General features: G+C 36.4%; 3 protein-coding genes across 3 annotated transcripts in view; 1 reads left to right on the top strand and 2 right to left on the bottom strand.

The window, feature by feature from the left end:
- The window catches only part of LOC121429643 (mannose-P-dolichol utilization defect 1 protein-like), a 14,989-nt gene extending 1,252 nt beyond the window's left edge, over positions 1–13,737 (bottom strand). Inside the window, exons 1-4 of the mRNA XM_041626786.1 lie at positions 13,571–13,737; positions 7,382–7,447; positions 5,223–5,355; positions 4,607–4,811 (exon numbers count right to left, since the gene is read on the bottom strand). Of these exons, the coding sequence (XP_041482720.1) occupies positions 4,607–4,811; positions 5,223–5,355; positions 7,382–7,447; positions 13,571–13,670 (504 nt within the window). The 5' untranslated portion in view covers positions 13,671–13,737. The remainder of the gene's footprint in view (positions 1–4,606; positions 4,812–5,222; positions 5,356–7,381; positions 7,448–13,570) is intronic.
- Positions 13,738–16,501: 2,764 nt separating this feature from the next.
- LOC121430227 (chromatin complexes subunit BAP18-like) lies at positions 16,502–25,692 on the top strand. The gene is made up of 6 exons (XM_041627504.1): positions 16,502–16,608; positions 19,372–19,466; positions 21,007–21,108; positions 22,139–22,308; positions 24,348–24,461; positions 25,568–25,692. Exons 1-6 carry the CDS (start codon positions 16,591–16,593, stop codon positions 25,627–25,629), a joined length of 561 nt encoding a protein of 186 aa, XP_041483438.1. The 5' UTR covers positions 16,502–16,590; the 3' UTR covers positions 25,630–25,692.
- A 5,724-nt stretch (positions 25,693–31,416) lies between these two features.
- On the bottom strand, positions 31,417–65,738 carry LOC121429660. Its single transcript, XM_041626807.1, has 6 exons — positions 65,372–65,738; positions 62,807–63,007; positions 49,007–49,171; positions 44,798–44,908; positions 38,025–38,178; positions 31,417–36,856 (listed from the first exon to the last, which is right to left on the bottom strand). Exons 1-6 carry the CDS (start codon positions 65,444–65,446, stop codon positions 36,759–36,761), a joined length of 804 nt encoding a protein of 267 aa, XP_041482741.1. The 5' UTR covers positions 65,447–65,738; the 3' UTR covers positions 31,417–36,758.
- Between the last annotated feature and the right edge of the window lie 6,351 nt (positions 65,739–72,089).

Here is a 72,089-nt window from a genome sequence, read left to right as displayed (position 1 = left end):
ACATGACCAACCAGTCATGACGAAAATCTCTCGTTTGAGGGCTGTATACCCCATTTTTCCTTATCAACAAATATCTTCTCCCAGTAATACAAATCCTATTGCCCTCAAGAGATTAAATTTAAGTATAGAAACACCTGTTTCTTGACCTCGGTCCGCGAAGATAATTCACCCCAGCATCTACGGTCACAGCAGGGGGCCACACACGATGGATTGCAATGTGTGTAGTGTGTAGCATGGCCATGGATGTATACACGCGTTGATAGAAAGTTCTTTCTTTCTCTCTCTCCCTTCCTTCCTTTCTTTTTTTCTTTCTTTCTTTCTCTCTCTCTTCCTTCCTTTCTTTCTTTCTTTCTTTCTTCCTTCCTTTCTTTCCTTCTTTCTCTCTGTCTGGCTGTCTAATTCTTTTCTTTCTAGACTTATTTTCTTCCTTTCTTTCCTTCTTTCTCTCTGTCTGGCTGTCTAATTCTTTTCTTTCTAGACTTATTTTCTTCCTTCCTTTCTTTCCTTCTTTCTCTCTGTCTGGCTGTCTAATTCTTTTCTTTCTAGACTTATTTTCTTCATCCACCCCCTTTTGATCTACACCTCTAAAGAACGTGCATTTGCCAATCATATCTGTAGTAAGGCCTATGAATGTCCTTTTCTCAAAGCTGAGGTGTAGGCCTATACATAGAACATTAAAATACAAAGACCAGCATTATGAATCACAATGTTTGGATAGCATTTCAATGTTCTATTCATATCTATTCAGAACGTTTTCTAATTCACATGCGTTATTAGCAGGTGATCTTCTTTATCTCCCATTATTGTTCTTATTTTGTAGGCCTATAGCCTGTGTATACGGTAAACCTCCCTCTGAAATACCTTTCTTGGTTTCATGTTTTCTTTCAGATTTGTTTCCACCAAGGCGTGCCGGAATTTTTTTTTTGGGAGGGGGGGCAAAATCCCGAAGGGGGCACAATATTTTTGAAAGCGTGAGATACGGAAGCGATCGAGCGGGAGAGGGTGTGGTTGAGGGTGTAAAAATTGAGTGTAAAAGTTGCGTTTCTAAGAGCATTCAAAAATAAATTTCTTGAGAATTAAACAGTCTTGGGGTTCTTTTTGATCCTGTTTCCTCCCTTCTGACCCAGACTGGTGTTTCTTCATGATCAGGGTCGCAGTTCCAGCAAATTACGAGCCTTATTGCAAACTCTATTGTTTTAAACCAATGTAATATAGGCCTTTTAAAGACTTTAAGATGACAAACATGCATGACCGTATGCATCCGGGGGCCACCGATCGAGAGGGCAAAATTCACCCAAAGTTTGCACGAAATCTTTCAATTTTATTCTAGAAAATGCAAAAGCTCCCCCATCACCATGGGCGGAAATCCCAGGGGGACAGGGGGGACGCGTCCCCCTACCATTTTGGAAAGGGGTACATAATATCAAATGTCCCCCTACTATTTGTGCTCTTTTATTATGGAAAAAATACATAATTTCAAATCGAAATTATATCCTCGAATTTCGAAATATATATAAACAGATAGTTTTTGTTAAGAACTTGGTTAGGAAAAGAAAAGGCATACCGCCCAACTATTCTCCAACTCTCATCTAGCCCTATATACCAGCCAAAGAGTGATGACATTGATGACATCGATGGCCATTGTCAATTTCATAACTAATAAAAATGATGAAAAAAGAAAATCGCCTCTGAATTTAGTGCATAGACGGTTAGACGAGAATGTTCCATACCCAGTAAAATCATACCTTTGTTAATCCAATTCACTTTCCCTTTATTCCAAATTTACTTGGAATATACTGAGAATATTTTCATTGTTTGCGTACTCAGTATAAAGAATAGTTTTCATGAGTTATGATTAATCCTTCACAATGAACTTTAACTATGCTTTATTTATCCCCCAAATTTGTTTTTAAACACTCTATTAACGAGACTTATACTCCATTTTTACACAAAATTCCTGCCGTGGGAGGGGTCATCATAGGTAGATCAAGGGGCGAAGCGGCGGAAGGTGAGGCGAAAAATAAGAAGAAAGATAGGACCGGGAAGAAAGTTGAATGATGGAAGGGAGGTGAATAATTGGGAAAAAAGAAAACTTTCAGGACATGTTATAAAAATAATAAAATCGCTTGCGCTTTGCATAAATACACAGCCATCTTTTTATTTCAAAACGTGCTTGATTTTTTTTCACTTTTTTGGATCGAAATATATCAAAACAAATCATTTATCTAAGAAGATATCCATCTTTTTCATAATTTGTAGGTTTAGATATTAAAGAAAATTAGCTTGCCATTCGGTTTTAGTCTGAAATGTATTCATTAAAAGGTTAAACGTTATCACACTGTAATAAGATGGAAAAGGGGCTTTTCAAAGGTATGTTTCACAGAGGAACTGTTCGTCAAAAGACGCCAGGCTTACTATGATAATGTCATTGCTCCGTCAGGGGCAAAATTGTTCATTTTTGACAATAGAAATGACAATTTTTGGGCATAAAAGTGCCTTCATCGTATACTTTTGTCCTTTAATTATTTAAAAATTTATCATTTTTCTACTTTCAGGGGGGCACATTGGGGGGGGGGGGGGGGCAAAATCTCGTTTTGCCCCCCAAAAAATTTATTTGGGGGGGGGGCAAGTGCCCCCTGCCCCCCCTCGCTTCCGGCGCCCTTGTTAAAGATATATAGAGAGAAATAGAGATGGGGTGGAAATTCCACCCCATCTCTATTTCTCTCTCTCTCTTTCTCCCGACAAAAAGGACAGGGCGCTAATTTTAATCACCTCATATTAGCAGAATGATAAATTTTGAACTAGAAAATAAAACAGACATTTATCACAATCAAATATGGGCATGTTCAAATGGGTCGCTTGATCAAAGATAAAAAAAGACACTGCAAAGGAACTTTCACTATGAAAAGGGGGCTAAGGGGGGGGGGGCAAAAAAACAACTTTTTTTAAAGTGATTATTCAACAAGATGTACTTGAGGAAGGGGAACATATTAAAAATGGGCACTGAAGGGATCGGGGTTCAACGGGCACGCGGTTTTGTAAACTAAGACATGTGATCGATCTTTCCAACACTCCATCTTCCCAACTCATCAATCGCCTGAACTCGCTCTCCAACGATGAACATTTTGACTTACAAAAAAATTAGCACAACATATCTAAGTTAGACATTTAATGGTGGAAACTAAAAGTATAAACGACCCAAAACAAACGGTGGAATGGATGCAGCGCACATGGGCAGTTTACCGGAGAACCACGTATGGTGCAATAATACGTTTGCGATTAAAAAATAGTTACAGGCATAGTTTGTATTTAAATTATGAATGAGACTTTGGGGTAAAAAAAAATAATGATTTCATATTTTTGTGCATATCAGCAGCATGATTATTATACTTTGTATGTTGGTATGCCATTACTTCTATTTTTCGAACGTTAAGACTGTATCATTGCGCGAGTGAACCCATTTTCTTGCTGGACGGACAGAAACTATGCATGCATCGCGGTCCTTGCATGCTAAGCATACCGTAATTTTTATTCGCTTACTTTCCTTATTTCAAGGTCGATTTTCTTCGTTCGAAATTGAAAATGGACTAGTATTGGATGTCTGAATGTAATATGCCTTTGAAAACGTGATTAATATCGAATACAATAATTTCATTCCGAAGATCCTTCTACAGGCAGACAAGTCTTACGTAATAGCACAGCGTTGTTTATCATTTCGTCCTTGGCTCAACGCTCATTTAGCTGGCCCGTGGTGGTGAAATCGAGACAAGGGGATTACCTGGCCAAGATGGGTTTATCGGGGTTGGAAAAGTTTCCAAACGCGAATCGGGGTATAAAACCGCAGTTTGCAGTCCGAAGTGAGGTCGAGAATCAAACGGGACATTTTCGTAATGGTGGTCACACATAATGAGCGAGCTAACTCAGTCGAGTGTCCCAGTACAGCGAATATAGCAGGGCCCGCTGGGAGAACAGTTTTCGGAACTGAAGTGGTTACCTTGGGTAAATATTTATTTATTTATGACATGCACATCAAAACAGCTGAATGATGCACATTCGCCATTACTGCTATCATTGGCTGAACACAAGAGTTTCAATGACACAATCGTTTGTGGAATGCTTGAAAGTTTGATTGGTATTGCATGGTGTGCACATCCCATGCTTGAGGGAACCCAAATTTCATGGCTTTGTTCTTACTTTTTTAAAGCTCTTGCTGAGTTTTTTGTTCTTGTGTTGGTTATGGTTGATCAATTTTGACAAGATACATGTACATGTATATACCGGAGCGTTGGCTCAGTTGGTAGAGCGTCCATCTCACAACCGGGAGGTTGAAGGTTCAAACCCCGGCCACGTCAGACCAAAAGACGTTGAAAGATGGGAGTTACTGCTACTCTGTTTGGCGTTCAACGATTAAAGGGATAATTGGGCAAAGCCAATTTTCCGAGTATTTCATTTATATCTCTTTCAAACAATAAAAATATGGATCATTTTAAAGCTTAGGGTGTGCTTTTCCAAACTCAATAAAATTTAAAAAAATAATTTTGAGCAACTTATTGAAGATTTTTCTGGGGGCTGGTCCATATACATCATGTAGAAAAAGTTCACTTACCTTGCTAACAATGACGACAGGCATGTTGGCAGCTTGTACCATGGCGATGGTGCTCATGGGAGCCAGTCCTGACAGAAGGACGTACATGATACCAAGATAAGAGAGCAAGAAGGACATAGCTCCGGCCTGGTTTCCATTATACAACATGCACAAAAATCCTATAGTGACGGTCTGTACAGCTAGAAACAGGGCTTCACCCCATGCACTGTGAAAGAGAGAAAAGATCAATCAATAATTTGATATGTTTCTTGATCATTGAATATAAAAATAAAGATTTCACTTTCAAATATGATAATTTCATGTATTTATATAAACAGGTCTTCTTGAAATAGTTGGTGGATTGCACAATAACCATAAAACCGGTAACCATTAGCAAAGTATGTATGTAGCCAGACAATAAAAACAGGTCATTTGACAATAAGTAAACTAGATCATAATAATTTACGAAAAGGATAACGATTGAGTACAAGATGAGTCTCACGATGGACCAAACGTTGTTGGAGAGTGACAAAGGATAACATTGTTCAATACAGACATCTCGCTGTTATGCAGGTGAGACAATTTATAAAACAAGCCTTTTGGCAATCGGTAAATTGGATCTCAAGATAATACTTACGAAAAAGGGTAACCATTTGCAAAGGAATATGCCCATGATGAAGATATCGCTCCAAGCTCTAGTATAACAGAAAGTACATTCAAGCCTTCTCCACTTTTAGAAGCCAAAATCTTACCAATCTGTGGTAGTTTCACTGTTGTAAAATGAAAAAATAAAGTAAATTATCCATAAATATTCACTACACACAAAATCATACAATATTTTATACCAAATATTAAAGACAAATTTGTTAAACAATCTTGTTATGATGAACTTTGAAGGTTTAGATGGTGGGACAGACAATGTGGGAAAGGTTCACCGTGCCATTAGTTCTGAAACGGACTGTTTGGGATGACTGAGTGATAGAGTTGAAAAAGGAAGGTGAGAAAGAGAAGTCTCTTTTGTGATATAATGTGTAGTCCATAAAAGGACTGTAAACCAGTTAGGATTTTGATGACTTGGAGCAGAAGCGTAGATGAGTTGAGAAGTCTTGGTAGTGATGAGTAGATGAACTTCAATATGTACATGTACTCATTGCCACTCATCTATTCATGTATAACTTATCATCAACAAAATGCAGTGTCAAGTAAGAACTTCAAGCACTACCTCAAAGAAACACAAATTTCAAATACAAAATTTCAATTTTGATCAATCCCAAACTGTACAAATACATTCGCTACATTAGACTCTTCATCAATCTTCTATTTGTGAGCTGCATCTTTTAATTGGATCTAAGTTTTGATATAGAATACTATAATTACATGTACGTTTTTGTTCATTTGCTTTGTTATATTGTATGTCATGAATTTTTGTAAATAGACCCTTTTAGCATGTGATGCTGGTCAATTTTTACGTGCATATATACCAATGAATCAATAAATACATAAAATAATAGATCCAAGTGATCACTGTACATGTTCATGCATGATAAAGATTATCTCTGCCAAACACATATATTCTAATGCTCCTGATCTACATATATGCAACACAAAATGCCCCTTATAAAAATACAAGAACAAACCCCAAGCAAGTGGAATACCATCATTTTTCATCAAACTTCCTGACATTAAATTTACCTACCCTGCCAGGTTTCATGCTGGTAGGTTAGATTAATGAAAAACAAAATACTTTTACATAGGTTAGCTTTTAAGGTATATAAATCTTACGGGTAGGATATAATTTGAATTTTGGGGTCTTATCATTTTTTTTACATTGGGGCGATTTCTGATTTTTGTTATTGGGGGGGGGGGGTATTTTTTTTCATTCAATGGTTTAATTTTTATATTGTAAAAGAGAACTGTTGCTCGGCTAGCGCCATGAGCGTCTACTGACGGTGTTATTATTATTATAAAAAACAAATAATCATGCAGCACATCTTTATTCTGCCATAGTTGGAGTTTTCTGTAATCATTAATTTTTTTTCATGATTGTTTGGGATAGATCCTGAAGTGCAGAAATGAGGAAAGAGTGATAGAGAGAGAGAGACAGACAAGCAGTACAGCGAAAGAGCGGGGAAAGAAGTGGCAGATTAAGAGAAAATTGTAAGAAAGAGATAGAGAGAGTGAATGGGGGGGGGGAGGGAGTATAGAGAGGGAGAAACACAGAGATATAAAAAGAAGAGAGACAGAAAGAAAGACAGAACAAGAGACAGAGAGGGGAAGATAGAAATGAGCGATCAAAAGGAATAACCCGACAATGAAAGAAAGAGAGAAAGGGAGAGATGGACTGTACAGGAGAAAAATGAGTATTCTTTCTAGGTATTTTCACTTTACAGAATCAGCTAAATCCTAAGAAGATGATTGGAAACAATAGAAAACAGAAGAGATGGCATGAAAAGAGCATGAATTTGACGAACCTCTGATTTACTACACCATTCTGTAATCACTCTATAAATTTGATCCATTTACTATCCAGAAAAAAATAAAAACCTTCTTCAAATCAAATATCCTTCAGTTTTGTGTCAATTTTTTTTTCATTTTGAATTAAAGAAAGAAACAAACAAACAGATGAAGACCTGGGGTCTGTTTCATAAAGGACTTGCAACTGTTGTAACTTTGCCATCATGGCATCTACCATGGCAACAGGCTCAGCAGCCAATAAGAATCAAGGTTGCCATAATGGCAAAGTAACAACAGTTGCAAATCCTTTATGAAACGGGCCCCTGATTTACGTGTACTTACCCATCAGAGATCCAGCAATGATGCCTAATCCTAATACTTTGCTCAAGGCGATTTTTAAGCAGGGAACTGTAAAAAAAAAAATAAACCACTGATAACACATCGATATAACAACAATTTGGAGAATTCCAACTTCAACAGACGAAAAACTGAGCTCCAGTGTACAAATATTGGTGTCTTGATATTCTATTAATAGCAAAGCAGCCTACATGTAGATTTAAAGCAATGTACTGTATAGTCTGAAATTTGAAAAATAATCTTTGAGTAACTACTGCTACATGTAAAAGTTCATTTTTTTTACTTTCCCATATAATTTAGTTGAATTTTCTTTTTGGGTGGGTGTGCTTATCTAAATTCCAAGTACAACTTCTTCCCCCTTTTTGTTTACTTCCATAATTATCACCGGAGCACGTCAGATCATTATCATATATTAAAATATATGATCCAGTCTGAAAACTTAAGACTAAATTACCAAATCCAAAACTTTGCTTTTGTAGAAAATTGGGCATTAATGCACTTTCACATTGGCCGACTCTTTGCGAGAATTTCTGCACCAGTAATTTTTGTTTACAAATAAATGTCATAGCATAGCTCAGTCATATCAAGTTTCTCAATCACATTTCAAGGTCAAAATGCCTACGGCAGCCGACAGCTCACCCATTCGTTTTTGCAGCTTGGTCGCATCATTTTGGTCGCTAGCTTCAGTCCATATCGGAATTACGGCGAATCCCAGCAAAGCGATATCTGGCTGAAAATTTGGACGATGACGCGTGATCAAAAAAAGCCTACAATGTTAGATCTAAGCCGAAATACAGCCATTCCTGATCGTGATATTTAGAGAATAATTGAGGTGGGAATAATTGAGGGAAGACTTCCATATGTCCCCTCCACTAATTAAAAAAAAAATACTTCACCAAAACCCCCTTCTTTCGTTCTCTTTTTCTTCTTTTTTTTCTTCTTACTTCCTGTTGGAGCTTGGATTCGAACCTCTCGCTGCTGATCAAGGCATCTTCTGTCTGTCGCCTTACTGAGCTAGAGCTAGCAGGAATTGTTGAAAGCTGTGGGTTTCATAACGGTTATCAACCGATATTACGACTAGTATACTCTCTTAGAGTATTGGGTATTATATTTTTCTGACTAAATAAACTGATGCCATTGGAATTACATTTACACACACTCGAATTTTTGACGGAATAATAAAGCACTCTAGGCGACACCGCAATACTTACCCGTGTTAAGAAACTGGGACTCCACTCACGCGCATTTGGGCCGCCCTAGCTTAGAACTAAGCTTTCTTTCCGTAAAAAAAAATTATTCTTATGATTAAATAAATATTAATTAATACATGAATACTGTTAAATCGGTACTCACCGGTTCTCTTCTTGAATTTTCTGCCAATTTCCCACGCTGCTGGCTGCAATTCCGCGGTAAATTTCGTCGCCATAGAGAGCTGTTCATGCAACGTTATTTATAAATGGAGCGCCCTTTACGAGAGTTGTTAATGCCGCGGAGAAATCGTTAGGCATTTTGGCCTGTGTTCAAGGCGTAGCTGTTCTATTTTTTTTTATAAAATTATGTGTGAGATCGAAATCTCAGCGAGTAAACACTCTTCCAATATGGAAGAGTGTATACTCGCTGTGATATGATCCCGATAGGGAGGCGCAACACCCCCACCCACATGGGCGCAAACCCCAGGGCCGGGGGACATGTCCCCTCACCCAAAATAGTAGGGGGCACATTATGAAATGTCCCCCTACTATTTTTGGTCATGTCGTTCAAATTCGAAATGTATTTTGGAAGAGACGATCTTACTTTTGGCATGCCCCCTTTTTTTTGCTTGTTTGCTTGTCAAATTTCTTTTGGTCAAGATGACCTTCTTTAGAGGGTGATAAACCTTCTTTTTTTGTTTGTTTTTTGCTTGTCAAATTTTCCAGCCCCTGGTCCCCCTACCTTTGGGGAGAGATTTCCGCCCTTGCAAGTAGACATATACTCTTGATATTGTTTGCGAATCTGCACGGGCGTCGATCGAGGGCTGGGGATGAGGAAAAGCGGTGAGACGAGAAAAAAAAATAGAACTTAGAAGGGGAAAGGCGACAGAAAAAAAGTGAACGAAAGAAAAATTAATGGAAAATAAAAGGGAAGAGTAAATAGGGAGAAATGTGATGGGTAAAATAAATTATGGGAAAAGAGGACAGAAAAAAAGTGAACGAAAGAAAAATTAATGGAAAATAAAAGGGAGGAGAAAATAGGAGAAATGTGATGGGTAAACAAAATTATGGGGAAAGATTCTGGACGCACTATTCATGTTTTATCATGAAAAGGATAAGTTATTTATCCGCGAGCAGACACTTTTTGATATTGTGATCTGAAACTGGATAATGATTTAAATAGAGAACAATCTGCGTATCTGAATTAACGTGTGTTTTAGATTTCGACCTAGAATTTGGGTATTCTAAGTAACTTTCTTATCATGAAAATCAATAAAGAGAGCGCAAAGCGCGAGCTAAAAATATATGATATAACAAAGGGTGAATTTAAGCTCTGTAATGCAAACACTTTGTGGGAAAATTGTGAATTGTGATGGATCACAGTTAAAAAAGAGCTGATGTATTTTATTTTTATTACTTTGAGTTTTTACATAGGACCGGAACATGCTATGAGGGCATTATGTCATCATATGAAATTGATGACCATCTTCCTATTTCTCTCGCATGGGAGCGCGAAATGTGTTAATTTTATGGCCTGAAAACTGGACATTTAAAGCACTTTGTAATTATGCATAAGAGGCATTATATATCTATCAATGCGAGCAGAAATCGCGAGTCGAAGTTTTTGATAAACTGTCATCAAATTAGTTTGATTTAGAATTAATATTGGGAAATACATAACCGACTAATCCAAATGCTATAGCGTGCGGCGCTAGCTGATACGTTTTAACAATCTGACCTGAATAGGGAACTTTTTGAGAACTTTATGGAATACAGGAAAATAATACGTACCTGAAAATTCAAATTTTGCGAGCGCGCAGCGCAAGCAGAAAATGATAATGTTCAGATGATATCACAGACATTTTTACAGAGCACTTTTTAAAAATCAATTTGTAAATGAAACAAAATAATGAAAGTTCAATTTCCCAGCTGAAATATGTTTTGTATAATGACTTCAAAGTTTGATTTTTCAAGCTCCATATTGAGCAAGATATGCAAATACCCTAAAAGACAATAAGGCGCGAAGCGCGAGCGAAAATTTTTTATCCTAACAAATAGATTTAAAAAAAAAATTATTTTCAGAGTCTTCCCCTAATGTTATTTCATTTAATCATGTTCCTCCTCTTATGTTTGCCTTTCTTCTTTTTTCCTCTCTTTTCCCTTCCTTTTCTTTTTTCCTTTCTTTTTTTTTCTTTTTTTGCTCCGCCAATAGGGGGGCCCGGGCCCCTCGGCCCCCCTGGATCCGCCTATGTTAGCGGTTGTAGGTATAAATCGCGCTCTAACGCTCTAAAACTGTGTTCTTTATCAAAAAGCTGTCTTTCATATTCATTTTGTTCGCAAAAGAATATAAAGTTAATTTCAATCATTGTATATAGTTATCCTGTTTATGATAAAAATACTTAGAAATTGGGTTAGGTTAGGGTTATCAAATTATCAGGGCAGAAAATATATATTTTTTTCTCATTTTGCGCGTCGAGCTGGCACTATTTGATCTGTGTTATTATGTTTTTGATGACATTCATTGTATTCACAACAATAATTATTAAACATTGCGCACGCGCCGTGCGCCGCATGAATTATGTAGATCAGGTGAATAACTTACCGCTACACACGAGCAGTTGCTCTATATATTCTATGTAATATAATATATAGAGCAACTGCCCATTTTTAATGGTCCATAATATACCCACTTTCTTCTTTTTTTGGAACGAGTATGAATTTATCTACTGATATACTGAATGTACAATAAAAGTCATTATCATGTATTTCTTGGCATTTCATTTACTTTTTTTACCATAATTATATCACACAGCTGTTCGCATAGGCCTACGCCGTCACAAATAACAAAACAAAATCTCACTTTTTTTCTTTTTTGGTGGGGGATAGATTTTCCATACGCATACGTACAATTTTTCAAATTATTTTTTTCTGCTATTTTCATAATAAACTTTAAATGATTTCGCCTTTGCACTATTATTTTTTTAAAGACAAAATTACATCATCATCATATCATCGTCACCAACTTCATTCTCATCTTTATCACCACTACCACCATCATTATTATCATCATCATCATCATCATCACCGCCACCATCACCACCACTATCATCTTCACCAAGATAAATCCTGCTTTTTTTCCTTCCTATTTTCCTCTTTTTAGAGGGCACACCACCACGCCCCCTTACTGGATATCCGCCTCTAACGTTTGTTGTTGTATATAAGTTGGCGGATGCCTCATGAAATGAAATAATATAAAATAAGGAAAGGGAAACTAATTAGAAAAAGGACTGAGGAGAAGAAAAAAGAAAGCCAAACAAACAAGAAAAAACAATATCAAAATTTTGTTGTAAAGTCTTCTACGTCAGTTTAATAATTATGTTTTCAATGAAATGAGAACATAAAAAAATGAAACAAGTAAGATGGGCTATACATCGTAGCAAAGAAATAGAGGGAAGCTCCGAGACAATAAAAAGGGTGAGAAAAAGAAAAGACTTTGAAATACTCACAACACGAGCATAATAAAAAAAATTGGAATAAGCAAGGACAAGTAGCTGAGGGACACCCCCCCCCCCTCTCTCTCTAGTTATTTATGTATCAAACTCGCATACACAAGAATTTCTTACTAATCAAAATATTGCGAGCAAAAAGCACGAGCTGACATTTTTTTAAATATTCAAAACTGATAGAGAGACACATTTTAAACAATTCATGAATCATAATAATTATACAACTAGCTTACCAATCGAATCATTCGATTGCGACAAATGATCTGAGAATTAATGCTTTTAGGAATTCATTAAATTAAAGCAAAGTATCTCAACATTAAAATAATTAAGGCGGGCGCAAGGTATCAGCTACTACACCGATAATTTTTTTTTTGACATTTGAAGTATTTTCGGTAATCATGAAAAAGATCGGATATTTCATGAAAGCTCAAATCCCGAAGAGCGGAATATTTTTATTAATTGACTTTTTAAAAAAATGTTCTAAGCCCCATTTAATATTTGATTATAAGTCGATGCATTAAAAGCTGAAAAAATAAAGTATTTTGTGTTCCTCTATCATAATTGTCTTTCTCTTTAACCCTGGTTCTTTTTTTCTGGGGGGAAGCATTTTGGTTAAAAAAAGAGAAAAAAGATAATTGCTGGCTTGTGGACGCCCGGTGTGGACGGTGGTAGGGACACCCCCCCACGTAGTTACGCCAATATGGGACCAAATGATCCTAAATGTCCGAGGCGAAACTTGTGCAATCAAACGTTATTTCTGAATAAATTAAAGCTTGCGCTGTTCAACTTCAATCTCTTTCAGCTAAATTTGCGATGAACGCTGCGTTATGAAATATATAATTATCAACATCTGGCGAAAAGAATAACCGACCGATCACCTGACGAGAACGCGTATACGTGATCTGCATATCAGGTCCGATCGAGAGTCAGAAGTGAAGGACAACTGCCAAGAAAATCAGGAAAAAGTCGTCAAAATGTAAGTTCCCCTTCATTTCTTTCAATTTTTTATTACTTATTGAAGCATTAATGTATCATTAAAGCAAAATTTCAACAAAAGCCTCAAATTTAGCTAGTACTTTTGTTGAAATTACAATAAATTTAGATCCACATAAATCTCTAACCCAATTTTAGCACTGATGTCGCCTATGAGGTCCATACATGTAATGTTTGGACCTCATTGGTACTAGGAGTGTAATAAAGGCAGCCTAAGCTTTTTTTATTTTGGTATGTATCCAACTTTTCCTTCTTAAATCTCTTAGATATATGTTAGATAATTCTTGATAAACCTTCTCCATATTGTTTTTTCCATTTTAGTGGAGGGGACATATGGAAGTCTTGCCGCGCGCCGGGAATAGGAAAAAAACAACTAGCAAACAGATGGCGCAAATGCACCAGCAAAAAAATTGGGTACGTGGGACCATGCAGTTGCAGGAGATAAAAATGGAATGAATAAATTTGGTAATTAACTTGAAACTCACCATCTAGGAAGTCGAAGTTTTCAAAGAATGTGATGTAACAATCTTCTGGGAGAAGAAGCATCACGAGCCACGGAAAGAGTCCGGTCCTTTCACCTTCCATCTTTAAATTTGTATTTTATTTTTTATAAGTTCTACAGTTTACTACACGAGACGTACGAGTCGGTTCAGCTGTCAATCATATGCATTATGCACAAACAGTAGTACAGTGCAGTGCCTCGTGTGGACCGCGGAGGTGGGCGTGGCTCTGAAAATAACGGGGGGGGGGGGGGGTGACTGGTAGTTGTTGTTTACGTAAACCAGGGGCCCGTTGCATAAAACTTTTTACCTGAAAAAAACTCGGGTTGTTTTTACCAGAGTTTTTGCCCTGTGTTAACCTCAATGACAGAAATCAGACTAACCTTAGTTTTCATTTTTTACCAGAGTTTTCTCAGGTAAAAAGTTTTATGCAACAGGCCCCATCAGGGACGTGAGAGGGTATAGGGAGACGTAAGATCGTATCTCTGGTTATACAGGGTCCGTGGAACGGTTTTCAAAGGGGGGGAGGGCTGACCATGCAAAAAATCATAATCATAATTATGGTAATTTTTACGTTTATGTGGTCAAGTCAATCTTGACATGCCATTGTGGGCATTAACGGAAAGACAAGACAAGGTTTTGGGAAAAAGTGGGGGGGGGGGGGGTGGGGGCTGAAGCAGAAGCACACCCCATATATTTCATTGGGGTGCTGCATGTATTATTATCCATAGACAGTACTCCCTGGCATTCTGGAAGGTGTGACAAATTAGGAAGAAATGTAAAAAAAAAAAGACCTATAGCCTACGTTTGGTACAGACTTTTTTTTTGGGGGGGGGGGGGCTTGTCAAATTTCTTGGGACCAAAATGACCTTCATTTTGTAGTAACCCCCCCTTTTTTTGCTGGTCAATGTCCATTTTGTAGTGAAAACCGTTTATTTGTTGCCTGTCAAATTTACATCAGCATTCCCAGTAAAAAAAAGTCGTTTACAGGGCCCTGAACTAATCAATTACCCCCCCCCCCCCCGATGGATCAGGGGGATAAGAGCCTAGAAATTATACAGCAAATTGTTCGGACTTGAGTTAGTGGCCTATGTAAACTATCCCTAGTTAACTCTCTAAGGATTCTAACATAATTATGATTATATCAACTCAGTTTCCGGGCATTCCCGCGAACTGATCCCATTCCTATATATAAAATAAACCCTATCAGGTGCGTAGCCAGGAGCGGTCGCCCACCCCCCCCCCCCCAAAAAAAAAAACGCCCCAAAACGAAAAAAAGGGAAAAGGAGAAAAAGAAAAAGCGAAAGAAGGAAAGGGAAGAAAGGTATAGCTTGTTGGGTTTTTTCTTCTTCTTTCTTTCTTTGTCAAAAAATAAAAACCTAAACGAGACTTTCTTCTCTCTTCATACAAAATTTTGCTTCCGCGCTCCGCGCGGGAAAACTAAAGAAAAATTGCCATTCCCTTTTGTTTCCCAAACCTTTTTTCTTCTCCGTTTTTACCCTTCCCGGCTGTGGGAATCGTATATTCTTATCAGAAGTTATGAAATATACATGGGTGTAAAGAATATGAAAAGTATTTTTTTTTATATATTACATTGACACAAAAATTTTGGCTCTTCTGTTCGGAGCAGGTAAACATTACCATCACTCCCCGAATCCCCAAAAGCTATTTTCTTTTGCTTTTCGGCAAGTAATTGTTGGCAAAGTATCTTCTCAAAGGGGGAGGCATTAAATTTGTGCTGTGCCTTATGCCAAAGTATGTACAATATTGAACTTTATTCTATATCGCTGCATCCATCTCCTGTCTTGTTTTGTGCCATTAATTTGACATTTTGATTATCACTGAAGTTTAAAAGAAAATTAAGCGCTTATTATGAGCGAAAGTACACATTTTTTTTTCTTCCAAAATAAATCACAAAGGTTTTCCTACTTCGGGAGCATATGGGAAAGGAAAAGTCCCTCTTTTAGCTTGGACCATTCACTTCACATTTTGAGCTCATTTTTCTTCTTAACATAGTTATTTGTAATCTAAGAAATATCATAATTAGCACAGGTTAAAGTTTTAGAGAAATTTCTTAAAGTCAGAGCTTCAATGTCATTCGCGAGAAGAATAGGCCCTACTTTCTTTTTATACCCGTCTTCTACTCTGTTTTGCGACCTTAACGAAATTTAATGTGGATAAACTTTTTACAATCAAATCTGATGTGACTAAGGTAAGCACAATTGTAGGCCTATCAATTTTGTTCTCTATTTTTATAAACGTTTAAAGCTTCCGCGCTTCGCGCGGTAAGAGGAATTTTTTCGAATTCTTCAATCTTTTCCCATTTTGGGGTCATAACTTCTTTGGAAAACTATTTTTTTTAATCAGAGCAAGTCAATATAAGGGCATTAGAAACGCAAGAGATGCCATCTTTTGATATATCAAACATTCGCGCTCCGCAATGGCCATGAGCAGGACGTCTTTCGATCGACTCTCGCTTAACACAATTGAAAACTCGAATTCTGAGCAAAAGAATTTGTTTATATTGACTTCAAAACAGGATAATTCAATCTCCATGTTCTTGAGAAGATTATTATTATCTCCCTCAATCGACAATGCTCCCGCGAAGCGCGAGCAAAATTTTTATCTTAAATTATATGACCTGAAAGTTTGTTAATTTTCAATTTTTTCACCTTTCCTTATTTCATTCACTTTTATCGATAATCCTCTCTCACCCTCTCTCCCTCTCTTTAATCACTCATTCACACTCCTCTTTTTTTTTCGCCGCCGATGGGAGGGGAGGGGGACCCACCCTCAGAAATCCGTGCCCCCATCTGGATTCGACTATGCAGAAGTTGTCAGGATATTAGCCGCCAACTTCATCATAAATGAATATTCATGAGTCAATGACGTCATTAACTGAGGACGGTACTGCAGCTCGTCTACGCTATTAACTCGACAAGAAAAGCCAAAAGGTGAACTTACGAAACTATTTCACTCATATTTGAGGCTTTTCAGGAGGAGAGATGAGTTCAGCAGGGAAGGTGAGATATAATTTTACCTACTTTTTGGTTATCAATTGAAAAAGTTACGAAAGAGAGAGACGAAGGGCGATAATTTATTAATTACAGCCCGAGCAGTGTGGCACCGGCGGAGACTAGTACTCGACTCGCATTTTGCATTGTCTGTGTGTTTCTTATTGATTAAAAAGGGACGGCATATACGGTCACTCCAACGTAAATTGGTACGTGTGGGGCTGGATGTCTAGAAAAAGTATCACCATGATCAGGATTAGGATGTGTAAAGTTACAGTGCTGGACCGGGGCACTGGACTGGACAGCGGCAGAGGGCAGAGTGTGTTAGTTGAGATTGTGGGCAAGAATCCTGACAGCTGGCAGCCGTCTGTTTCGAGGAGTTTTTAATTTTAAATTAAAAACATTTTTTAAAAAATTTCTCCTCTAGGCCTACCTCGTCATAGGAGACGGCTTGCGATTGTGCAGCCATCATTAGGGGGTTAACAATTCAAAATACCCCCTGACAGGCCTCTACAAAAATTGTTTTCGTCACTTGCCCTGTTGGGCAAGTGATAAAAAAATTTGCTTGCCCGATAGAAAAAACTGCTTGCCCAATTTTTTAAATATTTTTTTCATTATGACGGCGCTACTCTTATTTTTATTAAGGTATACAAAATAACGATTGAGAATCATGTCCAGTATAAAAGAACACACATTGAAAAGGACATTTTCAGCAACGTAGGCCTGAGTCTTTACGTTTATTTTGGAGAAAAAAAATTGATATTTTATGGGCATTTAAGGTTTTAAAAAACCCTTCAACAAAAGTTGCTAGGACCTAATATTTCATATTTTGCATTTTTAAATCCACGAAATGGCTACCTGCTTACCATATTTCCTTAGAAGTTAGAATTGCTTTCATTTACCGTAGTTGGAAACTATAAAGAAAGCCAGTGAAAAATGTTCAGCTCTTTATAGTTCAGTTCTTAATTAGTTGGAAACCATCAAGTCTTTTCTTCATCATTTTATGATGTTGCACTCGGTCAATAATTTTTATCTACATGTTTTCACATGCTACTTTTTTTTCTATTTTGAGGAATACCTGTTCACTTATTAATGAATTATTACTAACATTGTTTAATATTGTATGATTTTTAAGTAATTTTTTTCACTATGCTTAGAATCTTGGGTGTGTGTGTGTGTGTGCGTGTTTGTGTGGGTGTGACTGTGAGTTGAACTTTGATATAAATGAATTCAATATCTAATTTCTACTTCGCCTATTCCAGTACAATAACCTGTACTCGGCCATGTAATAAAGGCCCACATACCCTAACTTTTCCTGAAGTTCTTTGAAAACGCAGACTTCTACGAAAATTGCATTTCTCTATGGGGGAGTCTAAATTCGGTGAGAATGTATTCATTAATAACTTAAATATACATGACAATGAAGAAATCATCAAACTTTATTGGAAGTTTTGAATAATATACCCGAAATGTAAACTCTGTCTGAAACAGAAAATCACCATATTTGAGGCCTTTACTGAGCGAATTGTCCCCCAGAGCTCTGGCAGAGAGACAGAGCTCAGACTGGCTAGCTAGTATGCGCACATGTGTGAGCCTCCCGCCGGCCTTGTAAAATAGATGGAGCTTTGTTTGATGATTTATTGTCTGATATTTACCTCATCCCCTCAAAAAGGGAAACAAATGAATTTTAAGTTATAATTAACAAATACGGCAAGTTATTTTGGATGTTAATAATAGGCCGTTTTGAAAAGCAAAGCCGAATGACAACTCACCAATGTGAGGTTACTAGACTCTGTGATTTATTTCCTGTGTAATTCTAATTATCACAGAATTGTGATATTGGAAGGGGGGAAATGTGCATTAAAAATTGCACATGGTGGTAGTCATAATGGACCCCTATACTACATTCAACTGTTTCCCGGTCATTGCGTTGATTTTTTTCATACCTGGTACCATGTATGGAAATACGTGGTACAGAAAAAATAACGCAATTTCGGAATTTGAAACTGTGCTACTCGCTATTTTTTAAGGCTTATTCATGATTTTGAGTGTGGATTTTGGATGATTTATGGAAAAACGAGGTACGGTACAGAAAAAAAGACGCAACAACCACTTGCCCGATCGGGCAATTGACTTTGAGAAGTGCTTGCCCGCACGCCATTTTCACTTGCCCCGGGCAAGCGGGTTTGTCGCGCCGTGGGCCCCCTGATATTTCCTATTTCATTATGATTGAAAAGAACTGACCAAAATAAAGATTAGGGCTTAGGCCTAGATCTAGGCCTATTAATTTTCCGTTTTGGCCTGAAATGCACCAAGACGGGAAAAAACAAATTTAAAAGGAAAAAAAAACTCCCACTTCCCTGGTTTATCCGAACTGAGCCAACGGATTTCAGTGGAACAACCAAAAACAGTGACCAAAGCTTTTTGGCTAGAATTGCATTTGGAATAGCTCCATTTCCTCTACTGTCTGGATGTTGTCAGACTACGTGTATGTCTCTGAATTGTCTTCACTGTAGTCTCGATAGACGGGTCCAACTGAATTTAGCTATCAAAATTTGTGCAAAGATGTGCCCGCTTAGCCGCAAATTTGCATGAATTTTGATCAAAAACGGTTAAGCCATGTACATGTATGTAGTAAGAGGTCCCTTTGATGACTAAATAAGTTTCAATGACCTGTTTAAAAAACAGTTCTACATATATCAGCCATTTAACTAATCGATTTGATGACATTTTTCATGATTTAAAAATCATTTGTTTGAACTTTTTTTGCAGGTAGGGGAGATTTTCTCAGCGGCTGGTTCAGCGTTCACTCAGCTTGGTGAACTGACGATGCAGTTGTATCCGACGAGCGATCAAACCCCTGTCAGGTATGTGAGAAGGGGGGGAGGGGTAGTTTTTGTGTGTGGGATGTGCGAGTGTGTGTTTTCTCTATTGTCTATATTAAATTTCTTAACTTCTTTCAGTTCTCTCTTTTTGGAAAAATGAATGGATCAATCGAATTGATTTATGAATTTATAGGTTTATGAATTACTTATGAGGTCAGCTAATGTTTGTATTCACTGGAAGAATTACTAAAAGAATAGGCCTACTTACAAAGAATCATCAGCAATGACAAAGCAAATTCAGCAGACTTTTATTTTTATTCAAATGTAACACCTCTTGTTCTGATGCCCTCAAACTGTCATGAATCCGTGTAGGAAGTTCATGAAGATCCATATATTCCAAGACCTGTATGTATCTGTATCTGCCAGGGCATATCATACATGTAGTTATTGTACAACGCCTACTTAGCTTGTATGCGAGCAAATGGGAGGCTGAATGTCAAACATTTGTACTGTTGCACGCGAGACGTACCATCCAAAATGTACCGTTGCACGGCTTTGAAGGTTAAATACGTGCATGGCTTTGAAGGCTTTGAAGGTTAAAGGGGAATCCAGCCTTGGCCATAAAATGTTATGTCAGGAAGGAGAAAAATAATTAAACAGAATGGTGAAAGTTTGAAAGAAATTGGACAAGAAATAAGAAAGTTATAGCTGCTTTAAATTTGAGATCACTAATACTATGTAGATTTCAAATTGGCAACTCAGTAAGTAAATTATGACAAGGGGCAAGGACAACTTTCTCATAGGCCATGTACTTTATTATCAGGTATTTGTGGTTTTCTCCTAAAGTACCCATTCCCCTGGGACAGTAATCTAAATATAACCCAGGTAGTAGTTGTTTAATGTCCTCATGAAAGAAAAATATAATTTGAAATGAAACTTTTGGGGAGAATGACATTTTAGCCAAAATATGTATTGGAGTACATTGAGGAATAGTCCTTGCCTTACATCACTATGACATCCCATATGCGGCCAATTTGAAGTCTCCATGAGTATAGTGATTACCAATATTTACAACTTTTAAAAATTCATAACTTTCTTGTTGTTTGTCCAATATTGTTCAAACTTTCACCTATCAACTTGTCTGATTTTTCTTTTCCTTATAAAAACTTATTTTTATTTGGGTTGGATTCCCCTTTATATTCGTGCATGGCTTGCTGGCTACATGCGCAATGCTGCCCGAGGTCATGTGCGCTTGTGGGATTTGCTTTTTGCTTTCAATTTTTTTGTTCCCTTTTCATAGATACTGCAAGAAAAAACTCCCTTTTCCTTGATATTTTTGCTAAAGTCCGAGGCGTTGTACAACACAAATAGCGAATATTCCTTTTTGTGCAATGGTGCGAGATTTTGCATTCGGTGAAAGAAAGAAACACTCTATTCAACTTAGCTGATGCCTCGTTGAATAGAGCATCTTTCTTTCACCTCATGCGGCGAAATCTCGCACCATCGCACTCATGCCTATTCGCTGTTTGTATACGATAATATTTATTGATTATTTGTGTATCCTTTGAATTGAATTTGATAGTGGCAAATGGACGGATGAGGAGGTTGAGATGCTGAAGAATGCTATCAAACAGTTTGGGGATGACCTTCACAAGATCAGTGAAACCATCAAGACAAGAACTGTGTAAGTAGTATTTCATTTCAATTTCCATTTCAATTTCCATTTCATTTCCATTTCAATTTCCATTTCATTTCCATTTCAATTTCCATTTCATTTCCATTTCAATTTCCATTTTCATTTTATTTCCTATTTCATTTTCAATTCATTTTCATTTGTATTTCATTTCCATGTCCATTCCGATTTCCATTTCTATTTCCATTTCTATCTCCATTTCATTTCCATTTCCATTCCTGTTTCAATTTCTATCATTCCATAAATCAGTCAATGCAATGAGATTACCCTTTGGGTACAGATAATGTAGAATCACTGGAGACCTGTTTAAAAATCCCACAGCAGCACCCATGTTCCTTTTGCAAGGCATTTAGCTATATTTTCCACTTAGAATTCAGGTGTACTTTATTAGTACATGTAACTGGTAAGAAAGGAATTCCTTGGATGCTTAAGCACCTGATCATAGCAGGGGTAAAAGTATACAGCACCAAAAAACCTCAAATTGCAGGTCATTAAATTTTGCATATTATCATCATCATCATCATTGTGACCATTATCATTACCATCATTCTCATTCTCATCATTTTCACCAACATTATCATCTTGACAGTTGTCATCACCATATCACCATATCATCATCATCATCATCATCAACATCCCCATCAACACCACCACCAATACCACCATCACTACTATCTCCATTTTGACCATCATTATCACCACCATCATCATCTCCATCTTCACCATTATCATCATTACAACCATCGTCATCAGTCTCATCGTCACAATCATCACCATCATCACCATCATCACCATCATCACCATCATCATCATCATCACCATCATCATCATCATCATCATCATCATCACCATCATCATCATCATCATCATCATCATCATAATCATCATCACCATCATCATCACCATCATCATCATCATCATCATCATCATCATCATCACCATCATCATTATCATCATCATCATATCATCATTACCATCATCATCATCTTTATAATCCTCTCCTTTTCTTCCTCTGTTGTAGATCTCAGATCAGGGCAGCCATTAAGAGGAAATCCCTTGATGCCAACACGAGGAAAGAAAGAGTGGACAGAGGTAGTCACGTAGAGCCGTCTACGGGCCTCACATTGATGGCTAGCCATGCTCCAGCACGCTCCTCGCCGACTACGCCACCTGCTAAGAGGATCAAACATGGTAACAGTTTTTAAACTCTTCTTTGGTAAACCCACTTGGTCTGCTGGAAATTTTGTTGGATTTCCATCAAACATCGATCTCTCGATCGCATTATGATATTCCTTGCTAAAGGTTAAATGCTTTAACCCTAAATAGACTGGGCTATTTCGACGCCCCCCTTATGATCTCGGCTGTCGATCGCGCGATCGCGACGAAAATTGGCACACACGTTACCCATGGCATTATCTACAGAACTATAACATCAAATTCTGCAAAAAATCTCATGTCTCATTAATTATGCTAATTTATGCGTAAAATCCTAAGTTTGCTCTAATTAATAAAATAATGCCCCTGAAATGCTTATTTGTTGTTCCACATACTCTAGATAGGCATCTGATCAAATTTATTTTAAAAAAATTTCAACATCACATTTATTTTCTTATGTATTCTATTGTTTTCTAAATTTCTTATGTATTTCTTTGTTTTTCGACTTTTCGTTTTTTATTGTTTTTCAATGGAAATTGTCGGGACTTTATTTTGACCACAAAAAAAGATAAAATTAATTGATTTTAAGCAGTAAAAGGAAAAATAATGATACATTTATGAATTTTGGCTAAAAACACTATTCGCATTGGATTTGTACACAAATTCACGTTTTTGAGTAATTTTGGGTCTGCATGCACTTCCGAAATATTGCGTAATTTCGGAACCGCGTACCTGGGGGTCACAATTTTGGTCTCAAAAGTTGCGCGAGACTTGAAAGTAAAAAGTCAGTGAGCGACGCGGTCAAAAAAATTTGCGCGGCGGATTTATCGCGAAAAATGTCGAGGGGGGGCTGATTCAGCCAGTCTTTTTAGGGTTAAGGTGGTTAGAGGTTAAATTGAGGGAAATTGTCATAAACATTGTTTAGGGGGAAAAATTATCAAAACAGCATGCGAAAGTACTTGAATAGGGTATATCTTTGACCAATGGATAAAACTTGTTTAGTGTGGGTTTGTAAATACATCTAAAGGCGCTCCTTTTCCGACGGCGGCGTTAACACCAAATCTTAACGTAAGGTTAAATTTTTTTAAATGACAGCATAACTTATAAAGTATATGGATCTAGTTCATGAAACTTGCCCATAAGGTCAATCAAGTATTACTGAACATTCTGCCTGAGTTTCCGGTCACAAGACCAAGGTCAAAGGCCATTTAGGGTCAATGAATTTAGACCATTTTGGGGAATCAACATCAATGAAACTTGGACATAAGGTTAATCAAGTATTACTGAACATCCTGCTTGAGTTTTCCGTCACATGATCAAGGTCAAAGGTCATTTAGGGTCAATGAACAAATTGGGGTATCTGTTGAATTACCATCATTACTTTGAAAGTTTATTGATCTGATTCATGAAACTTGGACATGATAGTAATCAAGTATCGCTGAACAATCTGTGCAAGTTTTAGGTCACATGATTCAGGTCAAAGGTCATTTAGGGTCAATGAACTTTGGCCAAGTGGGGGTATTTGTTGAATTATCATAACTTTGAAAGTTTATTGGTCTAGTTCATAAAACTTTGACATAGTTCATAAAAATTGGTCTAGTTCATGATTACTTGGAGTAATCAAGTATCACTGACAAATTTTAGGTCACATGATCAAGGACAAATGTCAATGAACGTAGTATTGTATTATTATATAAATGGTGTTTTTTGTGAATAATTATTTAATAGTAGTTTTCAAAGTCAGCACTGCTGCTATTTTGAATCGCGTGATGCAGGTGAGACTGCCAGAGGCATTCCGGAAATGGGCATGCTGATTTTTGTCACATTTGCTTGTTCAACTGCTGAGATCTTAACCTTTAATCCTCCCCCCCCCCCTCCTTTCCATGGTCTAAATAATCCAGTCTTCTTAGGGTTGAATTTCCCTGCTACTTATTGATATTACAAAATTGTTACTCTTGAGGTTTTGAATGAAATGCATTGTTAAAGTCTTCACTTCTGCAACATATAGAGTAATTGATTTTATGGTGTACCATGAGTTCAAATGCTAGACATGTTTATGTTTCTTTTTTTTTCAGAATCATCCGAGCCTGGGAACGATTCCCTGGTTGACATTGAAGGTCTCGAAGATGGTTCCTCGATATCACCGTCAAAGAGATTGGAATATGAAGGAATAGAACCTGCTGCAGGAAGTAAGTCTTCAAACCTTTCAGTGCTGTGCTATTTTTCTATACTTTCAATTTATTCCTAGATAGTGTTTTTGTGGCTTGGTGTCATTACTCACAAATATGTTTATTCATTATTTTATTTCACAATTATCAAAGATAAGTACCAGTTGTAGTAACGATCTCAAAATGAATCCAAACAGAATCCAATGAAATTACCCTCAAAGCGTTTGTATGTATACATTTTTTTTTTAAATAGATCTGGAAGAAAATGCATAATTGCTGAGAAATCAAATAAGCAGAGAATTCCATCAAATGTCGGGTATTTTTCGAAGCAATATCAATACACTGTCCCACATATCCTTTCCTGTGTTAGTGATCATCAGAATTATCAATTTTGAGCTAAGATTTCATATTTTTTTCACAAACATAAGCTTACATCAATGTAACAGATCTCGATGTATGATAATATTTTGACAATTAACCTTGATTTAATAGACTTTCTCATGAAATAATAGTTTGTTGCAATTACTGTCTTTTAACTTAAATGATTTATAATTTTCATCACAATTATTTGGCTTGTAATGATATTAGTTCCTATTTATAAAGCTTTTCTGCAAAATACAAAGCACTTAAACTACATTTACTCTTTAATATATTAACATCATGATAAAGATTGGATATGCATGAATGTTAAAATGCTGTAATGCTCAAATGTGCTAAACCTACTCTGTAGAATTTCTTATTAAGTACATGCTTTAAGTGCTTAAAGCTGTCTTGATAAAGAAAATACTTAGCAGTGATCTGAATATTAGTATATTTCACCAAGTAAATTTCTACTTCATCGATCAGTACTCTGAATCGAATACCGGCCCAGGGCCTCATAACACAAAGCTTTGTGATTAGTGGTTAATTTGAAAGAGCAATTCTGATTGGTTCCTCGTCAGTCTACTGAGCAAAATGTGCATGCAACGATGATCTTGATAGGCCGTTGCATTTAGCGATTAATTGCTAGCATTTGTGGCATGATGGGGCCCAGATTTTTATGAGGAAATACAAGATGATGCCTGAAATTCTGAGATTTTTATGTAATTGCCAAGTTTACACGTTTTTCTCCATTTTCTTTTCCCCAGTTGAGATCAAAGTGGAATGCGAAGCCACGTCAGGATCAGAAGCGGATAACTTACAACGATGAGGAATTAGCGCGGTAGGTTTCCATGGTTACGGTACACAACAACACAGGTCTCCATGGCTACAATACAGTCATCCTACAACGGCATGAAAACATCTGTACAGATAATGATGCCAACATTGCTATTTTATTTATGACATGCTGGACAGTTTAACTGCAAAGTGACGTCAATTTTTTACCCTGTGCTATTCTTGAAATTGCTCCGTGATATATTTTAATGACTGCCTGAGCTGAGGAACAATTGCAGAGCTGTCAACAACTATTTTTTTTAACTTAAACGCAGAGACGCCAACATATTCAGAGTCTTGGCATCTCCACGTTTGGCTTATGATAGCCCTTTCTGTTATCAATATTCCCCATCGAAAATTTTCAAGACAAACTATTTACAGCAACTACTGGTAGTTTTTAATTTCAGTGAATTGGGTTTCAGATTAGATGTATACCTATTTATATGTACAGTTTGTATTGCTCTTGAAGGTAGTATTTCTTGTATACATGTAATTAATCTTTTATCTTTCTCTCAGAACTTGTAATTTGAGATTTTTCTTCACGCCCCCGCATAACGAAGGTTAAGAGGAGTATGTAGGAGTCGGTGTAAGGTTGGGTAGTTGGGTGGGCTATCCATTGCAGACCTTTCAGATTGAATTACTTTCTCAGTTTTTATATGGCCCTCCTTTATGGGATGTGTTATGGTATCATGCTCGGTGTCCGTCCATCTGCTTGTCTGTGTAAATGCGATAACTTCACAGGGCTCGAATTAAGAATTTAAAGGGGCAAGGCCATTTTTTAAAAAGGCACTTAAGGGAAAGGGCAGGCAGTTTTCACTTTATGGGACATCCAAGGCCACCAAAAAAGGGCATCAATAATAAATGCACTTTTCAATGGGGCACATGCACTGGATTACCGCAGGGCACCAAGGCCACAGCAAAAAAGGGCAGTTATTTTGGCCTTAAGTCTACAAATATTTGAAAGGGCATCAAGGCCATTTCTGAGGGCATCTAAGGCCATGGCCTTGGATGGCCTTGGATTAATTCGAGCCCTGACTTCAGTTTGACTTAAGCTTGGCTCATACAATTTGGTGTGTATGATACTAGCATGGATCCCAAGAAGCCTATTGATTTTGAGGTCAAAAGGTCACATGTGACATGTGCCTCATTTCACTCTTCTGAAGTCCTTGTAAATGCCGTATGAAGCTAAGCTCATATAATTTGGTGGGATTGATACTAGCATGGATCCCAGGTAGCCTGTTGATTTTGAGGTCAAAGGTCAAGCCACCACCTTTCACTTTTCTTGCTTGACCAATAACTCCATTTTCCGCATTATGTGCTCACCCTTGCAACACTCTTGTTGTCCAATGATAATGAGACCAATTACACTTGTTGGACATAGAGTGAAGATGTGCCAGACACATGTTTAGAATGTGTCTTGTTTTGTGTTGCCATGACAATAGAATATTAAGGAAATACATCATAGAAGAATTTTTCGCCCAAAATTTTTCTTCAGTTTTTGCCAATGCACATGATAATTGGTACACACATTGGTTTTGAAGTGAAGACATTCAAGACACTGCCATGGTAACGGCATATGGCAATAAACCAGGGCAAAGTTCCATTCTCATTTATATGTGTTCTCCACGTAATGCCTTCATAGCAAGGATGTGGTAATAGACCAGTTCGTAGATACTTCATGGACAATTTGGGTCAAATGATCTTTCATTTCTTACATTGTGAGATTTCAAAGCAAGATATTAAGCATGCCTTACACAGCAGGATGAAGAAATTTAATTGACCAGTTGACCAGAATAGCACATTAATGAACATTCTATGAAGGCATTTGTTGCATTTCTACTTTGAATGTTTATTATTATAGCATGTTCTGCAATGTACCTGGCAAACTGTGAAATACCAGTTCTTCGTGGACGCATTGTTGCTTTTTGTAGATGTAAATAAGAAAGAAACACAATTCAAATGAATATATGAATAAGACATCAAAGTTGGTGCTTATCTCATTAGATTTTAAACCACCAAGTCATTTGAGTATCAATGACCTTCCTCTGATCATGCGCAGAGTGGAACTACGAACTGGCTTATAATAGGAGTGGGCTATACATGGGTCGAAAATACTTTTTTTGTAATTTCAATATGGGAACAGTTTTTTTTATTCCTTGTAATGTATCTCAACATGAAATGACAATAAATTTTTTTTTTAATTTAATAAGATATATTTCACAAATATCCGTAAAACCCATAGTAGAGGAATAAAAGCAATATAGCTCTATGAAGCTGCTTGCTATTGTTGACTTCGTACCATCTAATATCCAAGAACTCCAGGACGATAAAACCTACATTTGGCTGAAAAAAGGCTATAAAAATTGGAAAATTTAGGTATGATTACCTTTTAACTCTACAAATAATGGTTTAAAAGTGCTAAGTATTGGAAAAACAAATTGCCTGCCCCCTAAAACATATGAATAGACACCAAAACCAGAGAAAAATACCACCAAATAAAGAAGTTGTGGCCAAAACTGATTTTGGGGGGTTTTGGCGGCCATTTTGGATTTTGGCCCGGCACACTTTTTTCTCGGACCCGAGACAAAAAATATTGTCATTTCATGTTGAGATAAGGTAAAAGGAACACAAAAAAACTGTTCCCACAGTAAAACCCAAAATCACCCATTTACAGCCCACTCCTACTTATAACATTGCATTTACATTCAGTGGTATTCTAAGTGGTTTTCTTCAGAGAGGATTTGCACTGTAAGATCCCTTTAAAGGCTTCTGATTTACTGGCGAGGACATTCTTGCTCATCCCCCCAAATCTCCTCATACCTGCTTCACAGCCTATACCCTTAAAGATTATACACAATGATTATGCCTGCAATCTCACACCGGGTCACAGATAATCTCACATACAGCTGTGCTCTGTCTTACAAAGAGATACGATTGATCCAATCGATCGCAATGATATGGAAATCCAGCAATGTCATATTTTTTTCTACAGGAAATTTGCTCAATGTCCTTTGAAAACAAAGGGAAGCATGCTGAATTGTCCAGAATAAAAGTGAATACGTCATATCTAGAAAATATTTTGAACAAACATGTATTTTAGATGTTGACGTTGCTGGCTTTCCATAGTTGTGATTGATTGGATCAATCGTAACTCTTTGTAAGACGGGGCCCTGGTCTTTGAACTTGGTATCTCTGTAAACTTGTTGTAGACAAACTGGTACTGTATTAGGCAATATGGGATTGGACCACACAGAAAGTACACAAAGTGGATGTAGATCAATAATAATAATGATAATAATAATAATAATGATAATAATAATAATAATAATAATAATAATGAACATTGCTTATATCGCCTATCACGGTGATAACATCACGTCTCTATGCACTTTAGAAGAAAAGAAGAGAAGGAAACACCTGTTACAGAGAAGCATATAATCAATGATGTACGTGTCATATCTTATCTTACAAAAAAGGAATGTCTTCGAAAGGGACTTTAAATAATTCTTCAGTATCAGCTTGTTTCACCATATCAGGCAAGTTGTTCCAAAGCTCAGCTGATGACATTTTGAAAGAACGAGAGCCATAGAATTGAGAATAAATTTTTGGAATTACCAGTAGAAATTTCTTGTTTGATCAAGTAGCAACTTCAGCAAGGAACCCAATACCAGTCACGTGAACTTGGTCCCTCCTTGACCGGAGCCTGTAACACCAAAACGTAGCAATTGATCGAAGTCTACATGTAGATTTAAAACTAGCAATTGATCTCTGACCTCTTCATGTGTTACAGGGTTCTGATGGTTTTGTCTTGTGTAAAACTAAACTCGTCCAGCAACATGTACCTGCAGATTTAATAACAGTTGTCTACATTGCATCAAAAGTTGAATACTTTAAAGGGATGGTCCAGGCTGGAGATATTTAAATAGATTAAAATTCACTGAGCGAAATGCTGAAAATTTGATCAAAATCTGATAACAAATAAAGTTATTGAATTTTGAAGAGTTGCATTATATAGGTGGAACAGTTCTAGGCATGTCTTCATGAATATTCATTAGGTGGGCTGATGTCATACCCCCTTGTTCTTTTGTATTTTATTATATGAAATTAGGTTTATTCAAAAAATTTTCTACCAAGAACTAAAACAATTGGATTGACAACTGATTAGTGCATTAGTTATTTATTTCTGCAACTTATTTCGTCATGATGGAGACACATCATTTACACATGTATGAAAAAATGAAACATTTATGATTTCATGTAATAACATGAGAAAAATTAAAGTGGGAATGTGACATCATCGGCCCACCTATTCATGAAGACATGCCTAGAAATGTTTCACCAGAATAATGCAAATCTTTCAAATTCAATTACTTTATTTTTTATCAAATTTTGATGAAATTTTCAGCATTTTGCTCTGTGAATTTTACTCTATAATTTATTGATAAGAATATTTTTAGCCTGGACCATCCCTTTAACTAATTTTAATACAGTATATGGTGACATCTGGTGTTCTCTTTGTGATGTATACATGTGGGATACTGTTATATCCAATGACAAAGAGAAACAACTGATACTTTTTCTTCAAAATCTATTTTTTTTCTTGATTTATATTTTCTGTATTCTGCCTGAAATGATTTCAGAAATGTTCGTCTTTTTGCGCATGATGTTGGATTGGTCGAGATTAATACCAACTTGTGATTTCTTTCATAGTATTGTACTCATTTTATTTCATTTTTTTTTCAAATTTACATTGTGTTGGTGTAAACAGCTTTTGGACTTTTTAATCCTATTGTAGATTTGCTGAAATAATTGTATTTGATGCTGTGATTTGTAAATATGTAAATAGAGGAATAAAAAATTCCAAATGTTTTTTGTAAAAAAAAAGATGAATGTTAATATTTGTATTTATATTCTCTCTTGTTGAAGTAGTACTCCGGTATAGCATGACAAACCTCAGCAAAATTTTGTTTACACTTGTTCAGAGTTATGAAGGAACAAAAAATGTGACCATCGGCCTAAAAACAAACCATAAGAAAAGGCCACCCAGAAGTATTTTTTTGGCGGGAAAATTTGCTGAAAATAGTAATTTGGCCTTAAAATATTTGTAAAGAAATTTAGTTCTTTGAAAGATTGTCTTCTTTACTGTCAAAATTTGAAGATGTAGAGTTCAACCCCAAAACAAGATACTAGAGTTTCTTTGTGTACAGTATACACTGTCATGCTTGAGTGAAAAAAAAGCTCTTAAAATTATAGCGTGAAATTATATCTAGTACTTGTTGTAATTATTTAAAAATTTGACAATACATTACCATGGATTACGTTCTGATTTTTGCCGAATGATAATCATCTAATCATCTATAAATTCATCACATTCAAACACAACTTTGTGTGGATTATTGGGTGGATGGTCACAAAAATGTTTTCAAAATCAGTCAAAAAGTTTTTCAAACAATCAAATTCTAATTAGGTTTGCACAAAAAATAAACCTTAGGGCAAAAAATGAATATGATGAAAATAATAACCAGTCATTCTCTTGACCACACATGAGTTTATCTTGTGTTCATTTAGATGACTTCCAAAATTGGACATACACAAAAATCAATGTGTTTCTTGATTTACTTAAAAAACCTGTATTGATATACTCAATTGTTACTTGAGAGTTGAAACATAAGTGCATGCTGCTTTTGTATTCAATCAAACTCCCCACACTAAGAAAACCCCCATTCTTGCATGAACTAACTAGGAAAGACATTAGAAAACACACGACTTGAAAGCATTCTATGTTGTAGAAGTGTAAGACTTTATTCCATATTCAATTCTCTTTTTTTTCTTCATAATTTTGCATGAACTTTTGGAATGAAACTTATTTCAATATTTTTAAAAGGTCTTTTCCGATTTTTTTTTATAAGGGTACATAAAATAATACTTAGCAAAGGAATACAATACCAAAAAGGCCAGGGGGAACAACTAAACCAAGAACTCTTACAATTTCACTTCATTTAAAAAGGCATTTTTTTAAGGAACTTAAAATCCACTCAAAAGACCTCTTCTGTTGTTTAAATTTATTTCATAATAATAAAATTCCTACATGCATACACAATTCTGATAATGATGATATCAATATAAATCCCCAAAAAGCCTACGAAAAACTAAATAGATTGTTGATAAAACGATCTTACATTGTAGATGAATTTTCATATATATATTTTACATTTGTCTTCGTAGGTTACTGAATACTTTCCCAAAGACATGGATGTCGAAAAATAGCTCGGTACAATTTTCATATTTCAAGCTTTGTGAAACATGAAAAGTAGGGGTTTGAAAAGGTCATCAATATATTGATATAAAGTTAAGCAAACTTTCACGGGTTTGGCATGTCTGGCAAAATGTTTCCACCATCACATGAACAAATGAAAGCCGCTCCTTACAAGGCATTTCATCAACATATTTTGTCTGAAAAGTCGTCAGATCTGACAAAAAACCTTGGTTTTGATTGGCTACGAAGCATAGCCTGACTGTTACTATGGCAACTGTCCATTAATGACAACTTGTACTTGTCTACAGTTTTCACGAGACAGGTCCCTCAAACTTTCACGGTCTTGATTAAAAATATTGAAATATACATTTTTTCAATCAATTAAACAACCTTTTGGAAAAGTATTCAGTGTCTGACCAAAAAAAATTTCTGAAATATTGAAAAAATAGCCATCTTCATCTTCAATTTTCCCTGATATTACAATTTTTGGTTGTCTTCATGATTTTATACATGCATAGCATTTTCAGCATTCACGAAACGGTCTCTCAACTTTCACAGTTTTGATTAAAAATATTCAAATATAACTTTTGTCCATCAATTTTCCCACTTTTTGGAAAAGTATTCAGTGTCTGACCAAAAAATTATTCAGAAAGAATTGAAAATAGCCATTTTCAATATCCCTTTTCCCTGATATTACAATTTTTTGTTCTCTTCATGATTTTATACATGCATAGCATTATTTACATTTCAAGTTGCTGCTAACGACTACTACAAAACGATTATACAATTGACTAAAACATGCATAAACAGCATACTATCATATGAGATAGTAAACAATTACCACATGCTTAATACATTTTTGGATATACCTGTACATGTATATTTTGTACATATGTGACCATACTTGCCAGTTCATAATGACTATAAATGATATAATGGATATAATTCTAGAAAACTTCCATGTCTGTTATATTGCAACGTTCAAAGATAAGAAAGGATCGGAAATATGCTTAAAACTTGGAGACAAAATATACAGACGATAGTGAAGACATTTACAAGTACATGTATAAGAAACATTAGCAGGGAGCTTTCATCAGTATTTGCTGTCTGGCAAGTTGACGGGTCCAACATCCTTTCCTTGATTTTGATTGGTCAAGAGTCTGACCATTACTATGGTAACTGCCAAATAAACGACAACTTGTCAGTGCCGATAACTATTATGAAACGGTCCCCGACCTGAGAAGAGAATGCAAATGAAATTACACGTACATGTATATGTTTTCATACTGCAAATGTAGTATTTTTTCAATAAGATATTTCATCCACACCTGACCTCTAAAAATCAAGATTTCTCCTTTTTTTTCAGTTGAAGAAAAAAAATCTTTATTCTTGTATATTTTTTGAACCCTCCTCTGCAAGTTTATCAACAATAAAATCCTCTAGCCTTGAAATAAACTTGAAATCCTCCAAGAATATAAAGAGTACAACTAAGCCCTCCACTCCATTTACATGTATAGAAGGGCTTTGAGTAAATGTGTCTCCTTCAAACAATGGTCCTTATTTTTGACATGCATGGAAATTGAAAATTAAAAACAAAATTGAGATAAGGAATCAATAAAAATAGGAAAGAAAAAGATAACAATTAAATGAAATAGAGGGCACAACAACAAAAAGAAAAGGAAAGCGGGAAACATGCTCAAGTGACGAGGAAAATTGAAATAAGTAATGGAGTTATAGGAAAGAGAGTCGAGGGAAAAAAAGGCACTACAAGCAACCATACAAAACACTGATACATAAAGATGTTTGTCATAAAAGAGAAAAGCATGATGAGAAGGGGAGAGTCGGATGAAGAGAGGAACACGTAGGGGTCAGAAAATATGAAAAAGAAAGATTCAGAAGAGTTTAAAATATTGTGCAGTGGTGTATATTTGGGTTTCGCGTCACAAGGAAAAGAATAATGTGGTTTCATATGATATACCTAATTACAAAATAAAACAACACCTAAACTATGTCACAAATCATCTCCATTTAATATGAGTTACCTGATATTACACACGAAAGAATAAAATACATACATGTACATGTATAGAAGGAAAAAAAGCATGCATGACTATTAACACCACTTCACAAATTGGAAATCTACAGTTGGACAGTCAGACCTGAACATTTCAGCCAGCGTATGCCGATGTCTGCAGGCTACTGCAAGCAGTTTTTTATCCAATATTTTTCTATCAATGAAAATGAAAATCCAAATTTTATTGTTCAAAATACAAATCTAAAAAAGAAATACTCAGAAAAGATCATGGGCCCGGCAGCCACTGTGCCACGTCGGATTGACATTGCCCTATCTCTTAAATCATTGAATGCCAAATAGGGTAGCAGCAACTCTCATCTTTTAACGTCGTTTTGGACTGATGCGGCCGGCCGGGGCTTGAACTTCCGAAAGTTGTACCCTCTCAAAAAACAGCAAGAACAGGTAGTGAGACGGACGCTCTACCAACTCAGCCATTAAATTTGATTTTTTTTTGACCTACAAGAATAATTCTTCATATAAAAGTTTGAATTCTTGTTATGTTGTTTAATAAACAGAATTCGTGGTATCAAAAATGAAATGCTTGATATTATAAAGAAATGGGATTGACGGGGGAGGGGAGGGGGGAACAGCCGGCAATACATACAGTATGTCGGCATGCGACGGCTAAAACATTCAGGAGTAACACCACCTGTGCCTGCACATATGACTACAGGATTGCAACTTAAATATTTACAGAAGTTCTCTAACCTACTTGAAATTTGATTCTTCAAATCAAATATTTGTTTTCTTTGCTACATGTATCTGTCCAATATACTTGAATCAGGGAACTGCTCGAATGAACCTTGGGATAAATACCTATTTGTTAGTGCTTAACTTCTATAAAACATTATGCGTATTAGAACTGCAAGCAATATACACTGCAAGCACAAAAACATATCCAACAGACCTGCTTTTATACAAACATATTCAAAATTCATTATGTTGTACATGTACATGTATACTAATAATAAACAAATGCTTATTAGAGATTGCCCGATATAGCAACAGGGAAAAAATTACAGTGGGGCGGGAGGGGTGGTTTAACCCTCAAAATGCTCAAATGGGCCCTGGAAACTTAAAAATCCCTATTTATCTCATTTACAGCTCATACATGTACATTGTTGCAGATTTAGACATTGATGGTGCAGCCATATTCCCCCTACAGCGACCAACGGCGAGTAAAAAACAGCCATTTTACTCATTTTTATTCAAACCACCTGTACGTAGCTGGTACACAAAAAAATATTCAAACGACTGTTTTCGACTCACTAACTGCGCCATAAGTTGTGAAAAGTAGCCACTGAAAAAAAAATAATAATAATTTCTTGCCTGTATCATAGCAACAAGTTTGTATGCGAACTGGATTCCAATTAATGTAATTAATTTATTACTAACGAGCGAAAGGAATACATACACATTGTTACTAACTTTCCAGGAAACAAAGACGCTAATAAAAATTTAAATCATTTTAATAGTAAACAAGTCTATTCATATAACTACCACTGTACCACACAAGTTCTGTTGTACATGTAGCTTAATTACAGTTTTGTTCACATGATTGACTTTATTTACACCTTTAAATGAGCATACCTGTTTTGCTGATATACAAGTAACCAAAGGAAACAATAACACTGCTACAAATTATTCAATAAAATAATATTTGTAAATACAGCATATTACACATTAATACTTGAGATAGTCAAAACAAATAATAAAAACATTTCAATTGAATTCATTGCAGTATATAATAACCATACTTTTTCAAAAATTTGTTCTTTAATTGCGACAATATTCAATACTGCATTTTAGTATAAAAGAAAAGGGTCCGTTTTCACGAAGTGATGGACGAGTATGCAAAAAAAAAAGAAGTTAATAGTTTCGAGTATACTTCTTTCAAATATTCCTGGCATAATATCCACATCTTATGATGCAATTCTTTGTTTGTTCCTTTTCATGATTCTCCAAATTTTTGGAGAAATAAAAAAACAAAGAAGCGTTGTCACCTTGTTTTCATGAAGCAACAGTTTGAGGAAACCCATATGTACAATGCACAAGAGCCTTTAATAATGAGTGTGAACCTGTTAATGCCATGCAAAAATAGTTTTCGCTTTGTGAAATCAGGGACGAAATAGTTTTTCAGTCAACTGAACCCAATGCTGTGAGCAATGACTAAATGTTCTAGTACTTTCAATTAAAATAAATGCATTTAAATGTTAAATTTTTAAAATGTTTAATCTTCCAATAATACATGTATATATGACAATTTTTACCCCTTTAACACTCGGAAGTGTGGATACAAAAGCTGTAATAAATTGCATTTTTAATTTCTTTCATTTACTATAATCATAAATTCTGTTACTATCAAAATAAATTCTGATTTATTGCCTACTCTTTAAAAAAGATATATCTTTGTTTATGTTGCAAATAAAAGAATTTCAATATTAAACCCTTGCTTATAACAATAAAAATTTATCACTTCTAATCCTCCTGAGACTGGCCTTTTATTAGTGTTTGATCTTTACTATTTAAAAAAAAAAGAATATTCACAAATTCAAATTCATAGTATCACTTAAAATGTAAATTGTTAATAATACACATCTACTATGAACAGAAATAGTGAGAAATTATATACCAATTCAACTGGTCCATTAATTATTTTACAAATATAATTTGATACATTTTCACTTTCTTACTCTTACATGTACAATCCTGGGTACATGTATATTGCAACGTAGATTCATCGATTGGGTCATTTGTGCAAACCTTGTGTAGATTTGAACCGAGCATTTCGTTTTTAGGCTCCCATGATGTCAACATGGACGTTCTTCTTGCCGTTGAAGAAGACCATTGATAGGCCTGGCTGGGAGTCCACACTTCTCTTCACCAGAGCACCTGTTTGTATCGAGAGATATTGAGAGAGAACACTGTAATCATCTTCATCATCAACATCATCGTCACTATGAATGTCATTTAGTCATCATCATTTTCACTGCATTCATTCCATAATTGTCATCCACTGACGTTGTTGTCATCATCATCATAACACTGTCATCATGAACATCATTTTCACCATAATCATTATCCCGATTATAATCAAGTACATGTATATCACCAGTCATTTATCATTGTCATCATTAAATGTAATCAGCATCATCATAATCATCACCATCAATACGGAATCAATGCCATTATAAACAACTATGAAGAATAAACACAAGGGCCTGTTTCATAAATGGCTTGCAACTGTTGTAACTTTGCCATAATGGCAACTACCATGGTAACAGGGCTCAGCAGCCAATCATAATCAAGGTTCCATGGTATTTGCCATAATGGCAAAGTTAAAGAGAAATTCCAGTAGTTGCAGTAAACACTGATTTCATGAGAAAGTCTGTAAAACCAGGCTTAATTGTCAGAATATCATCGAGGATCTAGATCTGATACAGTTACATAAACTGAACTTTGTGAAATCTTGAAATCTACGCTGAAAAACGTTCACACTGAAGATCACCAACACAGATAGGCACACGTGGGACAGTGTATTATTATTGCTGGAATAAAGACCCGACGGAAGTGACCGAATCCGCGCTTATTTTGCTTATTTCTCAGCAATTACACAATTTCTCCCAGAATCCTTTGGAACATATTTTTTATTCATACAAACAGACACTTGGGTGGTCATTATATTAGATTCTGTAAAAAGTCAATTTGAGATCGTTACCAAAACTGGAATTTATCTTTAAAAACAGTTGCAAGTCCTTTATAAAACAGGCCCTAGGACATGAGTGGTTTCAAACCTTAGGACCTTTTGCACATTAGGCCATGACTATCCCCAATATACCAACCGAGCAGACTTTTTAATAAAGGCCATTTAGTTTTAACGTTAACCACTCATCTGTAATGCCATGTTTACTCCCAGCAATTTGTTTTTCAGTCACCGTGCAAGAATCACTTCCCAGCCATTTAATGCTAAAATGTCTCAACCAAGTGTTGCACCAATATACACAACCCACTTTCTTCTCTCCACTCCCCTCCAATTCACCGCTTCTTCCCTTTTGCTTACCTTCTTCGATCTCCTGGGTAGAGTGAAGCCAAAAGGTCGAGATCTGAAAGCAGTGAGTCTGGACGCTCATAGCCAAAGCCGTCATGTTCACCGCTGGCCCCTGAACTTGCATCTTAGCGTAGATTGTCTTCAGTTGGGTCAAGTGGTCACCAGCCTGTCAACAATCAACCATTATAAGACATTCATAATAACACATTGCTTTTTATATTGTAAGCATTGAGTATTGACACTCATAGCGAAGTCGTCATGTCTACCGCCAGCCGGTTGGACCTGCATCTGAATAGTATAGAGTACTGCGATGATGTCAGTTGCCATGGTGTCATAGCGGCCTGGTTCTAAACAAACGAACCCGCCGAACGAAAGCGTGTGTTTCTCATGGGTGAAAATGGCTGCTTTCAGAATTTTATAGCTTGTAATCTATTTTTCAGAAGAGCCAATGTGTATAGAAGACCATCAGCTGCAACTCTGTTTAGAACCAGCCCGCCATGACACCATGGCAACTGATGTCACACTTCGGTACTCTATATTATCTTCACTAATTGATAGAGGCACCACTGGGCTCTGATCAAATACAATAAAAGTATACAAACATGCTGAATGGATGAAAAGGCCTCAAGACATTTCAGACTTGGAAATAAATGTAACTGAATTCATTAGCATTACAATTCTATTAAAATGTCTACATGAGATACAACAAGATTCACATGCACATTTTGAAAGTTTTTTTAAAGTATAATACAAACGGGGAATATGCACACCTGTTGATAAACAGGGACTGGGGACTAGCGGTTTAATAGAGCATTGGACTCATAATTGTAAGGTTGGTGAGTTCGAATCCCCGCTCTGCCATTCTCTCCATATTAAAACTAATACCCTTTTCCTAAACCCATCCTCCAATTAGCCGCCTAAGAGTAATGCGGATAATTCAATAAAAATTGCGTTCACAAACTCCGAAAATAAGCCGCATTATTTTTACGAGCGCCCAACCTGAAAAAGGCGGATAATCGTCATGACAACTGGACACGCCCCCTCCGATGCGGTTGTGTTGGAAAAGGGTGACCTTGTGACCGCACCATGGCAATTATCCGCATTATTTGGAAATGCGTTCATAAACTCAAAATCTGGTCCCGATGCTGCTATTATGCGGATAATAGCAGCATCAAAATGATGCGGATAACTCTGGTCCTCCTCCAATTTTACGACCAAATTATGCTGCTATTAGCCGCATAATTGGGTTTATGAAAGGGGTATAAAATTGATTTTAAAAAAAAAAGACCCCATAGTACTTTCTGTCATCTACGAGGTCAGCCAATTTGCCTGATTGCAGACATAATATGTTTCCTATGTACAGTAATTGGTTATATACCAGACAGGCATTATACCAGCAAATAACTTTCCTGCAGAGTTCAGGCAGGAGTTTAAACAAACAGAGAAAATAAGTTTCCTGTTTAGAATTCTTCAGACCAGTACCGGGTCAAAGTTCCATTGGATCGGTAGTCAAGTCTTGTAAAGAGAAACGTTGCTTTGACGGCATCCTTCCTTGGAATAAGAGTTATGCAGTTGTGACAGCATAGGAAATGGCCCCCAATGTGGTGAACTTTTATTTGTTGCCACTCACATGTGCTCTACATATACTTAGTTCGGCATCCCAGATAGTTGTCAGAAGTTACTATAAATCCATAACGATTTTTTCCAATCAAAGGCTCTCAAAGAGCAAAGTTTTAAATCTGGTTTTGTCCCTGTGAACGGGGGTAGCCAGATTCACCTCATACTAGCAGCAATCACCTTTACCCACTCCCTCCACCTACCTTAGTGCATTCTCCATCCTAAACCCAACCCTCCTACTCTCCTCCTCCACTTGCCGCTTTCATGTCTTCTTAAGCTGTCCCCTCCTCCTTGAACCACTCAACTTGAATTCAAAGGCCCTTCTTAAAACGTGCCCATCATCCCTCCTTTACACATGGAGATTTTTTACCCGATTGCTAAGGAAGCATGAATGCTTGTAAACAAGCAACCATAGGACCAACAGCTTAAGGTCATCTCCAAGGGACCTTGTAATGAGGATAATTGTCTCACCAAAGGGCATTAGTGCACCAAGTGGGAATCAAACCCAGGTCACCAGAACTTGAAACCCCTGCTCTACCGAATGAGCTATCGCGCCTCCCACGTGCCCATAAAAATGTACCCCATTCGCCTTTGACAACCAGTCCACTGCTCCTTCCCAACCTAACTTGTACAGTTTAAATACATGTAACTGTATCAGATCTAGATCAACATTTACAATGATAGATACTGTGTTTACACACTACACCAGCTTGCGGGGCAGACCTTGACTCGTGGAGCAGACTCGGCCCGCGGATGATCCAGCATCCCATGTACACACTGCCCCAACTCGCGGATCAGACCCGGCTTTCAGAATAAAAAACATGGATCAGTTGATACAACTTTGCAGACACCCACATTGCTCTGTGAGGCAGATTATGGGTGCCCATGGATCGAAATCGAAATGAAAGCAAAGCCGTTAGCTTGTTAATATGTTTTTTTTTGTTCAAAACCTTTCAGGAATATTACTAATAAGGGCTGCATATCATGATCATCACACACGCAGCTCACATGAATGGGACTGATCCTACTATTTTGATGGAGCAAAAAAGACGAGTCGGCTCTGGCGCGGAGCAAGGCAATCACGATTACATGCAGAAAAAAGGCGAGCCAGACTTGCCTCGCGGGTTAGACCCGGAAGCCGGGGTAGCGTGTAATCACGGTAATAGTGACAATGAACCTTGGTTTCACAATGACACCACATGCATGAATGCTCCTGTGACATTTGCTCTAGTCTTAATATCTCAGAGGGCATATGGTTCTAGAGTTAGGATTGTAAAAGAGTGTTTGGTTCAGAAGCATACAAAGATAAAGTCATTTATGTTTGTTTCATGGAGGTTAAGATTTATCTGGCTTTTATTACATGCAGATTTTCCTTCTGAGTAATTGTCGCCAGAGCAAATGTCATGGAACCGGTTTCACAGAGTGTCTCATTAAATCATTGTTTACTGCAACGAAAACTCATTAGATTTTCTTTTACCCACCTGTTATCAGGGATTTAATGCAGTAAAGTGAAAAAATATCAGGAAATTCTTTTTGGCCAATGCAAGACCCCCACGCGCAAGCTGGTGAATGTGCGCATCATCTGCTGCAGAGCGCTTGCTGGACTAGCCCAACATAGCGGCGCAATCCCTATAAAGAACAAAGGAAAAGACACAACACTCGAAAGGAGAACAGATTGAAGTTGATCAATTTTCATGATTTATTTTTAGAAATAAGTGAATAAAGAGCAACCAAACTTCGGAAGAGCAAATTAGTATTCTTTTTCTCTATTGAAAAGTTAGTATTTTTTCCATCTGAATTCTTACCTTCTAAATTGATCCCATTTTATTCGCTATTCTTTATTAAACAATCCTCATTGAGTATAAATGCCCAACTATTTTCATTTTGCTCTACAAACTACAATGCAATTTACAACAACTTGTATGAATATACTACATACATGTATGCTAAACTTCTAGATCTACAAAGTAATAATACACATAATTCCACTATTTTGCTCACACAAAATTACTTGAATTAATACTTTAAATGGACATATTTCTGTCATATCTTCATGGCAAGCTCTAATTTTCAGAACAGTTGGTAGCTCTGACTGGGCTCTCTCCCTACAACACTCTTTAAATCATATTTGTATACAATTATTGCTCATTTTTTTTAGTCACCTTGTAACCTCTGATTAAATAAGCACATTAGCTGGGCTCTCAAAGAGGGAGTTTGTGTATACTTTTTTCTTTTTTTACACACCCTGTAAACCTCTGATGAACTGAAGCATACTACTTGGGCTCTCAAAGAAGGAGCTTGTTTATGATTTTCATACATTCTTTTTGACCCACCTTGTACACCTATGATGAACTCAAGCACATTAGTTTGGCTTTCAAGGAGGGTGTACGTGCAATATTGCTGTACATTCGTTTGACCCACCTGTAATCTCTGATGAACTTAAGCATGATAGTTGGCCTTTCAAAGAGAGCATGGTTCCCACAGAAATTTGGAAACAGAATTCCATGACTTTTCCATGACTAAATTGCTGCTTATGGGCAAGTCCAAGAAAAGGTCACCCTAGAAGGCAAAATTTCATCTTTAATTTAAGAAGTTATCTTTGGTGGGGTAAGAAAGCCCAAATGTTAAATTTTAAAATTTCATTAAGAAAAATCTGATAATATGCATATTTATGCTAATTTGGGGCACCTAATTTGCATAATTGGTAAAATGGGCGTTACGTATGGGACAATTATAAAAACTCATAGAAAATAAAAACAAAACTTGTGAGATTTAGTCATAGGTGGGACATGGACCCCCTAACATCTTATTACTTTTGGGGGAAAAAATGTGATGTCATCTAATTAATTATGCAAATTAGGTCTTGTCCAAGGATGGAATGTCCCATACGTAACATTTTGAGGATGTTTTTTAAAGTTATTTCTCATAATACAATACTTGCATTGCTGCATCTCTGGGAAGTTCTAATTTATAAAGTATGAAAATGTTATACCCCAAAAAGTTTCAAAAATAGAGTTTACTTTTTAATTAAAAGTTAATTAAAAAATTGTTACGTATGGGACAACATGTTACGTATGGGACATTTACACACAATGTCAATGGGGAGATTTGTGTACAAAGTGAATGGAGAAAAAAAAAATTCAAGAGTGCTCTAAAAAGTGATTATTTACCTTTTCTTTAGTTTTTAAAGACTGATTTGTTATGAATACTGATTAATGAAAACTATTGAAGTGAAAATATTGTGAAAATGGAAAAATATGAATAAAATAAAAAACAATAGAAATACATAAGAAATTCATGAAACCATGAAAAACAAGGGAAAAATGTTGAAATGGCTAATTTCCTTTTCAGTCATATCAAATATGTCTCAATAGAACATTTTAAAAGATAGAAACTCTTCTGTTATTTCCATATTTTAAATTATTTCAATTTGTTGAATTATGGGGGAAATTGTGTACGTTCTCTATGGGGACAAAATGTCCCATATGTAACTGTCCCATACGTAACATGTCATTAATTTGTTTAATTAGAGTCTGTAATTAGAGGGATTTGGCTTATGACATGAAACTTGCCTTAGATATACTAGAGTATTGTGACTTCTATCACACTAAGTTACAAGTTGTCAAATGAAATACTTTCAGAGAATTCTCAACTTGAAAAAATTGTTTTAAAAATCGTCTTTTTTCTGCGTCCCATACGTAACGGCCCATCTTTTCTCTCTAAAAGGTCAAGGTCGAGGTCATATGCCACCATTTTTTCCATGATTATTCTTCTCCTAGATGTCTACCATCATGAGGGTATTCAATCTAATCAAAGTCAATTAACACTATTTTTCAGGTCATTGAAGCCTCTGAAATGTCCCATACGTAACGCGCGCGAATTCTTGGACTTGCCCTTATATGACTTCCTTTCTGGCACGGTTTCCAAACACATTATAATAGCCTCCACTGTTATCTGCTACTAGTACATGTATATAGGCTGTTTCTGACCAGGGTAACATTTTCATTTCACCAACACCCAAAATTAAAAATCATCTTGAGCACAATTCCATGACTTTTCACAAATTTCCAAATTCCCTAACTTTTCCCCGACTTTCCATGACCAAAAATTTATCCAGGATTTTCCATGAATGTGGAAACCCCAAGAGAGGGTTTGTGTGTAATCATTACACATTTTCTGACCCACCTTGTAACCTCTGATGAACTCAAGCACGGTTTAGTTGGGCTCTCAAAAGAGGAGTTTTATGCATTAAAATCATCAAAATTGAAAGCATGTATGTAATTATGAAAGGGGAAATGAACGCTGCGTGGTCTGCAGACCGTGTGATAAAAGCTAGTATTAGAATGCAACTTTCAGATACTATAGTATTAATCATTCAGGGAATAAATTAGCCTATGATTTTGTTCAAATGTATAGAGAAAGCAAAATTTTTCAACAGGAAAAGTATTTGTTAAAAGCTACTTGGTAACATAATAATTGCTGCATGAATGTAATGAATTGGTATGTTACCATTCAAGTGGATTTATATCATAAGACTACACTATAAATGAGAATGATGCATTATGAGTTTAATAGGAATATGGCCAGGGGCCCGTTGCAGAAAGATTTGCATTTAAACGCAAACCAAAAAATCAACCGCAAGTCCCAAATGTGCGCTGTTGATTGGTTGAAAATCAAGTTGCGGATGATTTTTAGAGTTGCGATTGATTTAAACTCTTTCTTGCAGAAAGAGTTTAAATCAATCGCAACTCTAAAAAATCAGATATGATTAGTTGGGGACTGGTGATGGCACCTGGGGCCCAGCTTACAAAGAGTTGCGATTGATCCAATTAATTGCAACAATGGAAAGCCAGCAAAGTCAACATAAAAAATGCATGTTTGTTCAAAACATTTTCTAGATATGAATGTACATGTATATTATCCATAAATTCATTGATTTCTTGACAATATTGTGTGTTTGTTTACAAAGGATATTTTGCTAATTTCCTGTAGAAAAAAATTATAACACTGATGGATTTCTAAAGAGTTATGGTTGATTGGATCAATTTTAAATCTTTGTAAGACAGGCCCTGGTTCATATTAGTTTGCAACATTTTTTTTACCCACCTTGTATACACTGATGAATAATTAAAAAGCATAATTGTTATACATACATTTTTTTGACTCACCTTGTAACCTCTGATGAACTCGAGTACGTTTGTTGGGCTCTCAAAGAGGGAGTTTGTGTGATTCATAAGGAAGCACCGCTTGTCTTCGTTGTCACGGAAAGCAGTAATTTGCTGAGTCAAGAAAGAGAAAATAGATACCATGAATACATACGGTACTTTATCACAACCATCAATAACAGCCAACATGAAAGAAAAGCAGAGGTTCTTGTTATAAAAGTCTTCAATCAAAGACTGAAAATTGACACTTTATTCAATTAAACCATGTCTAGATTGAAGACTAGGTTCCAAACTCTTTGTCTGTGAAGCAGCCAACATACAAAATCAGTGAATCTATTCTTTGATAATAATCAAGGCTACATGTACATTATGCACAGACAAGTAGAGGGGTCTTTTATAGCCACCAAGAGAAAGGGTGGAGATCCCCCCCCCCCTTCCTTTCCTAGATCTGCTTCTGTGAAAGTTAAACGTTTTCTCTTAAATATATAATATCCATTAACATATACCGGAAAGCAGAGAAGTTGAAGCAGCATAGTGAAAAAAAAAATATTGAATTATCGGGAAGGCATGAGAGACTGTAATGTGATACTGAGTAAATAAAAGCCATTTATGCAATTCAGGTGCTTTGCATCCAGGTCAGTACTTTTCCAGGCTCTGGACAGATACACTGTGCATGTATCATGCAGTAAAGGGATGATTACCTGGCGCTACACATATCTCTTCCTTTCCTCATTATTAGGCGGTTTCAAACCGCCTCGATCACAAGAATCCCCGTTAAATTACGAGAACTTTTTCAGGCTAAAAAATACCCGTTAATTATTCCTGCATTCACACCGCCCCGAAACACATCCTTCGGGATAAGTTCCCGAAGTTACGAGCATGCGCAGTATGGTCTGATAAGCAGGCAAGGCGCGAGATTCAAAATCACTAGCCCAGCAGCCACCCACGCCGCCGCGCCCAACGACACGCTGGGCTAAAAGTTCCCGTAATTTGCTTTTACATCGCCAAAATACCTGCGACCTTGGAAAAATCCCCACGAAAGTTCTCGTAATTTCGCCAAGTACCCACTATTTAGCGGGTATTTTCTTTCGGGGAAATTACGCGTAGTTTGCTTTCACATTACCAAAATACCTGGTATTTTCTGATCGGGGTAAATTTCCCGATCAGAGAATACCTGGAACTGGCGAACTTCGAGGCGGTCTGAAACCACCTATTGATTTCAATAAAATTACATGAATGATTCATGTAGGCCTGTGTTCTGTTTTAGGTGCTAATGATCTAAAGAGAATGACAAGTCAAGGCGTTGACAAGTTAGAGTTACAAAACTAGCACTGTCCGAACCCTCATTCCATCAACCTGACAGGCTCACTATAAAAAAAACCCAGAGGGGATGTTTATGTCATACAGGGAATAATTTTGCTCTATAAATTTGAATATCATTTTTGTTCATAAGAGAAAAGCTCCCAATTATTGAATCATGTTCAAGTTCAAGTTTATCTATTCAAAACCAAAAACATCACATCATAATCAAACTACATGTACATGTAGATATACATACAACGTAAATGAGTACATAAAACATACATCAATTAGATAATAGCATAGATAAATTGGTTTTAGGACCCCTTTAAAAGCAAAGCTTGTGAGTAGGGTCCTGTAATACTTATGATAATTAACATAAAACATAGGATATACTAATCTACACATGTACATGTACAAGATACAAAAGGAGAGAGAAAAAAGTATAATAAGGTTAGGATGCTAAAAATAAAATGGAAAACTAAATTCCAAAAACACATAAACCCCTCAAAAAAGTTTGGAAATCTGTGTTTGGCCATTAATTTTTCCCAACTCCAAAGTTTACACAATGCATATTTGATATCATTCAAAAGATCATTTAATTCTCTTTAAGTTGATACCATGCTTGTTATGATCATGCCATCACAAAAAGAGCAGGATATTTGCACTTGGTTCAACATCATGACCCCCTATATGAAGACAAGTAAAGCCCTGGAAGCTTTTTACCATACAGGTATTATTTAGAAGTACATGTACATGTACAATTCTACGTAAAAATATGCTATACAAATGACTTGTACAGTATGTGTAGCAGTCATTAAACAAATGTGGAGCAAATTGCAATGCAATACCAGGAAAGTTATTCCCTGGACCAGCCTTTTGGAAATTCTGTATGATTCCATTTCCCCTTGATTCGTCACGTAATATCCCTAATTCCCTATATGATTATATTCCACTTCTTTTTAGAAGCATTTTTAATCACTGAGGCCTTCAGATCACTCCAAAGGGGCCAATGCGTGACTTGTAATTTTGATACTTGACTGTTGCTAATTTCAGACTGAAAGAAAGGACATGGGGTGCTACACTGTAGTAGTGAATTTGATAATTTCAAGAATATTATTTCTGCATCATACATATCGGGGAAAGTGTTCTTTATAAGTAGGTGAAATAATCTGTATTGATAAACAGCCAATAAATGGAAAACGGTATGCTGATATGATTCAAATACATGTAATAAACTTTAGCTTTTAATACTGCATGCTTTTTTTGTATAAAAATCTGCTAGCTGGTATCATGGACTTCCTACCAAAGTCTATGCCGGAATATAACCTGTAACATAATCATTTTGATAACATTGCTTTGTTCAAAATACGTGACTTGAAAGTGAAGACAAATAATGTCTTGACTCTAAATACATACAGATTTTCTGCTAAGTACATTATAACAGTTCCGGCAGAAGATCGCTTCCTGAAATGGTACCATTTACAGTCACACGTGAACTAGTTCATGCGATCTTTAAACCGCATCACGAAGTGTTCTTGAAAAAGGGTTCAGAAGATCACTTGAGTGTTTACAATCACATTTTAATTACCAATGCTATAACTGAATGTGCTGAGTGGAAACTGGTTTAAAGAAAGTGAATGTGAACAAGGTCTTCTGGAGAACTAGTTCTGAAGAATGCTTGTTATGTTCACACACACAAAAACTGATTCAAATCAAGTCTGTTTGATAAGAACTGGTTCAAGATTGTGGACAAGGTCTTGAAAGAAAATGAATGAGAACAAGGTATTTGTGAACCTGTTCTGAAGATTGTTTGCAATGTCTACACCCACATTTGATTCCAACTGAATCCGCTGCTTGCACGTTCACAGTCACACTCAATTAATTCTAATGCGATATACTTCAGTTACATGTAGAGATGGTTCAGCAAAGTGAATGTGAACAAGGTCTTGAGACCAGTTACAAAGACATTGATGTGTTCATCACAGAATCAGGCCCTTAACACAAAGCTTAGCAATTATCGTAGAATATTTTTCTATGATTGATTGCATTCACTACAATGTACAATCAATCGTGAAAATCAAGTGTATGATTAATTGCTAACTTATGTGTTATTGGACCCAGGATGTGGACATGGTTTTGAATAATGGTTCCAAAGATATTGAAGAGTTCAGTCACACTACGACTGATTAAACTAGGTGGTTACCAGTTCAGTGTGAATAAGATAGCTTCTGACGAGTGCTTTTTAAAAGCATTCACTCACTAAATCTCATGAAATCTCTCTTAATTAGAGCGGATTTAGGAAAGTGAATAGGAAAATGATCTTGAAATCCAGGGGTACATTTCAGGAAGACTTACATAATACTTACTTCGATTATCGTAACTACCACGGAAGCCTTGACGGTGATTTGATGTTGAACTCTGTTAGCATGGTAGTTGCAATAATGGCAAAGTTACAACAGTTGTAATATAAAAGCTGGTTTGAGCATTTACGGTCACACTAAATTGGGTCTCACTGAATCTGTTTCAGCCAGGGCTGGATTAGAACAATGAATGTGAAGAACATCTTTCAAAACAGTTTCAAAAATCCCTAAACCAATTCTAACCAAACCTGAATAAGGTCTTTGGAACAAGTCTCAAAGATTGCTTGCACTGTCAGTCCCACTATCTCTTTGGTTGGAACTGGTTCAGGAAGATGAATGTGAACAGGGTCTAGGCAGTAGCGTACGCAGGGGGGGGGGTTACAGGTGTTCAACCACCCCCTTCAAATTTTTTTATACCCAACCCCCCCAAAGTTTTGTTGAAGAACTTTTTTGGGGGGAGAGGGGGGATGTCAACATTTCATTCAGCTTGAACCCCCTGGCCCCCTTTCAAAAATCCTGTGTTTGCTACTGGGTCTAGGTGTATACTCACCACACTAAAGTCTGCCATGACGGTGATGTGATGGTTGCTGTTGAACTTGGGGATGTCAATGGTTTCAATCTGCTTCTGCTCCTGGACTCCAATGGTCTCTTCGCAGGTTTCGTTGACGACCGGGTCGGGAGGGAAGGTCAACTGGCAGTACACCGGGTTCATCGTCTTGAGAATAACAAAAGGAAGAAAAGAACATTGAGAAAAGACTGTAAGAATAAAACAGTACAGAGCGAAAATATGAAATCTCCTGCTGCTTTTGATATTGATACATGTACAGATGTCTCTATTTAATAGGCATGACATACATGTCAACATGTACAGTATTAGTGCATTCATCGTCTTTAAGAATTAGGTACATATGAATCATATTTACATTTACACAGTGTTAGTCTTTTGGTGTTTAGTGGTATTTGATTTTGATAACGTAATAATTTGCTTTTATGAAATACATAGGAACGATGTGTCTAAATCGCTTTTTTAGAGACATATATGTACATACATGTACATGTATTATCACCCCGGTCATCGGATTCTATCAGTCATTCCTGCACACAATGTATGCACATCCTCCACTCCCTGGAGAGTATTCAAGTCAGTTGCCAGTGACGCGCACACAGTACTGGACAAGCTACAATGACTTTCACATCCCACCAGGTACCCATTTAGCACCTGGGTCGAGAGTGGCAAAGTGCACACTAGTGGTGGGTGATTTTGTATATTATCAAAATTGTGCGATATTTAAAAAAAAAAATCTATTATGCTGATATATCACATTAACACAATATGCCCAAAATACTGTCAATTATGAAAATTCAATCACTACTTGTTGAACATAAATGCAGCTCTGTATTGCTTTAAACTCAGAACTTTGTATAATAATGTACATGTACATGTATATTGTACCCAAATGCTCGCTCTTCACAGACAAGTAATCAAATTAAAGCCCTACTTTCATTTCCCAGTTCCCTGCTCTCACAGAAAATTTGCAGCTCAAATGAAAATTAATTTCCAGACTCAGCGATGTTTTGCTGGCAATAATTTTGAGCAAACGTCAAGATCAAATATCGTCCAGCACTAATGTACACAGATGAATAGATAAATGACTGTAGGCTACACAACAAGGGCATACTGTACAATTGTAGAGAATATTTTTAAATCATGTACAAGTACATACACAGGTACAGGGCTCGAATTAAGAATTTAAAGGGGCAAGGCCATTTTTTAAAAGGGCACTTAAGGGAAAGGGCAGGCAGTTTTCACTTTATGGGACATCCAAGGCCACCAAAAAAAGGGCATCAATAACAAATGCACTTTTCAATGGGGCACATGCACTGGATTACCGCAGGGCACCAAGGCCACAGCAAAGAAGGGCAGTTATTTTGGCCTTAAGTCTACAAATATTTGTAAGGGCATCAAGGCCATTTCTGAGGGCATCTAAGGCCATGGCCTTGGATGGCCTTGGATTAATTCGAGCCCTGCAGGTACAAATATTTAACCATGACATGGGCAGTCATGTTAATTCATGTAGGGGGAAAATTACAAGTAGGTTCACATTTTTATCACCTTCATGTATACATACATTTCATGACCTTTATATTTTTAACAACACAATAAACAAAATTGAAAATAAATGAGTGAAGAGGTCAGTGATATTAATGGTCCTATCCTCATACGTACAGGAAAAAAAACCCCATACACAAATTATCAAAAACTGAAGTAAAAGTGCACAGAAGTCATTTGACTCATTGTTCTTGAAAATGAGACAATAAAAACAATGGAAAAGGAAGTCCACGCAGTCATCGGGTCGGGAATCTTACCTTCTTTGTATTCCATTATGGTACAAAGAACTTGTTATTTAACAGTGAAAATCATTTTTGAAGGGAAGTTAATAATCAACAATTGGCTATTTGAATAGAAGTACAATACATGTAGAACAATGGAAAGATAAGGTCAAAGACGCTCAAATAAACTTAAATATGTACATGTTCATAAAATACATGTAGGCCTTTGTGTATTTAATAGCCAATCTACAGTACAAAATGAAACATTAACATACTACCGTATACACTGCACTCTGTATCAGAGCTGCCAACCTGAAAAGGAACATTTCAGTATTTTTGAAGCTGAAAATCAGTATTTCGGTGAGGAAATCAGTATTTTAAAAAAATACCATAGGACCACACATACAACTGAAACTTTAGAAATCAGTATTTTACATGAAACTATCAGTATTCTTCTCACTTTTCAGTACTAAATACTGAAAATCAGTACTACTTGGCAGCTCTGCTGTATTGTACATGGAACTCAGACTAAATTTAAAGTTGGTATAAAGTTTAGTTGAAAGTACAAGTCCATCCGAACAAAAATTTGATTTGAATAAAAAGAGAAAAATCCAACAAGCATAACACTGAAAATGTCATCAAAATCGGATGTAAAATAAGAAAAATCTGACATTTTAAAGTTTTGCTTCATTTCACAAAACAGTTACATCCTGGTCGGTATGCAAATGAGGAGACTGATGACTTCATCCACTCACTATTTCTTTTGTATTTTCTTTATATGAAACATGAAATATTCTAATTCTCTCATCATTGTCAAATAATGAGTTCTTCCTCCCTGAATATGGGAAGCAAGCATTGTTTAAGTTTGAAAAGAATAATGCATAATTCAAACAATAAAAAACAAAAGAAAATATAGTGAGTGAAGGACATCATCGATTGTCTCATTTGCATGTCACTGAATTGTGCCTATCACTGTTTTGTGAAAAATATGTGACACTTTAAAATACTATAACTTTCTTATTCTACATGTACATCCAATTTTGATGAAATTTTCAGCGCTATGCTAGATTCATTTTTCTCTATTTATTCAAATCATAATTTTTCTAGGGTGGAATTGACCTTTAACTCTGATAAAATTATGGTAAACATAAAATGTCAGAATGATGTTTACATTGTATGTTTCTGATGTTTACTGTGGTCTCTCCTCATTTTTCAATAGTAAAGAAGACTGCTGTCTTATTTACATGTATCATTACTAGACTTTACATATGATTCTGGTGACAGATGAAGTGGTAAATTGAACCTCTACTGTATTGACTTAATACAAGTGTCACAACTGCACAGTTGAAAAGTTCACAACTGGCTGTCAATAGTTAAAAGCAAGCCCCCCCCCAGGAAAATGATTTTAATCGAGAGAGAAAAATCCAACAAGTGTGATGCTGAAAATTTCATCAAAAATCGGATTGTAACATAAGAAAAAATATGACATTTTAAAGTTTCGCATATTTTTCACAAAATAGTAATTCAGTGACATGCAAATGAGAGAGTTGACGATGTCCCTCACTCACTTTTTCTTTTGTTTTTATTGTTTGAATTAGGAATACAATGTTTCAATTTTTACCAATTTCACAATAACCATAAAATGTTTAAACAATGTTAAGTCTTCACGTTCAGGGAGGAATAAAACTTTTTTTTTGTATTTTTGTTTTTATTGAAAGATTAAAAAATATTGTATTACCATTTTTATGTAAAAAACATGGAACGAAAAACTTTCTTTTGCTTGACAAGGGGAAAAGTTGGAATATTACATACAACAAATTGCAAAAGAAATAGTGAGTGGATTTGTCATCAGTACCCTCATTTGCATACAGACCAGGATGTGTATATAAATGATTTCTGAAATGAAGCGAAATTTTAAAATGTCATTACTTTCTTATTTTACATACGATTTTAATGAAATTTTCAGTGTTATGCTTGTTGGATTTTTCTGTTTATGCAAATCAACTCTTTGTTCAGGTGGGCTTGGCTTTAATTAACTAGTCAATTAAACTTGAATTCTGAATAGGATACTTTCAGAGCATGCAAAGTGAAGATTGCAAATTTAGGTGTTTCAAACTCACCCTTGTGTATTAAATGTCAATTTTAGTTCCCCCCCATCTTTTCTTTATAAATACAGTATGCAATCTCCCCATCTTTCTATTTGAAACCAAATGGTGATCTTTAGCCTGATATTGTTTTTCTTTCGAGTTGTACAGTATGTAATGTACACTGCATCAAAATCCATATGTATTGTCGATATTGTAAATTGTACAAATGTACATGTACTCAATTCTGCTACCCGTTTTTGTCTGCCAAATGTAATATTCAATTCAAACGTTTTCAATTTGATTAAAAAAGAATTCTTGTATTTACGTGAACACAATTGATAATTTGTACAATTCTTTATTTCAACTTTAACATACATGTATGCATGTTCTTATTTCAAGAAGAGTTTTGTTTGAATGCATACGTGTGCAACTACGTGTAGTATGCCTCATTGACGTTTGTGAATGGGTTGCAACAGTCTATTTCATATTTCAAATTGCCTGTCAAAATCAAATTGAAAAGGACAATACATGTATTTCATAACAAATGAAACACAGCATTTCATCTATCACAATTTCTTTCTCCAGTCATATTTGAAGCATGTACTCATTGATGCAGAACTGATCACAATTTGCAACTTAGTGAAAAAACAAGAATAGAGTATACTGTTCATATAATACTACGTAAATGCAATCTATTGATGCAATCTATTGATTGCAATCTATTGATTTCATAATAGCCCGGTTACATCTGGAACTGTTTGATTTTCAGCATAGTTCACAGGTCTTCTCCTCTATACGCTTTTCACAATGTATTTCCTAACCCCATATTACATGTATCTTTAACCCCGGACTAACCTTAACCCTATGTACATGTATACTATTTTTTTTTTCATTCTAAGCACCGCAATTGTAGTGCTTGCACCTCAATAAGCCAGCTAACCTTGTTTTTGCAGGGCCAGATAGTACGGTAAGTACTATTTACCATGCTAGCCCACTTTGCTAAACTGTAGTGTGAAGACAAAGTGGGCTACAATGTAGACTTAACCCTGGGAAATTGGTGGGGGCTAAGACCCCCCCCCCCCTTAGCCTTACTAATTTCCCCAGGGTTAAGGAAAAAAAGTGCAGCTTGTGAAAAGCATATTACAGATTTACAGTTTAAGTGTTGTTTACAGTAGACAGCCTTTGAATAAAAGGTGTTATACAATCAAAGTACATGTACAGTCTGGCATAGACAAAAGCCGGATCTTTCTATTATCCAGATGCACACTTGCAGAGATTTTTTATTTTTTCCAATCTAGTATGAGGGGAAATGAGATTTCAACTAAAATCAGAATTCCTACGCTATTATCTCAGTTTGATTGCATGTACGGTACATTTTCCAATACACATACACTGTACATGTATGTAGTCTACCTACATGTACATGTACGTGTACATACTGTACATGAACATCGTATACCAAAATTACCGAAAGAACTTTTAACAGACAGGATAAATTTTCCAGTAAATCAGGGCACAGCGCAACCATTTTATCACGTGCCTTATTTTTTCAGGGAAAAAACTACACTCGTCTTGCATTACAGACACCTATTATGCTTGAGCCTACATGTACGTGTACAGTCAGTATAAAAATCATCTAATTTTTTAACTTTGTTCCATCAAGTGCTTTTCTCTTTCTTTCGAGATATGCTCGATGTATTCCTTAATCATTTCCACACAAAAAAACGCCTATAATGACATTGCAGTGAATACTGTCTGTACACTCACTATAATCTACCTGTAGCTACCATCGGGGGGGCAGCTGCATGTATTTAATATTGGGTCTCCCAGATCCGAACAAGTCTCTTATCTGGATTGGTGTTGGTCCCAACGTGTCCGGATAAGAGAGGTCGGACTGTAAATCAAACTGTCTCATTTGACTATTTCTCCCAGGGGGGGGGGGGGGCAATCAATACACACGCGTGGCAAACTTATTTCCAAACACCCCCCTAAACAAGTTTCTCTGTGTGTGCAAAATAACCCCCTAAACAAGTTTTTTGCAGGTTTTATTCACACATTTTGGACCCTTAACAAGTTGTCACCAGAATGTGAGCCTGGGGAAAAGCTTAGGGGGAAAAAATATCCTAAATACGCTTGGCTAGTCTTAAAAAAAAAAAGCTTCAGAAAAAAACATACCCTAAATACGTTTGGCCCTGTGATTGCCCATTAACCAGTCTTTCAAAACTACCTTTTTTCTAAAATCGGTGTTTTTGATACCCTAAGAAGTTCAAGTGTGGCCCGCATCCAAAATTGAAAAAAAAACACCCCTTTAAACGCATTTTTTGGTCATGCGTGTGAACAGCAATATATTTGACTGCCCCCCTTCCCCCGAGCTATTTCTATTTCTCAATTTTGTGTGTGTGTTGTAAACAAATAAAATGATACTGTACATGTACATTTTTTTATTTAGAATTTTGAGGCATAATAAAGTTGGACCATATAATTTTTTTGGGGGGTTCAAACAGTTCAATTTCATAATGCGCTGGTCAATTGCTTGATTTTTCGGGGAAGATACTTTAGGACAGAAATGGATTTGACAACATTCATTGTAAGAACGTGTACGGTGTGGATGTGTCACTACATGTACATATTAGTAGACTTGTTAATGCTAAATTTTGACTTTGTTGGGCAGTGAAATGGCACCACATGTGGATCTTTAAATAAAATTTTTGCATTTTCAATAATCAATTTTGATAGGCTAAACAATGCTTTGATGATTACTAAATAGAGATGCACAGACTTGATATTGGAATAAAAAATATTACTCTGATTGTATAGCGAATATATACGGTATGCATCATAGGCTATTGCTGCAGTCAGGCAAAGTATTAGGTACATGTACATGTAGACACAGTTCATTATGCCACTGCACAACATGATATCTGATCTGTTCACAAAAATACCAGCTGAATGTCTGGACGAGCTGATAATTGATAAGAACTACAATGTACATGTAGGTCTGCATGTATATGTATATTGTGCATTATCTTTGTCACCTGTGCATGTACCCGGTACATATCTATAGGAATAATAATGTAGCCAACACAGTCAGTATAATTCTAGATTCAATTTTCGATATGTTCACATCATGAAATTCATATTGGATGCCATGCACTGGGGGTGACAACTTTAAAAAGCACTGCTTGTACTACATGTAGACTTGTACATGTGAGGTCACTGAAGACTTAAATGTAAAAAGAAATCTGATGAAATACATGTACATGTACTTAAAGGATGGGAAAATTAAGTTTCATACAAAGTGGGTTGTACAGAGTAAACATGTACATGTAAGTCTAGGTATTAAAGATAGGCCAGGCAACAGATATCAATATTTTCAAGGGAAGGGCACTATTCTAAAATTAGGGCACAAAGCACAAACAAGGAAAACTAAATATAAAGGGGTCTATAATATCCAAGGCTATTGAAGGGGATTATGAAAGGGACAATGAGCCAATAGAAAGGGCACCCAAGGCCATGAGATTACTGTAGTCTGCAGGCACAGACCCTGATTGAAACTTTGATCAATAAGTGAGTGTCCACACAATAGACTTTTAATTCAGACCTTTAATTTGAGAGAAGGGTTTGCACAGCAGACTAGGCCATGATGACCTACTTTTAGTAGTTCAGGTCAGACCTAATTCGAAACCCAACTTGAATTACATGTTGAAAGCCCTGCACATGATACCGTACAGAAGGCGTACATGTACATGTAGTTGGCAATAGCAAAGTTGAACCATTTGGACCATGGATCCTACTAGGATCCATGGTTGGACAAATAAGGTGGTTTCAAACCGCCTCGATCACAAGAATCCCCGTTAAATTACGAGAACTTTTTAAGGCTAAAAAATACCCGTTAATTATTCCTGCATTCACAATTTTACACCGCCAAGAAACACATCCTTCGGGATAAGTTCCCGAAGTTACGAGCATGTGCAGTGTGGTCTGATAAGCAGGCAAGGCGCGAGATTCAAAATCACTAGCCCAGCAGCCACACACGCCACCGCGCCTAACGACACGCTGGGCTAAAAGTTCCCGTAATTTGCTCTCACATTGCCAAAATACCTGCCACCTTGGAAAAATCCCCCCGAAAGTTCTTGTAATTTCGCCAAGTACCTACTATTTAGCGGGTATTTTCTTTCGGGGAAATTACGCGTAGTTTGCTTTCACATTACCAAAATACCTGGTATTTTCTGATCGGGGTAAATTTCCTGATCAGAGAATACCTGGAACTGGTGAAATTCGAGGCGGTCTGAAACCACCTATAGAGAGCTAATTTGGTTTGGGTGCTGTTTTTTTTTTGTGTGTGTTATAGATTTTTTTTTAATGGTGAACTGGGGGCTATTAACAGAAGATGATAGGCACCTGTACTCATTCCTGCCCAGAACCATACTGGACTGGAACAACCTTCCCTTTATAATACCCCTTTCATAAACCCAATTATGTGGCTAATACATGTAGAAGCATAATTTGGTCATAAAATTGCGAGGACCAGAGTTATCCGCATTATTTTGAGGCTGCTATTATCCGCATAATAGCAGCATCGGGACAAGATTGTGAGTTAATGAACGCATTAAAAAAAAATGCGGATAATTGCCACTACATCAATCCAATCCCTTGACAAATTTAAGGCTGCTCTTTATAACTAATGAATGTTGCATCTACATGTACACCCGACCAACCACATCGTTATGGAACTTTCATTCTGTTGCTGTGTATCCGTGATGATGATGGTGATACAGTATACAATGACATTATTGAGCAACACATGTGGTTCATTGAACAATAAATAGTTCTTTCCTTCTTGAGTTTGGAAGCACCCCCCCCATAGCAAGCAGAATTCAAATATTTTGAAACCAATCGTGTGTACAATGTAAACTGCATGATGGGCCTCAAGTTAATTTGGAGGGACAAGTCCAATAAAGTTTTAAAGCCCCTTTTTAATTTGGTAAATACCCCCAAAGTGGGTGTAATTATTATTGTTCCAGTTCATCACTCCATTTTTATAATGGTGTATGAATCATAAAAATATGAAATAAAAACAGGTTCTGGTCCTGTGGGTGTATGTGGACATTCATTGTGTCAAAAAAAATTCTTTAAATAGAACCACTTCTCATTTTTTTTAATGGAAATGGGCTTAAAATTTAGGTACATGTATGTGTACCCACTTTCTCTTGAGCTTCCAAATTTGAGAAAACTTCTCACTGTCCAACATCAACATATGTAGGCCTACTGTACATGTACATGTAGATCCAAAGGTAAATTGCCAACTGAATTCGTCCACTGCCAACTTGTCTACATTACCACATGGTCTACCTTCATTTAGTCTAATGCCATTCCGTCCACCAACATTTCGTCCAACAACCATTTGGTCCAATCATCATTTTGTCTATAAATCATCAGTTAGTCTATTCCCATATCGTCTAACAACCAGTTGGTCTAATACCCATTTTCTTTTCCTTCTTCTGCACAATTAACTTTAGTTTCATTAGACCAAATGGTATATAGACTAAATGGCTATTGGACCAACTGGTTATGAGGAGGAATGGCTTTAGATTAAATGAAACTTGTAGACTTGTAGGTGAGTGGACGAACTGATGGTAGACCAAATGCTAGTGGACGAGTTGGCAATTGGACGAATTGGCGTTTACATGTACATGCATAGACGAACTGGAAATAAACCTACATGCATACATGTAGTACATGTACAATGTATAATGCACACAGATTTTGCCTAATTACAATGTATGGCCATGCGTTTTAAGTTGGGCCCGCAAATAGGTGGTATCGTTACATTTGCACGACAAGCACAGTAATAATTAATGGTATAAAACTTGAAATACATGTGCTACATGGGTATATTTGGTATCATATTAAAGGGAATCTTTATACCAATTACTTAAAAGAAAAAGAAATACTTGAGATTACTTCGTTTACCAGTAATTAGCAATTATGTAACATCAATTGGCCATTTTTGCATGGTGGTAGACGAGGGGAGCATGACGAGGGGAGCATGAATTTTAATTTCATTAAGAAACTAAATGTGTAACATCACAGTACTTAAATATGTAATAGTTTTGGGGCTCACTAGCTTATTCTTCAATCATAAGTGGGTCAAATTTGAACTTTTCAGTTTAAAGGGTACCTAATTAAGCTAATTAGTATAATTAATTGATGTAAAACATGAAATTAACATGATTGATATTCTGACTGTCTGATGTATAGGAAATGAGGAGAGATAAAATACAGTTGTGGGTTACACCTTGAATAAAATTTAGAAGCTGCATAAATTTCAAATAGAAAAGCACAAACTAATTAAAGGCTTCAGAGATAAATCAATCTATTGTTTTAATAATTATGACCTCATGGTTTCAATATTGACAGCGTAGACTGATAGTGATAACTTTGTGTCAGAATCTTCAGATTACTCTGGTAACATAATAGATATAAATACACCTTTTATGCAATTTTAATTAATGAAAAATTTATAACTTGTCAGTTGTTTTTGTTTACACTAATTTTAAATAAGCTCAAGCAGTAATGAGAACTTTTCATTGTGCATTCACATTTTTCCTATATTTATATGTTAAACCTGACTCTCAGTTGTCAACCTGTGGTCCACCGGTCTTTGAGCCAAGAGGTGACGAATCCCACAATTTGAGTCAAATGAAAATCATTTTTTATTCATAATAACCACAGTAAATATATTATAATATACTGGTTAGTGTTTGCAAGTGTATTTATGCAACTAAAGGCAAGACTAATTAATATTTTAGGGGTAAATCAAGCATTGATACATATTAACCCGCAAAAATTGTGATGTGAAATTTGGTCTCAAAAGACGTTTGCGCCCAGTTATTTTGGTAGAGTTATCCCCAACAAGTTATATATCACTGGAAAGGTCTCACTCTAAAGAGTTGAAATATGCATGTTATTTCCCTATAGGGTGTAAAGTTTATCTGATTCTCAGATTTATTGGGAAGTATGTTTTTTTCACAGTTTTCCACATATTTTGACCTTTAACTTTTTATGACATTACCCTATGCCTTTTCTGATTGCATTTTTGAATTCCTCAGACAATTTCCTTTCAGAATATATATACTTTTATGGGTAAAGGATGTCAAACATAAGAAAAAAATACAATTTTATAAAATGGTGCGATTTTCGAAGAAAATTTGAGTTGTAACGGAAATGGGCCCAACTCAAAACGCATGGCCGTATACATGTACCAGATGTTGATGTATACATGTAGGCCTGCCTATACATGTACAGTTGGGTTTGTTCTCAGCAAAACTTATACCCCTTTCAGTAACTCGCTGGCCCGGGCTACATGTAAATCGTAAAATTTTGAGTTTATGAATGGCGCGGGCCAAAATAGCCCGCGCCAGGCCCGGGCTATTTTGGTGCTGCTTTTATCAGCACCAGGCCAGCGCCAGGCCCGCACCAGGCGCCGACCAAAGAGTTTATGAACGATAGCAGCATCAGGCCCCGGCCAAAATTCCTCGCACGGTCAAAGGTCACACAATTCTGGCCGTGCCTCCGCATCGGCACATCAAATTTACCGCGCGAATATTCAGCGAAGACGGAGCACTTCCGCTCTGTATATGGCGTGTTCAGTTACCATGACAATTTGCCCTTACGTGCCCGAGTTTTTGAAAGGGTGATCGTAAAAGTGGCGCGGCTCTGCTATAGTTACTGAAAGCAATTTTTATCGCTTGGTGCGGACTATTTTAGCGCGGGCCTGGTGCGGACCAAAAAATCATGAGTTACTGAAAGGGGTATGAATGTCTGAAGGTGCTATTTCCTATCTTCTTAGAACTTCTCTTCAATTTATTACACTCCCCCAAGGCACCTCCATTTTTGTTTTGTTTTATAACAGTACACACGTGTGCCTGGGTCATACTGATTACAAATATCCTGTCTGTATCTTGTATCAAGAAAATTTTCATTTCCTTGTTCAGACCATGTAGCCACACTTGTATAGTTTGATCAGAGTATGAAGGTTGACAATTACATACAAACTCAAAACCATTAGGATAGTTGTCATGTAATGTACATGTATGCACCATCTCCACTCCTTGAGGATCAATGAACCAGTCTGACACCATTCTCCAGGTGTTCATTTTATCACATGAACAAAAGTCTCCATTTATTATGTACTACAGTTTTAACATGAGTGAATCTTAATACCCATGCACATGCAGTCTTAATGTCATACTGAACATTTTAAATATTTTGACACAGTTTAAAAATTTTATTATTGAAACACTTTTTCCCTTTGTCATCTTTGCTTGAACTATAGTAATTTTTAAATATAAATGACTTTAGTTTCAAACATAGGTGAAAAGGTATAAACTGATGTCTTATGATAAATTCCTACCCCTAGTCATATAAAATCACTTTCACTTTTTTTTAGAAAATTATAATTTTAAAGAAATTTAAAGGTACATGTACATAAAAATATGTGTTTCACATTCACACGACGGACATGTCTGGAGGAGCTGCTCGTCTGTGATATCTCAACAAAAACTTTAACAATTCATATCAAACTCTGTTTTCTTTGACAGATTTGCATCAAACCACCACCAATATATTTCTGTATAATTTCTGCTTTTCTTCTATTAAACCAACTCATCATCATGATTGAAATTGCCTGTTTAGTGTTTAGTTTAATTTAATCCAATGTATTAATTACTTTGTGTACTTTGTCATTTTGTGTGTGAATTTTATCATGTACATGTATTTTTATGAGCAAATAAAGTATATCTTGCTGTCAAAGCAGTGTATGTACATATATAGTGATGTCTCTCTTTACTCCAGTGAACAATAAGCATCATGGTTTTTACATGTATGTACGACTGGAGAGCTATAGAAATACCCAACCCTACTTCTTCTTTGACATTGAGGTGAAAATAAATTTCCATCAGTCAGTACAAATATTTTATGAACCTAATCACTATTTCACAATCCTATTGATTTCTTATTCAAGACTCTAATAATATCAAGAAGTAAATTTGTAAAACCGTTATGGATGGGGGCATAAAAACTAAGCTTCAATAAAAACAATCAATAAATGAAATGGTTTTACGATGTATGCTGGTAGTATATGTGTATGGTATTCTAGGACTAGAAAAAGAAATGCTCATAATTCAAAGAGACAGCATTTGAGTGAACGGTAGATGTTTTGCTTCAGGTATTTTCTCCTACTTCTTCAGTATCCAATAGATGAACCAAAGTTCGAGAAAGCAAACAAAAAAATCAGTCGTATCTTCTTTTTTTTTCCATTACATTTCCAATCTAATCATACATGTACATTTACATTCAGTCAACATCTGTCCGCATTCAATCATTAATTATAAAACAAACGACATACATGTACATGTTAACATCCAAAGGTCTACGGTATTTATTTCATTTACTGATTTTGATTTTTAGCTTATTCTTTCAATATCTTTTGTTTTATCTTTTTTCCGTTTTGGGGGATATCGTTTGAATTTTATATAGTTTTGACTTCCAAGTTTTTTTTTTAAGGGTTGGGGGAGGGGACCTTCATTCTTTACAAGTCAATCAAATTCTATTTGATGCTACTTGTCAAGTACTTGAATTTAAACATTTTTTACTACGGCAAAACTTTATTAAAACCTCATTTCTAAAAACATAGATGCAATACAGTATGGCCACAAATATGTGTCTGACTACAAACATAAAAACCCTGTCGGTGCATTAAACCATGATGTAAATCATTGTTTTTATGGTCTAACGCACAAGTTTCTAATTGTCTGCCCTTCACTGTGTTGTTGTCTGAAAATATTTATACAAAATATTTGAATTCAATTTGTAAACAACACCCCCCCCAAAAAAATAAATAAAACAAATAAACAATTTGTTAAACTTACCGATCGAGTTGCCACATAGAGTAAACCTGCCAAGACAATACACAACCCGACCGTCACTGTACATATGGCGCCCAGTGCCCAAGTACTGCACGGCCTTGACTGCCGGCGCACAACCGTCACTGTATTCCCCGTCTCGCAGTCACAGTCAAATTGACAGTCTGCTTCATTGCACCCGATGTCTTCGCAATCTTTGCATTGTTGCTAGGAATTCAAAAAGAAGGTTCAAGAGTATGCAAATTACATTTACAATCTATAAACTTTAAAAGTGCTGGTAATTGTTTTTTTTTATAAATTGTGGGAGAAACTAGGAAAATATGATTACAATCACAGAAATACATGAAAATAAAACCTTTAAATAATGCACCTAATGTAATCACTATAATAAGCCAGTTCGTAGTTCCTTTCTGCGCATGATCAAAAGATTCTACGCATGATCAGAAGGTCATTTGTACTAAAGTGACATGGTGCTTTAAAATCTAATGAGATAAGCACCAACATTGATGTCTTGATTATTCATATATTCTTTTGAATTGTCGTTTTCATTTACATCCACAAAAAACAACAATGCTTCCACGAACGACTGGTATTTCACAGTTTGTCAAGTACATTGTGCAACATGCTAAGATATGCATTCAAAGTAGGAATGCAACAAATACCTTCATTAAGTGTTCATTGGTGTGCTATTCTAGTCACCTGGTCCATTCAATTTCTTCATCCTGCTATGTAAGGCAAGCTTACACAATATTTTGCTTTGAAATCTGCCTATTATGATGAAAGAAATGAAAGGTCATTTGACCAAAATTGCCCATGAAGTAACTACGGACTGGTCTATTGAATAGCACTGCAGTTGCATGATCTATAATATGGGCTACACAGGGGAATTAATTTGGACTCAATAAAAATGCTTATTCCAAACACTTCAGCTGTTTAATCATATTTTCAAGTTATAGCTATAAAGCATTCATTTGTAGAGAAACTACATGTAATAGGTCGAGATGCTTCCCACATAAATAGCCTGAGAAGTATAAAAATGTTGTCTATCCCAAACAAGTTTTTCTGTAACAAGCCTTGGAAACATACCAGTAATAATTCCAAGTGGGCACAATAACTACTTCCATTATTAACAATAAACTTCTATTTCAATTACCATTGATCATCAATATAAAAAAAAATAAATAAGTAAATGAAAAATTTTTAAAATCTTTTCTCAAACATACAAACAGACCTAAACATAAAAATATCTTTTAACAAATATGAATAACTGAATAAATAATTTTTTCTCAGATAAATAGATCCCTAAATATATTATTCAAACAAATATAAAGGTACATATAATACTATAGTGTAAATAAAAGAGAAGGAAAAGAGAAGGAAAAAAATAAATCCACGTTTAGTGTGGATGTGTCTCCCAACGGCATTTTGCTGATCCAACTATTCAGATTCAGAATAATGAGCATGACGAGAAGAAAAAGAAAATTGAAGAGAACACATATTTTCTTGTTGGTAAATAAATAGTATCTGAATCATACTGTAAATATTAATTATTGTTATCATTGACTTGGTGAAATTGGTGTCATCATCATCCTAAAACTTCATTAAGCTTTGAAATTACTTCTTTCTTAAAGAATTATTCTATTTTTCTATCCAACATGATCCAAGGAAAATTTTAAATCAAATTCAAGAGTACTAAAATCATTCACAAAATTGAAAGATATACCGTATATCAGATCAGTAAATGAATAATAACTCAAAATAAGATGATCTTCTGAAACTTTTAGTAAAAGTTAGACTTCAGTTCTACCGAACAAAAGTTTTCTTCAATTTCTTTTCATTCAATTGTGAGCAATAACAAAAAATCATTTTGGTTCTCAACTTAAAGTTACATGACATGTGTAACTTGCAACTTTAAATTATTCTTTCTGCATCCTACAAAACAAAATACATTTTTCACATGATTGAATGATTTTGTTTGGACAGGAATAACTGTCCTTAGACTTAGTTTTCTTCTGGAGACTGAAGCTTTTGATCTAGATTTCTTTTCTGGACAGGTCATGGTCACTTTTTTCACATTATTTAGAGCTACCGGTACTCTAGACTAGTTTTTGACAAATCAAATATGTGCATGTGCATGCAGCTTGCAATATTTTATGAAATGCAATCGCAAATTATGCAATTTTTGCAAATGAAATATGGAAAAACATGACCATGCACCTTAGGCCAAGTTACTGGTAATAACTAGTCAGGGCCTAGGCCCAGACTAGATTCCAAATCTTATTTATGTGCACAACTAACACATAACACACTAAACCCGGCGATTTAGTTCATGGGCGATTCGAATACTGCATCACAGAAAATGGTGTTAGTCTACAGAGCTGCGTAAACAACAATTCGCTCGCGTCAGGTACCGCACCATACGTGGCGTAATGTCTATTGCATTTTCCATCTGGAAAGAGCGCTGCGCACTTCATTACAGCGATCGACAAACACACCATCGTCATCGACAAGACAACTCAACTTTTCAATTTAACTACACAATTATACAGCTTTATTACCAACAATTATTACCTCAAGCGGCTGTGATGATATATCTTTAACAGCCTTCGGGGAATAGATTCGTGCTTCGGTCTTGTAAATCGTCATATTTATGTATGTTTATTATCAGAACAAGCAAAATCACAAATCAGCTGACGGCAAAGTACATCCGCAAAATGAAGATATCTTGATTGCTGAATGTAGCTGAACATTCTCAGCTCAAGATAATCCAGGGACCTTGATATGGTAGCTTCAATTTCAAGACATTATTTCTCATATTTTATATCATTCCATCGTGACATGGTGATGCATGAGTCTTAACATAAAGAGACTACACAGGCGATCGATCTCGAGACAAATATCAGTTCACCATCTGCAGCTCGTTCTCGGTCTCGACGTCTGAAAAGTCAATTTTGGCTGAGCTGCAGCTGCGTCTGCGTTGCCCAAGTGGTGATGGCGTAACGTCGTTGGATGGAATACGTGGTGCCTGGGAATGGCGAGGCGGGGCCCAGGCGCGGATCCATGGGGGGGGCCGAGGGGGCCTTGGCCCCCCCCCCCTTCGGCGAAAAAAAAGAGAGAGGGAAAGAAAGAGAAAAAGAGGGGAAGAGGGGAAAAAAGAAGAAAAAGAAGAAAGGAAGAAAAAAAAGAGAGGAAAAGGGGGAAAGAAAAAAGAAAAAGAGAGAGAGGAGAGGGGGAAAAGAAGAGGGGGGAGAGAGAGGAAGAGGGGAAGGAAGAAGAGGGGAAAAAGAGAGAGGAAAGGGGGAAAGAAAAGAAGAAAAAGGGAAGAGGGGGAAGGAAGGGAAGGAAAAGAGAGAGGAAAAGGGGAAAGAAAGAGAAGGAAAAAGAGAGGGAAAGGAAAAGGAGAAAAAAAAAGAGAGGGGAAGAGGGGAAAGGAAGAGAAGAAAAGGAGAGAGAGGAAAAAGAGGAAAGAAAAGGAGGAAGAGAAGAAAAGAAAGGGGGAGGGAGAGGGAGGAAAGAAGAGAAGAAAAAAAAGAGGGGAAAGAAAAGAAGAAGGGAAAGAAAAAAAGAGAAAAAGAGGGGAAAGAAAGAGAAAAAAGAGGAAGAGGGGGAAGGAAGAGAAGAAAAAGGGAGGGGGAGGGAGAAGAAAAAAAAGAGGAAGAGGGGGAAGAGAGAGGAAAAAGAAAAAAAAGAAAGAGAGGAAGAGGGAAGAAAGAAGAGGAAAAAAGAGAGAGAAGGGGGAAGAAAAGGGGAAAGGAAGAGAAGAAAAGGAGGGGGAGAGGGGGAAAAAAGAGGAAGAGGGGAAAGAAAAGGAGAGAGGGGAAGAGGGAGGAAAGAAAAAAAGAGAGGGGAAAGAAAAGAAGAAAAAGAAGAGGGGAAAGAAAAGGAGAAAAGAAGAGGGGAAAGAAAGAGAAAAGAGAGGAAGAGGGGGAAGGAAGAGAAGAAAAGGGAGGGGAGGGGGAGGAAAAAAGAGGAAGAGGGTTAAAAGAGAGAGGAAAAGGGGAAAAGGAGAAAGAGGAAGAGGGAAGAAAGGAGAGAAGAAAAAAGAAAGAGAGAAAGGCGGAAAGAAGAGAAGAAAAGGGGAGACGAAGAGGGAAAGGACGAGAAGAAAAAAAGAGGAAGAGGAGGAAAGAAAATGATGTTCGAACCAAAAGGGCGCTGAAATGATGTTCGAAGGAATGTCAAAATGCTGTTCGAACTGGGGGCAGAATTGATGTTTGAACGGGGGGGGGGGCGAATTAATGTTCGACGTAGGGGCGCCAAATTGATGTTGGAACTGGGGGGGGGGGGGCTCAAAGTGATACTCGAGCTAGGGGGGGGGGGGCGAAATGGTATTCGAACTAGGGGCGCCAAATTGATGTTGGACCTACATGTAGGGGCGCCGAATCGAGTTTCGAACTATTATAGGAGGGCGCCGAAATGATGTTCGAAGGGATGCCAAAATGATGTTCGAACTGGGGGCCGAATTGATGTTCGAACGGGGGGGGGGGGGGGCGAAGTGATGATCGACCTACATGTAGGGGCGCCAAATTAATATTCAACTAGGGGCGCCAAATTGATGTTGGACCTACATGTAGGGGCGCCGAATTGATACTCGAACTAGGGAGGGGGGCCGAATCGATGTTCGAGGTAGGGGGCGCCAAATTGATACTCAAACTAGGGGGGCGAAATGATATTCGAACTAGGGAAGGCAAATTGAGTTCGAAGGAATGCCAAAATGATGTTCGAACTGGGGGCCGAATTGATGTTCGAACGGGGGGGGGGGCAAATTGAGGATCGACCTACATGTAGGGGCGCCGAACTGATATTCGAACTAGGAGGGCGCCGAAATGATGTTCGAAGTGGGGGCGCTAAATTGATTCTTGAACTGGGGAGGCGGCCGAATCGATGTTCGAGGTAGGGGGCGCCAAATTGATACTCAAACTAGGGGGCGCCGAATGGATGTTCTAACTAGGGGGCGCAAAACTAATACTCGAGCTAGGGGGGCGAAATGATATTCGAAGGGGGGGGGGGCAAATTAATGATCGAACTAGGGGGCGCAAAATTGATACTCGAGCTAGGGGGGATGATATTCGAACTAGGGAAGGCAAATTGAGTTCGAAGGGATGCCAAAATGATGTTCGAAGGGGGGGGGGCAAATTGATGATCGACCTACATGTAGGGGAGCCGAACTGATATTCGAAATGCCGCCTTGTTGTTGGCTCATTGTTCCATATATTGAAAGTTTAAAATGCCTTGGCCCTGAGGTTTTTAGGCATGGCCTTGGGGATTGATGCCTTGGCCTTGGAGGTTTGAGCCTTGACTACAACACTGATGGACATATTGATAGATATTATTTACAGAAATTTTGAAGTTTACTTGCAAGCACTAAGAAATAAATGTTCAGAATTGAACCCCGAAGGGTTGATGCAAAATCAGCACCCTGTGGGTTAAAAAATTGAACCCTGCGGTTGGGGTTCATTTTTGCACCCTGCGGGTTCAATTTGAAATTTAGGGGTGCAGTTTTGAACCCGCAGGGTGCAAAAATGAACCCCAACTGCAGGGTTCAATTTTTAAACCCCAAATCAGGGGTTCAATTTTTGAACCCATTGGGTGCTGATTTTGCAAGAACCTTTCGGGGTTCAATTTTGAACCTTTATTTTTTAGTGTGCAATATGTAATAGAATAAATGATACTTTCATTGTAATGGTGAAAGTTTCGGATGCGTTTTTTATTTTTTGACGAATCGTCAAATACTCAAATAACTCTATGGTTTATATCGTTCCTATATTTTTTGTTTCATGTAGTAATGCGTAAAAGACAGCTATATACAGTTGATGATACGACACCTTTTCTTTTCTAACCTACAGTGGGAAATCACGTTTTATTTTTTTAAACGAATTCCACTGAAAATATTACGTGGATTTACTCAGGCCTAAACTGCATTGCTATCATTTACATTTATTGTTACATCTTGAAATAGTTGATGTATACAAGATACATGGGACCTTGGAATTCATGTTTCACTAGTATTGTATGAAAGAGAGAGATAAGAACTTATCGTCCAAAATGATGCGAACTTAAGAGCATTGTTTTCATATTTATAAAGACACTGACAATAAAGTATATTTTTACAGTAATTTATCTTTAGTATCTTATATTCTTTTTATATACACCGTTTACACGCATTTTGTTTCTTTTGAAAATCTTTTTGGAGTATATAAAATTTGAGCAAGATTATAAGATGCATAACCTTTTGATACTTTATATGATTGTTGCAAGAGCGGAAGAGCCAATGTTTGCTGATTAGGACTGACAAGACAACTCACTGTTTTGAATGGAATTCAAGCGAATAACAAAAGATTATATAATATATCCAAACACTTACAGATCAAAGTAGGCAGTGCACTCCCAATTAGTAAATGCTGAGTGCTGACTACTGAATCTACCTCACCTTTATAATAAAAAACATGTAAATTTATATCTTTTTCAAGAATATCTTACCCAAAATAAAATATTAATTTTCTTTCATGCAGAATATACAATTTAGTTATTGCACAACCAGTTTTCATACGCGGCGATACAGGGGCGTCATCCCCGTAAGATTTTTCAACCCCTGAAGTAAAAAGTAGAAAAGAAAAAAATAATGGGAGTACCCACAAGAACGAAGAATGCCTACAATGCAAAAGAGGTTTCTGTGAGAAGTAACTGAACTAGACATTACCCATTCGGCAATGGGAGTCAATATTTCGGAACGATTATTACTTGACTTGAAATTAGGGCCCCTAAGAAATCCTGGATCCGCGCCTGGATCCCGCTCACATAATTCTAGCAGGGCCTACTCTGATGAGAAGTTAAACGAATTGAAAGCATCAAATGGTTAAAATAGAAATCGCTCGAGTTTCCCGCTCGCATCGATTATTTGTTAAAGTGATATTACATTTATTCATGAACACATCATTATAAAACCATTATTCAATTGCATCTTCTTCATGCATAGGCGGATACAGGTGGGGACCCGAGGGGTCCGGACCCCCTATTGGTAGAGCAAAAAAAGGGGGGAAGAAAGAAAAAGGAAGGAAAAGAAAAAAGAAAAGGAGGAAGACGAATGAATAAAATAAGATGAGAGGAAGACTTGGAAAAAATATTTTATGTCACTATATAAAATTTTCGCTCGCGCTTCGCGCTCGCATTGCCTGTTAAGTGATCAAAATATCTTGTTCAACACGGAGCTTGAATATCAAGTTTGGAAGTCAGTATACAAAACATATTTCTCCTTGGAAATCGAACTTTCATTAATTTTTGTGATTTACATATTGATTTTTAAAAAGTGCTCTGTAAAAATGTTAGTTTTATGGTCTGAATATTAACATTTTCCAATTGCGCTGCGCGTTCGCGAATTTGATTTATCAGGTACCTATTATTTTCATGTATTCCATAAAGTTTTCAAAATATCCCTTTTCAGGTCTGATTGTCAAAACGCATCAGCCAGCGCTGCTATGCTTGCATTTTTGATTGGCAGGTTATGTATGTCTCAAGAGAAACTGAAACTGAAACTGAAACTCAATATTGATTGTATAACAAACTACTTAAAATCCCCTTTTCATGACAGTTTATCAAAAATTACTGCTCCTGATTTGCGCTCGCATTAATGGTTAAAAATATATCAACTAATTAATGATGCATCCTATTCATGAATAAAAAGGTGCTTGAAATGTTCAGTGTTCAGGCCATAATATCATCAGATTCCGCGCCCTCATTATGCATTAATACTAAGATATCAATTTAATAATTAAATTGTCACTTTTGTTTTATCTCGCGCTTAGCAAGATGAATAGGAAGATATATAGTCATCATATTCATATGATAACATGTCCTAAGGATGTCAAGGTCCTATGTCTCAAAATTAAAGTAATAATGAAACATATCAGCTCTTTATCAAGTGCGATTTATATCCACCTTACAAGTTTCCTACAAAGTGTTTGAAATATCAGATCGGAATATCAAATATTTTAAGCTCGCGCTTCGCGCTCGCTTTTATTTTCATGATTAAAGATTGTTTAGAATGCCTAGATTCTAGGTCTAAATCTGAAACACGCGCGCGCATTTTCATTCAGTTATCCAGTTTCAGATCACAATATCGAAAAATTCTGCTCGCCCTTTGTGCTCGTATTAGGAAGATTCCCTTTCTCATCCCTTTCATGATTTACAAAACGCGAATAGAGTTTCCCGTTCAAGTTCGAAATCTCGATTTTTTTACGCTCGCACTTCGCGCTCGCATAATTTGATTGTGAAATATGTAATGTCTTCATGGCTAAATGCAAGCAGTCCTTAAAAGGCACTTTTCGATCAGTTCAAAACGTATACAAACATTTTCTGCTCGCGCTTTGCACTCGCATTACTCATCTTTTTCATGATTTAGGAAACATGAATAGAGTGTCCCGTTCTAGGTCTAAAACTAGAAATTTTCCGCTCGCACTTCGCGCTCGCATCAATTGTTTAGTTATACTGTATAGCTATCCTGTTCATTATTACAAAAACTGATTATTAATTTTTCCATTCTTTATGTAGAAATGTCAAAAATTTTCAGCTCGCGCTTCGCACTCGCATTATTTGATTAATGAAATATGTAATGTCTTCATGTCTAAATGCAAGCAGTCGTTAAAAGGCACTTTTCGATCAGTTCAAAACGTATACAAACATTTTCTGCTCGCGCTTTGCACTCGCATTACTCATCTTTTTCATGATTTAGGAAACATGAATAGAGTGTCCCGTTCTAGGTCTAAAACTAGAAATTTTCCGCTCGCACTTCGCGCTCGCATCAATTGTTTAGTTATACTGTATAGCTATCCTGTTCATTATTACAAAAACTGATTATTAATTTTTCCATTCTTTATGTAGAAATGTCAAAAATTTTCGGCTCGCGCTTCGCACTCGCATTATTTGATTAATGAAATATGTAATGTCTTCATGTCTAAATGCAAGCAGTCGTTAAAAGGCACTTTTCGATCAGTTCAAAACGTATACAAACATTTTCTGCTCGCGCTTTGCACTCGCATTACTCATCTTTTTCATGATTTAGGAAACATGAATAGAGTGTCCCGTTCTAGGTCTAAAACTAGAAATTTTCCGCTCGCACTTCGCGCTCGCATCAATTGTTTAGTTATACTGTATAGCTATCCTGTTCATTATTACAAAAACTGATTATTAATTTTTCCATTCTTTATGTAGAAATGTCAAAAATTTTCAGCTCGCGCTTCGCACTCGCATTATTTGATTAATGAAATATGTAATGTCTTCATGTCTAAATGCA

Source organism: Lytechinus variegatus, chromosome 16, assembly GCF_018143015.1.
Source record: "Lytechinus variegatus isolate NC3 chromosome 16, Lvar_3.0, whole genome shotgun sequence".
NCBI classification, from domain to species: domain Eukaryota; kingdom Metazoa; phylum Echinodermata; class Echinoidea; order Temnopleuroida; family Toxopneustidae; genus Lytechinus; species Lytechinus variegatus.
This window is presented reverse-complemented; position numbering and strand designations above follow the sequence as displayed.

Coding starts and splice junctions, on each gene's coding strand:
- LOC121430227 (XM_041627504.1), top strand. Junction 19,467..21,006: donor AGCGATCAAACCCCTGTCAG/GTATGTGAGAAG, acceptor TGAATTTGATAG/TGGCAAATGGACGGATGAGG. Junction 22,309..24,347: donor TGCTAAGAGGATCAAACATG/GTAACAGTTTTT, acceptor TTTTTTTTTCAG/AATCATCCGAGCCTGGGAAC.
- LOC121429660 (XM_041626807.1), bottom strand. CDS start 65,446: ATGACGATTTACAAGACCGAAGCACGAATCTATTCCCCGAAGGCTGTT. Junction 49,172..62,806: donor TCTATGTGGCAACTCGATCG/GTAAGTTTAACA, acceptor GTTATTCTCAAG/ACGATGAACCCGGTGTACTG. Junction 38,179..44,797: donor AGTTCATCAGAGGTTACAAG/GTGAGTCAAAAA, acceptor GATTGTTGACAG/GCTGGTGACCACTTGACCCA.